The sequence below is a fragment of the Cajanus cajan genome, chromosome 6 (genome assembly GCF_000230855.2).
Source record: "Cajanus cajan strain Asha chromosome 6, NIPB_CcT2T_4, whole genome shotgun sequence".
Classification (NCBI taxonomy): Eukaryota; Viridiplantae; Streptophyta; class Magnoliopsida; order Fabales; family Fabaceae; genus Cajanus; species Cajanus cajan.
In genome coordinates this window covers 6,367,347-6,428,294 of record NC_138522.1, presented here as the reverse complement: position 1 = coordinate 6,428,294, position 60,948 = coordinate 6,367,347, and the positions used below count along the sequence as shown (strand labels likewise).

Here is a 60,948-nt window from a genome sequence, read left to right as displayed (position 1 = left end):
AAGGAATCTAGCCGGGAACTAACAAAAAAGATCAATGCCGACCCCTCAAATTCCCGCCCCCCGAGAGGACCACGATACACAACGTACACTCCCCTCAACGCTAGCAGGGCTAAGGTATTGGAGCAAGCCCTCTCGTCGGAAATCTTGATAATTCCAAAAAGAGCGAACACGCCCCCAAGAGCGGACAAGGTGAAAGCGTGCCGATTCCACCGAAATCGGGGGCACTCGACGGAAGAATGCTCGGCGCTAAAGGACAAGCTTGAGGACCTTATCAAGCAAGGTCACCTGAAGAACTTTGTCTCACCGCAAGACCACCGGCCAAGAGGGAGAGACGAAGAATACAGTCGGCGAACGTCATCACCAAGAGATCGACGTCACAGGTCCCGTTCGGCCGAAAGGAAAGACCATTCACGAAATTCAAGAGAAGACAACACTCGGCCGAGAAAGATAATAAACACGATCGCCGGGGGTTTCGCCGGAGGAGGCTCCACCTCTTCGGCTAGAAAGTGGCACCTCCGGGCAGTCCAAGATGTAAATACCGTGAACCAACAGAAAGCACCGAGGATGCCGACCATCACATTCTCGGACTGAGACTTTCGTGGTGTCGACCCCATCCAAGACGACCCTATGGTGATTTCAGTCGAGATGCACAACTGCATCGTGAAGAAAACCCTGGTCGGCCAAGGGAGCTCCGCCGACATCTTGTACTGGAATACTTTTGTGCAGCTAGGGATTCCCGAGGAGAACTTAGAGCCATATCACGAACCCCTGGTCTGTTTTTCTGGCGAAAGAGTGATGATGAGAGGGTGCATCGACTTGTATACCCGTTTCGGGTTCGACCAAAAGACTTCCCAAGAGATCAGGATCCGATACATCGTGGTACACGCCAACACGTCGTACAATGTTCTACTGGGCCGACCTTCGATCAACACGTTGGGGGCCATTGTTTCGACCCCCCACCTGTGCATGAAATTTCCATCGAGGGATAAGCAGGAGGTGATCACCGTGCATGCCGACCAAAAAACTGCAAGGGAGTGTTACCTCTCTAGCCTGAAGGTTCAGCCCCTGGCCGAGCCACCCGCGACAGCAAGAGGGGTAAACGTGGTTAGACAGGAGACAGCCGAGAGCATCGACCTCGATCCTCGTTTAGGGGAAGTGGAACGAATTGAGGCCGCCGAAGACCTCGTCCCTTTCCAGCTCGGCCGATCACCCGAACAAATCACCCAAATAGGATCCTAGTTGAGCGAAACTGATGCAAACCGAGTCAGGCAAACTGTCCGAGACAACAAAGACTTGTTTGCTTGGACGGCGTCAGACATGCCTGGGATAGACCCTGGTTTCTTGTGTCACCGATTAGCAGTATGCCGAGACGCCCGACCGATAGCTCAAAAGAAAAGGAAAATGGGAGACGAGAAACGAAGGGCTGCAAATGTTGAGGTGCAAAAACTATTGCAAGCAAAGTTCATCCGAGAAGTTACCTACACCACGTGGCTGGCAATTGTAGTTCTGGTCAAGAAGTCAAATGGCAAATGGAGAATGTGTACCGACTACACCGACCTCAATAAAGCCTGCCCAAAGGATGCATACCCGCTCCCTTGTATTGATCGGCTTGTAGACGGTGCGTCAGGGCACGCAATCTTCAGCTTCTTGGATGCATATTCAGGTTATAACCAAACAAAAATGCACCCGGCCGACGAGGAAAAAAACGGCGTTCATCACCGAAAGCGCCAATTTTTGTTACAAGGTAATGCCATTCGGGTTGAAGAACGCTGGGGCAACCTATTAGAGGTTGATGGACAAGGTATTCCGAGACCAAATCGGCCGCAACATCGAGATTTATGTGGACGATATGGTGGTGAAATCTAACTCCATGGAAGATCACGCGGCCGACATAGCCGAAGCATTCGGAGCATTGCGTAAACATAACATGCGACTCAACCCCGAGAAGTGCACTTTCGGGGTTAAGGGAGGTAAATTTCTTGGCTTTATGCTATCATCGAGAGGCATAGAAGCTAACCGAGACAAATGCCAAGCTGTAATAGATATGCGGAGCCCGAGCAACCTGAAGGAATTGCAGCGCCTCTCTGGAAGACTGGTTGCCCTGTCCCGATTCCTCCCTCGGCTAGGCGACAAAATCAGTCTGATGACGAAGCTCTTGAAAAAGGCGTCGACTTTCGCCTGGAACGAATCATGCGAAGAGGCTTTCGCGGCATTGAAAACAGCTTTGGCGACCCCTCCGACCCTGACGAGACCGGACCGTTCGAATTCGCTATTGGTATACTTAGCCGTATCAGACGAAGCAATCAGCTCGGTTCTGGTACAAGAAAAGGGAGGCTCTCAAGTTCCCGTCTATTTCGTTAGCCGACTTCTTCAGGATTCCGAGACCCGATACCAACTTATTGAAAAAGTCGCTCTCTGATTGGTACATACCTCCCGACGTTTGAGACACTACTTTCAGAGCCACCGAATGGTCGTTCACACCGATTGCCCGGTTTCCAAAGTCCTAGGAAAACCCGAACTCGCTGGGAGAATGATGGCATGGGCTGTCGAACTCTCGCAATTTGACATTGCGTACAGGCCGAGAGGGCCGATCAAAGCGCAATGCCTGGCCGACTTCGTGAACGAGTTACACCCCCATGGCCACTTCGAGGAACAATGGTGGACCCTCCACGTGGACGGCTCCTCAAACAACCAGGGGAGCGGAGCAGGTGTAATCTTAGAGGGGCCGAAGGGCATTACATTGGAGCAATCCCTGCGTTTTCGATTCAAAGCCTCCAACAATCAGGCCGAGTACGAAGCCCTGATAGCCGGGCTCAGATTAGCCGAAGACATGGGCGCGACGAGAATCAAATGTCTGACCGATTCTAAGGTTGTGGCCGAACAAGTAGGTGGTAATTTCCAGGTCAAGGACCACGTGATGATGAAATACTACCACACTTATCAAGGGCTGAAGTCAAACTTCTAGGAGGTGTCGGTCGAGCACATCCCACGAGAGAACAACACTCGAGCCGACCGGTTGGCTAGGCTAGCCACAACCAAAAAACCAGGTCACTTGAGAACCATCATCCAACAGGAGATCGACCACCCCAGCGTTGACACGGAATTGATAGCAAATGTCGATGCCGACCACACCGCACCAAAAGATCCCCCAGACTGGCGAGCCGAAATCAAAGCTTTCATCATTGACGGGGTCACACCAGACGATCCGGCCGAGGCCAAACGTTTGCGAACCCAAGCCAGTAGATATACTATCATTGTCGGGCAACTGTACAAACGTGGTTTCTCTACCCCGTTGCTAAAATGTCTCGACCCCCATGAAGCCGATTATGTGACGAGAGAGGTGCACGAGGGAATCTGCAGCCTGCACTCAGGAGCAAGGACAACTGTCTCCAAGCTCTTACGGGCCGGATATTACTGGCCGACCATGAGCACCGACTGTGCAGCGTTTGTGAAGAAGTGTCTACCGTGTCAGAAGCATGGGAACCTAATCCACCAGCCGGCCGAGCAACTACATTACATCCCCCCCGCATGGCCATTCGCTACCTGGGGAGCCGACATACTAGGACCATTTCCGATCGCCAAGGGGCAATGCAAGTTCCTCATCGTAGCCGTGGATTTGTTTACCAAGTGGATTGAGGCCGAACCCCTGGCATGCATCTCCGCCCTCCAGGTTCAAAAATTCCTATGGAAAAACATCATCACCCGCTTCGGCGTCCCTCACACACTAGTGACCGACAACGGCCTTCAATTCACCGATCGAAAACTCAACGAGTTCCTGACTGGCCTAGGAGTACAACACAAGTTTACCTCGGTGGAACACCCACAAACAAATGGGCAGGCCGAGTCGGCCAACAAGGTCATCCTGGCAGAATTAAAGAAACGGCTAGGGGAGGCAAAGGGAGCATGGGCCGAGCAACTACCCGAGGTGCTCTGGGCATACCGATGTACCCCCCAATCGACTACGCAGGAGACCCCTTTTCGCATGGCTTATGGGTCCGATGCGATGATCCCAGTGGAAATCGGGGAACCGTCATTCCGCCGAACCCACTTTGATGAGGCAAACAACGAAGCCGAACTCCGAACAAACCTAGACGCGATAGAAGAGGTTCGAGACCGAGCGCTGGTTGTGGCCGAGGCCACCAAACAACGATACAAGAGAAGGTTCGACAGCAAGGTGAAGCCTCGAGCATTCCGAGAAGGAGATCTCGTTTGGAGAGCCACGGGCGAAGCGAGGAAAGATCCGAAGCAAGGGAAGCTCGCCCCAAACTGGGATGGCCCCTTCCGAGTCCGACACAACCTGAATAACGGAGCATTCAAGCTGGAGCACCTGTCCGGAAAGCCTATCCCTAGAACTTGGAACTCAACTCACCTAAAGATGTATTACAGTTGATGTACTAGTGCACTTTTTTCCTTGACCGACTCTTTTGTCCCTAAGGAGGGTTTTGGGTCGGCAAGGTTTTTAACGAGGCACTTAATTAATAAAAAACTTATTTCATTATTTTTCCTCATCCAATATTATGCATGTGTAGACCGCAATGATGCAGAATTCGATCTCGATCGACACGCACCAACGCCGAGCAACCCTCGGTCGACCACTTCGACGTTCTACCGAGCCCGACAGGTTTCCCTGCCGAGTACCCTCCTCGGCTAAGGATGCACCTAGGCCGACAGGTTTCCCTGCCGAGTACCCTCCTCGGTTAAGGATGCACCTAGGCCGAACGTTACTCACGTACCAACGCTGAGCAATCCTCGGCCGACCACTTCGACGTTCTACCGAGCCCGACAGGTTTCCCTGCCGAGTACCCTCCTCGGCTAAGGATGCACCTAGGCCGAACGTTACGTACCAACGCCAAGCAATCCCCGGCCGACCACCTCGACGTTCTACCGAGCCCGACAGGTTTCCCTGCCGAGTACTCCCTCGGTTAAGAACGCAACTAGCCCGAGTAGTATACACCACCAGCATTTAAACCCAGCACAACGCCCCGACTCCCAATGGGTCCTCGCGTAAGTAGAACAAGAACCCGCTACGCACCATACATGGTGGTGTCGTCACTTATGGCCGATCTAACCGACCTCTCACAAAAGAAAACCCTCGGTTGACCCGATGCCGATTCATTTTAACAGCATTCAAATGAAGTCTCATTATTAACAATGGCCGATCTAACCGACCTCTCACAAAAGAAAACCCTCGGTTGACCCGAGGCCGATTCATTTTAACAGCGTTCAAATGCAGTCTCATTATTAATAATGGCAGATTGAGCCGATCGCTCGCACAGGGTTCGTTTCTATCGCGTTATAAAAAAAAAAAAAAAAAAAAAAAAAAAAAAAAAAAACCTCGGTTGAGGCGCGTTCGGTTCATCTTAACTTGAAATAAAAATTTGTATTTAATCAGTGCCGATCAAAATGGCTACTTACAAAAAGCTAAATCAGCCTACACCCCCGACACCTAAGGCCGAGCTAACAAAAGGCGCTACCGGCCAAATTACAAGTAATCCCTAACCCTAGCAGGCTATACAAGCCGATCCTATTCAACCGCCGGCTCCACCGGCTCCCCGTCTCCGACAACATCAATTATTTGGTCATCCTCCCCAGTTGATTGCACCGGGGCCCGACTGGACATATTTTGGCACGGGGCCTCGGCATCTGGCTCGGCCCCTTTGGGGAACTCGGCGTAGCTCATAAACTTGCCACCCAAGAAGTCCCGACTAACATCAAACTGAAAGTCAGCCGGGACGTCGCAAAAGTGATAAGCCTGCCGAACAGCATGATTGAAGCCGGCGTCACGTTGGGAAAGAATTTGCTCGGTGGCCTCGGCCTCGAACTGCGCAACCGACTCCTTAAGCCGGGTGATCTCGTTTGCAGCAGCGGTGGCGTCGACCTTCATCTTTTGCACGGTCAGCTTGAAGTCATCGGCCTCTCTGCGATACGCATCGGCGGCTTTCTTCAATTCCTCAGCCGATTCAGTGGCCTTGGCATTAGCACTCAAGGCATCTTTCACCGTCGCCTCAGCATCTTTCAAACGGCTTTGGAGCCTCTCGGCCGAGACCGCCGACCTCATCATCACATGCTTGGCCACGAGGGAAGTCCGAGCATCAAGCTCACAGAATAGCTTGTACTCGGCCTCTGTTGACATCCCCTCCAAGTATTGAAGTCCTCCCCCGGTAGTAATGTCGAGACTGACCAAGTTCTCGACCTGCACGTCCGAAGCCAGGAAGTTGGACCCCGCAACAACAGCAGGAATGGCGAAGGCCCCACACCCTGTTTGATCCAGTGATAGCTGCTTCGGCCGCTTGGAGGAAGTGCTCGGTCATTCGGACTCAAGGTTTTGTTCGGCCGCCCGAACCCTAGACGACCCCCCTTTCTTTTTGGGATCGGACACCGGAATCAGGACGTGAGGAGGCTTGTCTCGTTGTGCCTTGAGGGCCGATCTTGCCGGCGGCACCTTTCCGCTCTCCTTTGCTTCCTTCGCCCTCTTGGCGAGCATCGCGACCACGTCAAGTTTGCCTCTGGCCATCAATCCTACAACAAAGCAAATTTTAACATCAATTAAAAACGGTGCTACATTACCGAAGCCTAAGGTACATACCTAGCAAGACCATCTCAAAATGAGACGTCTCGAAAATATCCAGGAGGCTTCGGACGGGTAGTTCCTTCGGCAGTTGGTCGAGGAGTTCTACAATCTCTATGTCCTCGGCAGGGAGTTTTGATTTTGATATAGCCTCGTAACGAGTCGGACGCCTCGTCCAGTAGAAGGGGAATAGGGGAGTGTTTTCGCGATCATAGAAACAATCTCTCATGTCCGACCCCCAACGAACCTTAAAAAACCCACTCTTAAACCCTTTGTAGGATGAGGTGAAGGCTTGAAGAAACCCACGCTTCGGCACCCGAGACAACGATACCCACTTCACCGGTTTACTCGGCCGACACGTATAAAAATATAGAAACGCCAACGGCCGAGGCGTGAGTCCTAAGCATAGACAGAGGTTTCGGAATGCCTGCATTGCCGCCTAGGCATTCGGATGTAATTGGGTCGGCGCAACATTTAGCACTCGGAGCACACCCATCTGGAAATCATCAAATGGCAATTGGACCCCGAGATCTTCGAACCAGCACATGTAGGCGTAGAAGTAGTCGGCCTCGTCGTCACTTGGTTCCAGAAAGACGAAATCAGTGTTCGGCCCATCGTCCTCGCACGCCTCGGCAAGCAAAGGAAATTCTCCGTCTCCACTGCCAAAACACTTCTCCAAAGAAACAAAGGTGTCTAGCATGGCTTGGTCAGACCACTTGGAGAAATATATGCCGACCTCTCCGTCTACCCATTCATACCCCGACATCTCCAAAGAGCCATAATCAATCCTCGCTCTCGGCTTAGGTCTCGAGGTGACCTTACGTTTACCTCGACCGCCACCGATCACTTCCCTTACACCCCCCTGAATCTCCACGTCGGCAGCCTCTACCCCGACCGAACCCACCCCCCTCTTGTCAACTTCGACAGCTCGCGCCAGGGCTATACCTAGATTCGGCGGTGCCGAGATCTCAACCACCTCATCCCCACTATCTTCTGGCTCGGGGCGGTCGGAAGGAAACACTACCTCGCACTGCAGAGGCGGCAGCCTAGATATCTCACTTGACCTCGACCCCCCTCTACTTGAATTAGTGTCCGAACTCTCCGAGGACGTCCAACTCCTTGCCGAGGAATATCCCCTATCCATTTATTGCTAAAAAATAACGAATACAAAATTTACCTTACTCGGTTAGCTCGGTCGAATCTGATTGCGAGAGAGCTCGGAGAATTTACAGCAAGTAAATTCTCACACCCCCCCTATTTATAGGTAAGGTAAACGGGGAAGGTGAAAAGCCTCAGCAAGACCGGGACCGTTCGATCTAGAACATCCAACGGTCCAGATTAAATAACCGTTGGGCCTGTAACCGCCAAGGCCCACGTGGCAAGTCACACTCGTTTCAACCTCGGCATGACCTTCAACACACAATGAGGTCTCGGCACAACAATTAATTCCAACATTTGAGGCCCACTCATCTCGGCGGTCTCGGTATCGGCTCCCAACATCTAAAAATGCCACGGCACAACAATTAATTCCAACATTTGAGGCCCACTCATCTCGGCGGTCTCGGTATCGGCTCCCAACATCTAAAGAGGCCACGGCACGACCTCAAATTTGAGCATTTTCAGGACACTTCTATCAGAAATCTCGGCATGATTTCCAGGCCACCTTGTCAACTCTAGGAACCCTCCATCGGAGTCCACGCGTCGATTTCACAACGCGTAATCCAAGGAGGGTTCGGCTCATCGACGCTGAGAGCTCGGTGCGGCGTTACTTCAGGAGATTAAACCCCCCCCCCCCCGAATTCAGGCCTCGCGAGAAATAAGGCCGAGCTACCCGAACGCCAGGCGTTCAATGGCTAAGTTTTCTTTATCGTCTTCGTCTTTTCTATCCTCGACGCTGAGGGGGTTGTATACCGTATGGTGCCGACTAGGCCGAGCAATCCGAACGCTTTTCGTACCCGAACACGCCGAGTACCCGACACCACCGACCCCACACGAACGTACGGAACTTATCGGTACGGTCGGCCAAGGTCAATGTCATTACCGGCTTAATTACGGATAAATTAATTAGCATAAACTTCGGATCAGTCCCCTAATTTCCCGGGGCCCAACCCATAATCACGGCCCAACACGAACACCTATAAATAGAACTCCTGAGAGGTACGTAACTACTTTTGACCTACCGCATTTATTACGCCGAGTACTTACTTGAGCGTTGGAGTGTCTTTGCAGGCACCCCCCCCCTCTCGCTTCGGACCACCCGGATTGAACGAGAAGACCGAGACCCAAGACCAGACCTACTACAACAAGGATAATTGGAGTGTGTATCCTAACACAGGAACAACCGAGACCCAAGACCAGACCTACTACAACAAGGATAATTGGAGTGTGTATCCTAACACAGGAACAATTATATATATATATATATATATATATATATATATATATATTAAAAATTCAATATAAGGTTATATTTGTTGCAAACTTTATTAATATAAATTTACATATATTAAAAATTCAATTTTAATTGAAAAACTACTTAAAAATTGTAACTAAAATAATGCACGAGTATAAAGTAAAGAGAGGCTGGTGATCCAGAAATTCACGTGGGAACTGATTAGTCTTCATTAGAGGTGGGAGCAGTGTGCATGGTTAAGCATTACATAAATGAAGATGCATATGGTGGATGGGGTGAAATTTTGGCACTCGATAGTCCTTAAGTTTCATTTCTGAATTCTCATTATTATAGAAAGTGAATTGAAAACTTTGTCAAAGATGTGGTTGTAGCCCAATTTAAATGTTTACCCATAAGCCACAGTCACATCAAATGCCACCGTCAAAAGAAGATCCACTTAACAGCCGCACCACCCATGTGCTTTTTCTCATCTTTTCCATCCTTTCGCCTAATTTTGTCCTAGCTAGCTACATCTTCACTCCTTGGTGCCGTGGTCACCTATCTTCAATTAAACTCATCTAAGGCAGGTGTTCGACTTGTTACAATCCACCATTCCCACTCCTTTTCCTTTTTCTTTCTTTTGGCCCATCATGTCTCTTTAAATAGTGTTCCAGATTCCTTTACTGTTCATATAACTAAAATGAATTATGAGCACAGAAAATTTTCACTTTTTGTAAAATAGAATTCTCAAGTCAAATTCACATTTTATAATCATACTAAAATTTATCATATTTGATTATTGTTGAATTTATAAAGTCTATTATTATTATTATATCATCTATAAATATTTAGTTTCATAAACTTACATTGGAAATGCTCAATCCTATCTTATTACCTAATTTTGTATAATTGAGTTAATTTTTAAATCCATATTATAAGAATTTATTTTACTTAGTTAACATATTGGTTGTTAAAAGTGGAGTTCTATATATACATCATAAATCAACCTGATTCATCATAGTACTATTTAAACATCAAATATAACTAAATAAAATTATGGATTGTTGTATACAATTATTTTATTTCTTATTTTTATAATCAAGTCTTTTATCCCAACGGTTATAAGGTTTATTCTATGATTTGAGAGGTCGATTCAGTACTCTTAAATTTGATTATTGTTTATGTTAAAATAATATTTAGTGATTAGAAATTACTTTTCGTAAATGTAAATTGGTCATTAATTATCAATTTTTGGAGATTAATTACCTGAATCATGTCTTTGGAAAAAAAAAATACACACTTTTTATAAAATAATTCTCTAAAATTAAAAGCAATTTTCATGTTGGAATCCATCCTAATTTGTCTTTTGTGAATGGAAATAGCATCGCTGAAAAACATTCGGCTTACAATTCGATATTTGTTAATAAAGTACAAGTAAACAAATGGACTTTTGTAATTACATTGTACCCTCTTTTGTCCAATTTTTAACAGTTATTTGGGTAGTTGAGGTTTTTCAATTGCTTCAATGCTACATAATAGTATGAACACGATTCATGGAATTTGATGGTTTTCTTTTGTTACTAATATTGTGTACGTGCCTTGGCTTTATTCATGGTCGATAGTCAACACAGTGCATTTGGGTGTCTGTGTCGGTCACATGGAACAAGAGAGACAGAAGATAGAAAGGAGAATTTAATAACATATGTATAGTAGCTAGAAACTTTGTATTGTAATATAATAGTAATATCAACTCTTCTGCACTTGTTTTTTCTCTTAGAACGTGGAGTGACTTGGTTCTAAGAGTAACAGGTGGAGGTTGTAATCATGAGCAACTCAAAACTGAAAAAAAGAAAAGACAAGCAGCAGAAAAGGGGAAAAAGAGTGGAGATATATGGAAATCCAAGGAAAAGTAAATACAAATCTAGAGATCGACCAATAGGCCTTTTCTTTCTCTTTTTTGTTTTTTCCCTCCCTTTTCTTTTGGAAGCTATGTATATATATTTTTTTGGTTAATTTCCTTTTCGGAATGAATGGATGAATTAACCAGAAGTTGCTTGATTATGTCAGCAAGGAGAACCTTTCTTACATGTGAGTGCACCAGCAGCTGTTGTTATTGAACCAACAAGTGAAGATGGTCTTGCACTTAAGCTAGAAGCCCTTGAATAGCTAGAAGAGGCTCCAGCACCCGATGGAGTAAAAAACGCACCGTTTACCAACAAATCCCCTTCTGACCTCCAATTCCAACCCTGCCATTCACTCTCTGGTGCATCCTCACGTTTTGTCACCTAAACAATTTCAACCATGCCTTAGTACATATATATGATTACATTAATTACATGGTACAACATTTAATTTAATTTCTTGATTGTTTTATTTAATCACACACCTCTTTGCTGAATCTGTCATCGGGTGCAACAAATCTGTTGCCTTGGCAGTTGATGGTTGGATTAGCACTTCCCCCAATGGCATACATTTCCCAGTGAGTATAATCATTGTTCACCACATGGAAATACCCATGCCTACACCTGCAATAAAATATAATTCAAACTTAACCCATGTTTTTGTCCCCACAAAATGACTCATTCACTCCCACATGCCACATACATCCTTTTCGCTTTTCCCATTTAACCTTTCTCCACAAGACACGTGTTTAATTAATAAATGTAATTAAAAATAAAAAATGAATAGAATTACCTCGGCATCCTTTGAACAAGGCCTTCACCAAAGTGGTTGAAAGCAATAGTGACTTGCATGTTCTTGTCTTGGGTGTAAGAGTCACTGTGACCCAACAACATGACCTTATCATGATGCGTCATATAATTATTGGAGATGGTGATGGCAGTGGAGCCATGGATGGCATCGATCAAGCCGTCGTTGCAGTTGGACAAGGAGCAATGGTCGACCCAAATGTGACTCCCTCCAAAGATGGACACCCCATCACCGTCCGAGACGGTTCTCCAGCCGTAGTGGCGTGGGGAGTCCCGCACCATAGCGTTCCCGCCCTGCTTGCAATCGTGTATGTGAATGCCATGAATGATGACGTTGGTCACGAACTGTATGGTGATGCATGGACCACCCGCAATGTGGACGCTAGACCCTCTGCCGTCGATGGTCTTGAAGGAGTTCATGATCAGCTCCTCCTTCAGCTTGATCACCATGTCTCTCGCGAAGATGATCCACAGTGGCTCGTCTTGGATCACCGCATGCCGCAGTGTCCCCGGCTTAGGGTTCACCGCGTCGTCGTCGCCGTCGTCGTCCACCACGTAAATCTTCCCGTCGCGCCCTCCCACGGCGTTCTTGCCGAACCCGATTGCACAGTCTGCTAGCCTTTGCCTGTTTTTCTCCCAGTTAGGGTCACACCTCCAACAATCATCAATGGGGTTGCCACTCCCACACGATAGGTACCCCAACTTCCTCCTAGACCTACTTATGGACCCATTTATTTTCCTGTAACAAAATTATAATCGATATAATTTTTTCTCTAATTCACATCCTAAATAGTCAGTCAAATTTATTTTTTTTTTTGACAAAAATTAATAATAAATAAATATTTTTCATCAATAATATAGTTTAAAGAATTGTCATATATATAAGACAATGATAAAGTAAAGTTTTATTTAAATTATCTTATCTTTATCACTAGGTCAATTCAAAAAAGATACCAAGATCGATCTGGTTGTGAAAGTATATGAAACAAATACTTGAAAATTTAGAATATTTAATCGTAATTATCTTAGATGATGTGTTACAATGTAAGATTTTATATTGACTGTACATGTCAACCAAAAAAACATTTCATTGAGGGCATTTTGTGAAAACAAGGTCTTATTTTTTCTTAAGAACAATTAATGTGGTATCCGATGTAGATATCAATGTTTTGGAACATGTTAATTATCTCTACTCACATGAAGTTGATCAAAGTGATAGCATTCCTATTACTCTGACAAAATTTAGTTTGAGTGGTGGACAATTGCGCATATGTAAATGTAAGTGGGTAACATGGATGGATCTGAGGTGCTAGCTAGAGAGTGACATTACCTGTTTACCTCTTGTACGACAGATTCAGGGTTTAGAACATGTGAAGAGGAAATGAGGGTTGGAGTGAGAAGGGAGAAGAGCATGAAAAGCAAAGAGAGTGGAGTGCTTGTCATGTTGGCTCCTCTTTGCTATGCTAAGTAAGTGAGAGAGAGAGAGAGAAGAGAGAAGAGAGTGAAGTGAGAAGTAATGCACGTAGGAAAGGGTGTATATAAAGAGAGAAAAGCCGGGCCAAATGGCGTGATTAAACTAAACATAAAGGACCCAGTTGCATCCTGATTTCTGTTTTTACGGGATTCCTATTGGGTAGTTTAAGCGAGAAATAAATGATGGCGGAAATTAATGAAAAAACAGTGAAAGAAAAAACTTGATGGAGAAAAGGTATGAAGTAAGAAAAAGGGCATATACAGTTTGACATTACTTCATTTTTAACTACAAAGTGAAATAATGTTTGGTTACGTACGTACACTTGTGAGAGTGGAAATTAAATTAAACTAGTGGTATAATTGAAGTTATTCACATAATTCTACAACTGCTTTCAGAGGGTAGTTAATTAGGTTTTACCAACCTCATTAATTAATATGAGGGTAGAATTGATTGTACAACAGCATGCGGGGGTCCCTTAGGATCCCTAATGAAGACGTATTCAACAAAGTTCTTTTCTATCCTTGTCATATTAATATTCTGGCATAATCGTGATTCGTTGGGGATAATGAAATTAAGCCCACGAATCACGTAATGAGTAATGGACACTTTTTGATTAATTAAAGTAAATATTAATGAGACTAAAAGTAGAAGGCATGGACCATTATAGGTTAATTAATTAAATTTAACTAATATATGTTATTGGTCGTGAAAGTAAATTCTTCCTCCACCCAGTTCATGTATATTCTGTTTTGGCAGCAATTTTGACTTGGATTGAGATGAACGGTGGGTTGAGATTGTTAGAAATTAAAAGTTTAACCGGTGGAAAATATTGACTTATTTGCTCTAATGGGTCCATCTAGCTTTTAGTCACAGGGCATCTTATTGGAACATCCCAGTCCATATCGCAAGAGATTTATGTTATTTTTTTATTTATTTCTTTTAAAGTTATGTTATTTTTTATTATTAATTGTATAGTTTTTAAAATTTTATATTATCTTTTGAAATTTTATATAAAAAAATTCAAATTTTATAAATTTTTATGATGTAAATTCAATAAAATCAAAATTAAAAAATCTTGATGATAAAAGCCTTCTAAAATTTAAAAGTCATCACATTTTTATAAATTTTTTAAAAATTATAATACTTTTTTTGTTAAAATAATTTTATAGAATTCATCGATACGTAGAGGCAAATAGTTTTAACAAAACTTACCGTCAATATTTTGATTATTGCATTGAAAGTACTACTTCTAAGTAATCTTCTTTATCCAAAGACAAAAGATTAATGTTATGCTAGGTATCTCACTTGGCTATTTGAGTTTCTGATATGAATTATTTGTATGTCTTATTTGGTTATTTTGACATGCTTTACTTAAATGAATCTACGTCTGTTGTACTTTACTTACCACTCAAATAAATGGAATCGCGATGCTAAATGCGACAAACTTCAAAATCTGGAAGGAAGATGCTAGAAATTATTTAGCATATGCATTGGACTTGGCACTAAGGAAGAAATATACATTTCTACTTCAAAAGAAACTCAAATTAGGTTAAAATTCAAAAGTAAGATTGATCCAAATAAATAGGGGTGTTCATTGTTTTGTGTCAGCATAATGAATCCAATCATTTGAAACATTTCAATTTCATTACTAGAAAACTGTCATTTTCCTGAAAAAAAAAATATTCGTAAAAAATTTTTGCGAATTTTTCTCCAAAAAAATATTCGCAAAATTTTTTTGCAAATTTTCCTGCAAAAAAATATTCGCAGAAATTTTTTGCGAATTTATTTGCGAAAAATAATTTACAAATATTTCTTATAAATTTTGCTACAATTTTAATAATCATAAAAAAAAATTTTCATGGTAAAAATTTGTAAAAAATATTATAAGAATTTTATTTTGTTTCTTGCAGATTTTCTTGCAAAAATAAATTCGCAAGTAATGTTTACTAAATGGTAGAAAAAATTTTGCAGGTAACTTTTTATGCGGATTTTCCTGCAAATTTTAATCTGCAGGAAAAATAAAAAAATATATATTTAAATTTATAAGTTTAATATTTAAAAAAAAATTTCAAGTCCCACATCGATTAAAAATAAAACAATTAAATAGTATATAAGTTGGAGCACCACTTACCTTACAAGTTGATTTGTATGGTTGAGTGTTAGGCTTATAATATACAATCTTAGAATTTAAAAGATTATGTATCACATGTTGGAGGCATGGAAACAAATGTTTCAGATGAATTCATTATGAGCATTTGAAAGTTAAAAAATTATTAATAAAATTTATAGTAATTTCTTTAATTTTTTTCGTAAAAAATATTCTTGCATAATTTCTTGTGAAAAAATTCGTAGGAAACTTTCTTGCAAATTTTCCTATGAATTTTTTTTTGCAAGAAACTTTCCTGCAAAATTTTTTTTTGCATGAAACTATCCTGCGAATTTTTTTCACAGGAAAATTTCCTGCGAATTTTAAAATTCGCAAAAATATATTATCCACGAAAGTATTACTTGCAAATAAAATTTCACAAAAAAATTTGTAGGAACAACGTTTCCTGCGAATTTTTATGATTCACAGGAAAAGTCGCATGTAATAAAAGAAATTCTAGTAGTGTTTAATTGATTCAAATTTTTTCTAATTTGAACGAGATTCAAACTAAATGAATTGAAAATGAACGTTAATTAGTTAGAATAGATTTATACTTTTGAAACTTAAACTAAACCAACTATTTATATTTTATTATTTATTATTTAATATAATATATATTATGTGTCATTTTAAAACACTCCTTTGTGTTTCACTTTCATTTTCAGATTTAAGGTTTCACAATTAGATCTTCATAATTGAAAAATTTTAATCCTCATTTCTTTTAGTAATTCTTTTTCTATTATTATAGATGGAATAGTGTTATTTAATTAATTAATCATGTATTTCTTATAATTATATTCAAATGTGTAATTCACATTGTTTTTATGATAGTACAATTATCTATCAATTTTGAAATACACTACTAGAAAAATAATATTTAACGTTGCTATATTTACACCGGTTTCCTAAAAAATGATGTAAAAAAATATGTAGTGGCAATCTTGTAAATAAGTAGAAAATATAAGCATATTTACATCGGTTCTTCCAAAAAATGATGTAAATATATGAACAATTCTACATCGATTATATTAGTGATCGATGTAGAAATGAAATCAATGAAGTATTCTACATTGGGTTTCTTATTGACCAATGTCGAAGGGATGAGCAAATTCTTTCCTCCACCTCGCGCAAACACACAGTAGCTACGAAGCTTACCCTCTCAACAATCTCGGATGCACACTCATCTCGACCTGCAGAATCTTGCTGATTTTCGAAGCAGTCCCGTGCAAACACACACTTGCTAGGAAGCAAACCCTCTCAACACTCTCGGACACACACTCATCTTGACCTACAAAACTTGCTAATCTTCGAAGTAGTCCCACACAAACACACATTAGTTAGGAATTAAACCCGCTCAACACTCTCAGACGCACACTCATCTCGACCTAAAGAGCTCTCATTGATCTTTGACTAATGACGATCCAAGCTCGTTGATCTTCGACTAACGACAGTCTAGGGAAGCGTTAAAGCGCTTTTTGACGAACAACATTTTAGGTAAACTTGGTGAAGCCCTTTTAGTTGCGTATCTTAGTTGTGTCTTTTGTTTCTTGTTGCCTCTCACATCTTGTACAAATGGGTCCTAATGGTTTAGAGTTTAGAGACACTCCCGATGGAGCTTTCCCGAAAAGCAATGGTCCTATCGTGCGAGTTCGTTGCCAAAGGTATTTGTTTGATTTATGATGTAACTTTGTTTGGTTTCAAAAAAATGGAGAAGTGTGGGCACAATAGTGGCCACAATTGCAGTTTTTTGTTTGATATAGCCTTCTAAAACTCATTTTTATCCATAGAATAGCATTGTTTGGATTTTTTGTGTGTAGAATATTCCAAGAGTTCCCTCTGTTTTGTCATTTGTTTCTTCACACTATATAAGGTTGTTTGTTTCATGTGCTTTGTTCTTTGAATTCCTTTATTAGATTTTACATTTTAAATTTTATATAAGCTTTGGAGCCTTTCTTTTGGATTTGATTGTTGTCATTGCTGCTATGTATGCACTCTTCTTCAAGTTTGCAATATTAGTACAATTATTTGAAAATCAGATACCATGCCCTGTTGTATTTTGTTCTTAGTTTTGTATTTTTGATTGAGAAATTTTTTTATCAGTACTTTCTAATAGCAGCCACCCTCTGCATTGTGTAATTAGAGGAAGCAACAGATAATTATTTTCATAATTTCTTATATTAATTATTTTAAAAAGTTTTTCTTAAATCAAATAGGAGTGATGGGGATGGTGGGTGGGGTTTCTATGTTTGTGTTTGTGGTGGCAGTAAAGGTTGCAGCTTTGCAACTTCTCACGATGGCAAAAAGATCCAAATCCTCATGACCCCAACCAAACAAACCTGTTTAATATTTGGTTGGTTTGGTTGGGTTAGACCAAATAAATTTTGAAATTTGAACCAATTAACACTACTACAATTTGAATAATCTTAGTCGCTTAATCTAAGACGGTTTACTAAAAGGAACCTAATCTACTATGGTTAGACAATAACCGTAGTAGAATAGCTTAGACGCATATATCTATGACGGTTTATTGTAAAACTGACTTAGATGATAAGTGATCTACGACAGTTTATTATAAAACCGACTTAGATGATAAGTGATCTACGACGGTTTATTGTAAAACTGACTTAGATGATAACTGATCTACGACGATTTTTGTGTAAAACTAACTTAGATGGAGACACAAAATTATCACGCACACGTTTTCTCTCATTTCATGCGCGCCCTTCAGTCTCCCACCCACAACCTCGTTGTCTCTCTCAGTTCTCTCTCAATTGCTCTCAACGTCTCAACCTCGTTGTCTCTCTCAGTTCTCTCTCAATTGCTCTCAACGTCTCAACCTCATTGTCTCTCTCAGTTCTCTCTTAGTTGCTCTCAACGTCTCAACCTCGTTGTCTCTCTCAACAACCTCTCAACGACAGCCTTGTGAGAACTCTCAACCTCTCGCGCGCAACCTCTCACTGAAGCGACGGTGGCCAGAGGTGTTTTGAACACAATGGGGTTAAAGAAACGAGTGACACCAAAGGTGTTTCACGAAAAGTTACTTCATGCATGGCTCGTTTAGAGATAGATTGGGCATTAGGGTTTATATATTCATGGCTCATTTTTTTTATAGGAGCACAATAACACGTGAAAAATTTGAAGAGCTTTGTGAAGACATTTGGGAAAAATCGTTTTCATGGGTGAAAGAGGTGGTTGAGCATTCTGGGCTGTCATTCACGAGTGTACATCTAAGACGGTTTTCATAAAATCGACTTAGATGAACACATACATCTAAGTCGATTTTTGCCTGGTGTAGATATGTTCATTCATCTACGTCGCCTTCATTTAAGTCGGCTTTAGAACCGATGTAGAAATGGAATAATAATCGACTTAGAATACAATCTTTCTAGTAGTGTAAAATTAATTAATTTGAATTTTATTTTTTCTCAATTTTGAATTAACCTGATCCATGAACATCCCTACAACTAAATGTGCCTAATGATTAACAAATAATCTATTCTCGAGGTATTTAGGGCCTTTTATTTAAATATATAGATTTGTTTCTTAGGCCTAAAGGATTTTTTTTTGAATGACCTAGAGTTTGATCTTTTTAATTAAAATTTTAATATTGAAAGCCTTGGCTTTGTTTATTTTCTAATAAAGTATGACCTAATAATGGGTAAGTATAGGGTACGTAGGTCATAAGCTCACATCGATTGATCTTATATATTTTTATCCTAAATTATAATCTCTAATATACTAAATTACAAATTGTTTCTCTTTTTCCCAACTAAAAGAGAGGCTTAATTCCTTTAAAGGAACAAGGAGGTTTGAACAAGAAATAATCATGAAATCATTATTTCTCATTTGTAATTAGTTATTGTTTTTCTTTCAATTCATATAAGAAGTTGATACCTATGTATTTTAGGTTTTTTCATTAATCCTAGTAATTGGATATGATATAGATATTGATGGGATATTTTATATTTGTATTTTGAAAAAATATAATTTTATCAGATGAACATTATTATATTTTGTTGTTTTATCAATTATTTACACACAACTCGACATCAGTATTGATATTACCCACTTTGGACTTACATTATCATGATTTTACATTTTGATCATCATCTAAAAGATCTTTATTCAATGAAGTATGTGTGTACTTTATAAACTCATATTCTCATTTTATTCTAATGATGTGAGACTAGGTTTGTATTCTAACAATCCTCTCCTCAAATAAAGGACCTAACCTCTCATTTGATAGAATTTATCATTATATTTTGTTTGTTTGTTATGGATTATTGGTTGTCACCAAATCCAACCAACTACATTTGTATTTATTTGTGGGTTATATTTATCAAGAAGAGTTTATATATTGTTATTTTATCGGGTTATTTAAGGTATTTGTACACACATCTCAACAATTATAAGATGTTGTCCATGTTAAGCTTTCACCCTCGTAGTTTTGTTTTTAGACATTATTTGTTTTATAAACTTTTACTCCTCCTTTTTAACGACATGAAAGGTAACTTGTATCTCAATAGATACTAAAACCTTTGTTAGTATAGATTTGAATATGATTATAAAGTTTTTGGCCTTCACACATTAAATAATATATAAGAAATGTGGTTTTAATGAAGAAAAAAGTCCAACAATACCAAAATAAAAGAGAAAGTGTGAAATAATATAATTTTTTTTTTGCTAAATTATTTATTTAAAAAATTTAATTTAGTCTTATTATTTGTAAAAAAAAGTTTAATTTAGTTATTTAATTCTAAAAAATTGTTCAATGTTACCCTTCTATCTAATTTGACATTAATGATGTTAATGAAATTAGATTAAATTACAATATTGAACATCTTTTGAAAATTAGATGATCAAATTAAACATTTTAAAAATAGTGGGACTAAATTGAATATTTTAAAAATAATGGGACCAAATTGAATAAAATTTTATATAACATTTCTTTGTCTAAATAAATATGAATTTTTCTTTACTTATCTAAACAAGATCATGAAAGACAACAAGTTGCGTGCTTGAAATTAAAAAGAATTATCAAAAATGAAAAAAGAATCATCTAATATAATAAAAGAAATAATTAAATAGATAAAATAAAATTTAAATTTATCTAGATAAAAAATTGTTAGATAATTTGTATTCAATTTGACCACTTTATTTTTAGAATGCTCAATTTAGTACCACTAATGTTAAATGATTTAATTTGGTCATCTAATTTTTTTTAAAACATTAATGTTATCTTTTTATTTTATTTTATTAATGTCATTAATTTTAATTTAAACGAAAAAATAATTAAATTTTTTATAAAAAAAATATCGAATTGAATTATTTAAAAATTATAGACTCAAATTATATATTAAAAATAAATAAAGAGACCGTAAGTATAGTTTACCCTTTTTTCAACAAACAATATATTAAAAAATTACAAAAAGTACCACAAAATCCATAAACAAGTGATCAAGATATAGAGCTCTTATAAGACATCTCCTTTGATTAGATCTAATTTATAATTAATAAATACAAATTACAAATTAAGCAAGTTTCATCTAAACATGTAAACCCAAACAAAATATTCCATCGTTATGGGTTTGTGGTACAATAGAACATCGTTACTTAGTTAAAATCAAATTGATTTATTCTGAATTAAATAAAAAAAAGTATTATACATCTTTATGGTGAATTTTAAGCTTAACCTTGCAATTTTAGTTATTTTCGCTTATTCCAATTATATTATATAAACCACACTGGCACACTGCAAATAATTACTAGAAAAATAATATTTAAACGGGAGTTAATGGAAGACAGTTTGATTTACCGAATAACACATATTCCTAGTTTTGTCGTGAATCTTTCAAAGTCAATTTTTTCCCCTCGAAGTAAGGCTCTGTTTCTCGAGTCAATATACTAAATTACTAATATAACATTTTGATATTTTATTAAACAGATGAATCATGCATGAACAAGAAGTACTCAAATATACTTTATTAGAAGAATGAAATGGAAAAAACTTAATTATAATGTTCGATCGACAACCCTATGGCTTTTGGTTTGTAATTGATATTTTATTTCATCTGCTCCACCATGCATGCCTGCTGTTAAGCATGTTTGAGCTGATAGAGTGGTTCTCCCATAAAGAAAAAAAATAACACTACAATTGAGTGCTTTGACTTTAGACATTATAGGAATCTATGATGATAATTAGATGGGGACGCCTAAAATGACGCAATCAAATTAAACAGAGAAATCAAAAACTCTTTCCCGCTAGATTATGATATATATTTATATGGATTTCATGGGGTCCTCAGACACTTGTTTTTCTTCTATGTCAAGTGAAAACAATTGGGTTTAACTATCATTTGTTCCTATGTAGAAATACAAATAACGAACTAAGGGTGAGCAGGCACGTGAATTGTTACAAAATATCTCATATATGGAGTTTGATTTCAATGAATAAAAAAATAATATATTTTTCTTTAAACTCTTCTTTCTTGTTTTTAGGGCAATGAGTTTTTAACTCTTAAAATTGTGTTTGGTTTTAACTATAAAAAACTTGAAACATGAACTTGAATCTAATATGATAGACTTGAGTTGAACGTGTTTTGAAATGTACGCAGATGAAAAACTAAACACATTAAATTGCATACGCAAATAAACCTCTTTTAGAAACATTTAAAATTATTTTCATAATTCTTTTAAATAAATCATTCCCTCTAACTCAAGTCCGGGATGTACAGTTCAGATTTTTGTCAAAAATGAAATCTTGATCCGAACACAAGAGGAGTTTGAATCCTCTCCTATAAGGCTACGTCTTTCACCAGATTTCTCCCCATCAAAATACTGATTTTACATTATGTCTCATCTCTCTAGTTATTATTTTGTAATTACTTATTTAATAGCTCATATTTTGGTTGGATGCTAATTGTTACGATTTAACCGTGGATGATGGTGTTATTGATATGTTATGTTTAAATATTGAATTAATCTGGGCTCGTGTTATATTTTTTAATTTTTATAAGGTCGGATTTAGATTTAAATAATTAGTTCGTTCAAAAATTTGGATAGTTTAATTATTTTTGTGCTTATTATAGTTTCATAAATTTTACTTTACTAGTATGATTGAAATTTTTTATCTTAAGTGTTTTAAACAATTTATGTTGATACTAGTCGTGATATAGATTCCGATGATATAAAATATCTACACATTTTATGATATTAAAAAGTTAACAAATATTACAACTTTGTCATTGCATCACATTATGTTGTGTGGATTGTACCCTACATAGAATCCTCACTAGTGTAAAAATAAGATTTCTTAACGCATTTTTTTATGTTGAATGTTACCCATAAGACATAAAAAGTGACACACTAACATATTTGTAATTATGTTAAACATTTTATAACAAGTATTGACCCATCATAAAATGTGTTTGTCAACCTTTAACTATGACCCTTTTATGATGAGTAAATTGTTACTCGCCATAGAATATCTTTTGATTACTTACGTTGAGAGTGTAAATTCAATTCGTGCTCCGCTGTTTTATTTTCTTCTTTATTTAGGCAATTCTAATGACAAGCATTTTTACATTATTGAAGTGATTTTTTACAATACCAATGATTGTTGATGAAAATTAAGATAAAACAAAAATAATATATATAAGAACTAAAATAAAATATTTTTAACCGTAAAATTTATTAAAAAACTTGAATTTGTAAAATTATAGGAAAAAAAATGTAATTAAACCGATTTGAATCGAGCGAGTAAAGTAAAAGTAAACCCTTAAGGATATGACCTTAAATTCCTTAATAATGTGTATGGGACAAGGTAATGAAACCATAAACATATATGAGCGCACATTAAAATTATTGATTAATTTGAGGCAATCATATGAAGTTTGGATTATTAAAAAACTATATATAAAAATATAAAAAAAGTAGTATGAGATTGTAGCTAAACAATCCATAATTCATGGACTAAAATAAAATAGTATTATTAAAGTGTCCTGTTAACCTGTTGAAGAATTTATAAATAATTATATTGTAATCATGAGAAAGTGCAATATCACAATTTTTAATTTAAAAAAATCCTATTTTTTTCTTCCAGTTTCTAATGAAATTTATTTTTCTAATTACGTTTTTTTTCCTTCGTTTACAATACTAGAATTGAAATTTTGTTTAAGAAGATCAGTTTTTTTTTTTTACCAATACCTTAAAATACCGATTAGCATATTCGAAGATTAAATTTCAAGAGAGAAAAGGATGCGATCATGAATTCCGTGGTAATGAGTGTGGGAGAAGCAACTGAAAATCTTATACACTTGAATTTGTGAACCATATGTCATGTGGCCGACCAGTACATGATATACCTGCAACAAAAGCCAAATAACATAATTAAGCAGAATCGATCACTAAGAAGGGCCATACCTTAATATTCAGGGTATTTTTATTTAAAATAATTTTTAAACTACTTATAATTCCAAATATTTTATCTTTTAGTTTTTATAATTTAAAGTAAATATTTTTAGTTTCTATTTTTTTTTAATTTTCTTAGCTTTTATAGTTTAAAATAGCTTTTTTAATTCTTATATTTAAAGTTTTTTAATCTTTTTAGTCCATATTCTTAACTTTTTGTAATATTGTCTATTTTTTTTATGTTGTAGAAGTCTTTCATTTTGTTGGTGTAAAAAACTGAGTATCTTAACAACACTAATTGTTCTTACCTGAGATTGGTGGGTGAGACAATCTTTGGGTAAGATCGATGAGCCTCCTCTGCTCGGTACGTTTGCTGCTCAGAGATGGGGTTGGTACCTGCAAAAGAGACTCCAATGCTTAAGTTAGTTTTTGTGAATGTATGAGTCTCATATATATAGCGCACGTACCTTGATATAATTAGGGTTTTTCCCCTGTTGATAATTGAGTTGGTTAGGATATGATAAGATCTCCTTCTTATCAGCTTATCTTATCTGTTGGAGAGATGGGCCGACCTTCCAAGTTGGCATGGTCCGAACTCATCGTCTCCAAGGTGGGCCCTGGTGCCGATGTGGGTGGTACACTTGCCCCCCGAGCTCCGAGATCTTGTAGCCGAGGAGTTTGCTTTGAGGTCGATGAAGGGCTTTGACCCTTCATTAATTTCTACTGTTGGGTTTGGGGTCACGTGTTACTCAAGTGTCACCTCGTTTCATGGACGAAGGCGGCTGTAATAATGAAGAGTGACAACTCATAATGATGAGTTGTATTTAATGCCCTTGTCTCTTGTCATTTTTTTTAAAATAAATTTCAGGTTCCCTCCTTATTCCCTATAGCTTTCCCTTTGTCTCTGTGCTTCCCTTCTTCCTAGTTTCGTCGTCTCCTTCCATCGTGCTTTTGTTTCTCTGTGGTGGTGTCCTCCTCGCTCGTTACCGTCGTTTGCGAGTTTCCGTTCTAAGAGTACCAGGTATTTCCCCTTCCTCTCTCTTTCTCTCCCATTTTGTTCGAACGATGGTTGGTGAGGGTTTCGCTCCCCCCAAAGTCGCGGCGGGCAAGGCCAAAGCGCGTGGGGATGTGGTGGTGGCAGTCGGGGAAATGGCTACCACGGGTGAGGAAAAGAAGAAAAGGGGTGGAAACAACCCCAAGGATTCGCATCCCACAATCTCCGTTCCGGGCTACGAGTGGGTCAAGGGGGACGTCGGGAAGTTCGAGAGTAGGTATAGGTCTTTCCTCGAGGTGGACGCTTTGTGGAAGTCGTTGACGATTTGCAAGTCGTCCATTTCTAAGCTTATCCGAGTTGAACCTTGTCAGCCCGGTGAGCGTGTCTATATGGCTAGTACAGCGAACACTCCCTTCTTCTATATGTATCGCTGCTTTTTCAAGGGCCTCGGTGTTTGTTTGCCATTCATCGAGTTTGAGTGTGGCTTCCTTTCATTCATCAATGTGGCCCCCTGTCAATTACACCCCAATAGTTGGGGGGTTTTGTGTGCTTTTCAAGTGTTATGCTCGGCCTTAGGGATGAGGGTGTCTTTGGCTGTCTTTCTTCATTTTTATCAACTTAAATTGGGAGAGCCTCCTTTTGGTTGGGTGTCGCTCAATGGGAGCAAGGTTGGGAGGTTGTTCCAACTATACTCCCAGTCTTATAAAAACTTTAAAAAAGAGTTTATCCGGGTCTGACCTGTTAATGTCGACCCGAGGAGTGATGAGGTCTTTCATCACGAGGGGGAGCTAAGGTTCCCTTTCTTTTGGCAGAGGAGCCTTGTGAAGTTCAATGGGTCGAGTTGTCTTCGTTTGTCGGATTCCGACAAAGACGATATCGCCAACCTAGTGGAGCCCTCTTTTGCAGGTACCAACCCTATCTTTGAGCAATAGACGTACCGAGCAGAGGAGGCTCACCGATCTTACCCAGAGATCGTCTCACCCACCGATCTCAGATAAGAACATTAGTAAAAATACAAAAGAGACACAAAGTGTTAAAAGATATTTATAGTAACTCTGACAAATAAATTTGACATTAGACATATAAAATTGAATAAATATCTATCACATCGATACAAAAATGATAATATTACAAAAAAAAATAACAATAAGGATTAAAAGGATTATAAAATTGCAAGTATAAAGACTAAACAAATTTATCTTAAATTATAGGAACTAAAAAAAGATAAGTATAAAATATAAAAAAGATATATTTTAAACTATAAAAATTAAAAAGTAAAATAAATGAAAGTATAGAAATTAAAAATATATATATTTTAACCTTTTATGTATTATCGATCAATATAAAAAAAAACACATTACTGACTAATTAGGAATTTATTAAAAAAACTGGTTTTTAAAGTATAATTAATATATAAAAAGTATTTTCCTCTTTTTCATCCTTCATTGATTCGTTGAGGTAATATTAAAATTCCCGAACCACAAACTTCGCCTGAATTTCACAGTTAAAAACACAAATACCATATTCCATGTTTACCACTCAGTAATATTATATTCCATTTTTGAAATAAAATTTATAATTTAATTTTATATTTAAAAGAAAATATGACCGAAAAAAGAGACTCTATTAAAGATAGATAATGAGATTTTCTAACAGACATGAATTATCGGTTAAGTTATAACATATTTAAAATAAATTGTGAACCTCTTACATTCGATCGATTACACTGGTCAAAATTTGCAACCCAAACTTTGCACTACAAGAAATATTGGTCATGACTTTTATTCTCTCCCCTCTTTTTTCTCTTCACTTTATCAATATTCCTTCACAAATTAAGGTTCCAATTCATTAATTGTCCTTATCAATAACCTATTTTGATGAACAATATATACGTTTGTACTGGTGAAAACTTTTACCAAAGCCATGTTACATGTTCAGACTTTTTAATAGGGTAGAGATGGTTGATTAGTGGGGGAAATTTAAGATTTGAAGTTTAACTATAAGTTATTTGTGGGACCAATGTGAAGGTCTTTATGAAGCAGTTAATGCAAAGTTCAAAATAAAAGCACAGCCATTTTAGTTGGGTTTGGTTGATGAGTTGGTTTTGGAGAGGGGCTCTTGCTTCTGTTTGACAACTACTAGACAACCTCCACACATGTCACATACTCAAATCACCTGCTGTTAATTGCTCCTTGTCTTGTCCATTCTTTCTCAACCTTACTCAATACTACATTTTTAATTATTAACTGGAAATTTTTATAAGGATTTATCAAAATATAAGTGAAACGTGTTCTCCTTCGTTTAGATAGAAAAAATAAATTATTAATAAACATACTTTGACTTTTAAATATAATGTTAATTATTTTTTCATTATTATTTCTAATAGTAAATTTTTAAAATATTGTTATTGTGTTGCATTATTTTCAAAAAATAAATATTAATTATATAAGATTAATTTCATAAAATTGTTTTACTTGTTTTTTTAGTAACATACTATAAGTATGAATAGACATAAAATAGGTCAAGTTATACTAAGTTTTTAATATATAAGTATAGATTATTCTATAAAACGAGACATAAGTCTAATTTATTATTTATCATAAATTTATTTTTGGGTCATTTAATTTTTTAAAAAGGTTGATTTGATTTATTGATCTATTTAAAATTTTATTTTAAATAAATCATTGAGTTTTTTTTTTAAATTACATAGTAAAAAAGGTGATTGTTAGGTTATTGGCGCATGTTTACATATATTAACTTATTAATATTTTGACTTTGTATTATTATTTTTTTAATTAATTATATTATTAATAGTGTAATATGTGTATTCAAAATTTTATTATATTATATAGATAAATAGGTTGATCAATGATGCCAAACATATTTTTTATAAATTTAAGCTTAACTTTTTAAATAAAATAACCTTTCTAAAAGTTTAAATTTAAATTTTTCATTAAATAAGTCAAATTTTAAACATAAACTTCCTAATTAAGGTCTTGATTATTCTAGCTTCCAAGTACAAAATATTCATAACTAAAAGTGGTAACTAATTTTTATTGAAGATTACAAGGTGAATATTTTCCCCTTAACATAGTCTATTCTATATATATTAAGGTCGCGATTTTAACTCTAAATAAATTGATTAAGAAACACAAGTTACTGCAATTTGTATAAAATGCTGATAAATTTGGAATAACATTTACTGATTTGTATGAGATAAAAAAAACATCAAACAAGATTGATATATATATATATATATATATATATATATATATATATATATATATATATATATATATAAATTTTGTCACTTAATTTTAAAGTTGGATATTTTATCTAATTAAAATTTTACACATTTTATCATCCCTTTAATTAATTGTTAATGTTGGTAGTCGACTGTTGTTGTAATATGTTAACAACTAACATATCATGTTTGTAACAATTCATCTTAGCTTTTACACTTAATGATTCAACTACAAGTAGGGAAAAACTTAACTAACTAAAATTACATGCAAACAAATCCTAAACATGGCTGATTGACCATTATAGGGAAAACTAATTACGTTAATCGAGCTATTTTAAAACTATTTACGTCTTTGGGTAGTTTATTACAATCATAGCGACACTAGTACCACGTGTATTTTTTTATTTTATAATTGAGAACAGCTCGAATTTAGTCACGTAGAAGTCGGTACCCGGCTGTAGCGACTTTACTAGTGTCGTTATCAGCTCCGTCACCATTTAAAATGGCTCAATTTAAAAAAAATAATTTTTTTTTATAGAAATAAAAAAAATATTTTAAAATATATTTATTTTAAGAGTTGATCTTTTAAAATATTTTAATAAATTTAAAAAAAAACAAGATTTTTTAAAAATAACTCAAAATAGTTTAGTCAACCAAAAATAAATTAATAGTATATTTTAAGATAAATTTAAATAAAAAAATTAAGATAAAAAAAATGGCATTTTTATAAAGATTTTTTTTTTTAAAACTGGAAAAAAAGTGGAGTCACAAAAAATAAACAAAATAAAAAAGAAAAAATACATAATTTTAAAAATAGTAAACAAAAATTGTTAAAATACATGTGGAAAAGAAAAAAAATGAAAAATATAAAAGGAAAAAATAACTGAAGGGAAATAATATAAAAAAACGCGAAGGAAAAAAAATTACAAAATTTTAAAAATAGTAAACAAATAGTTAAAATACATCTAGAAAAGCAAAAAAAAAAAGGAAACATATAAAAGAAAAAAATAAGTGAAGGGAAAAAATGTAGAAAAATGCAACAAAAAAAAAAGAATTACAAAATAATTTTAAAAAAAACTGGTAAACTAAATCTGGAGGAAAAAAAATGACCCAATGACCCAAAAAAATGAAAATTTTGAAGAAAAAAAAAAGTTGAGGTCGCTATGGACACATGGTCGTTATGTGCCATAGCGACACAAGGTCGTTATGGTTCATAACGACTCTAGTAGTCCAAAAAAAAAAAGTACTATGTCTGCCTTCCTGCATGCTCGTCACGTGTCCTTTTTAATCCAAAAACACTCGATAAGAATTCAACATGTGGCATCGTAACAGTAAAAAAAAAAAAACTTACCATAAAATAATTTAAAAATGTTAATACATTTACATATTATTTTTCAAATTATATTACCTTTATTTTTTAAAATTATATTTATTTTTTTTTCAAATTATATTACTTTCACTTTTTAAAATATAAATCAATATTTTAAAAACGTTAATATATTTACATATTATATAAATAAAATTTTAAAATAACGATGTTATTATATTTAATTAATATTTAAAAAATAATTTTATTATTTAGTAATTTAAAAAATTAGCTTGTTGCTAAGAAAAAACTTTACTCACTTTTTTTATATTTATTTAAAAAAAGAGGTCGTTATGGCTCAAAGCGAGTAGCGACACAAAGTTGTTATGGACTATAGCGACTTCTTTTTATTTAATTTTTTTTACTTTTTCTAAATTAATTTTACAATATTTTTCAAAAAAATTATTTTATACTTCTTTTTTTCTATTTTTTTCCTAGTTAATTTTTTTTTATATTTTATATATTTTTTATAGACTACCAGAGGCGCTAGGGCTTATAGCGACCTTATGTCGTTATGGGCCACAACGACCTCTTTTTTTTCACATTTTTTTTATCAATTTTTAAATATTTTTATTTTATACTTCTTTTTTTTTGTTTTTCTTATATTTTTTTTTCAATTAATTTTATCTTTTATCTTTTTCTTTTTTTTTTTTCTTTTCCACATATATTTTTCTCCACATTTATTTTATGATTTTTTAAAAAAATTTTATTTTAACATTCAATTTTTTGCCTTTTCATTTTTTTATATTATTTCGCTTCAGTTATTTTTTATAAATAAATTGTGTCGCTAAAAATATTTTATTTTTTTTATAAATTAAATTATACACTATAAAAAAATTAGGCTTAATTGCAATTTTGATCCCTCAAGTATTGTAATTGTGCAATTTTGATCCCTAAGGTTTTAATTGGGTAATTTTAGTCTCTAAAAGATTGAAGTTGTGCAATTTTAGTCCTTCAATTTTTAATAGAACAATTTTAGTCCCTCAAATATCATAATTGTGCGATTTTAATCTCTCCTATTAAAAATTTAATAATTTTAAAATTTTAATATATATATATATATATAGTATTTTAAAATTATACAATTATTTGCTTATTTAAGTTAACGCATATTGTAATTTTTGTTAATGTAGCAAATAATATATATTTATTATTACTAAATAAATAAAATTTATATATTATTAATATTTTAATATTGCTAATAAATTAATATCAATAATATTTTTAGTATATTTATAGATAAACTAATAATTTGATAAATATAACTTAGTATATATTAATATACTTTTACAAAAATATAAATATATTAGATAAGATATGTATATTTCTAATTAATATACTTATATTTTTGTAAAACTATAGTAATATATAATAAGTTATATTTATCAAATTATTAGTTTATCTATAAATATATTAATAATATTATTGATATTAATTTATTAGTAATATTATAAAAATAATAATATATAAAATTTATTTATTTAGTAATAATAAATATATATTATTAGATACATTAATGAAAATTATAATATATGTTAACTTGAATAGACAAATAATTGTATAATTTTAAAATATTGTGTATATATATATATATATTAAAATTATTAAATTTTTAATGAGAGAGACTAAACTCCCACAATTATGATACTTGAGAGACTAAAATTGTTCAATTAAAAATTGAAGGACTAAAATTGCACAATTACAATTCTTTAGAGACTAAAATTACCCAATTAAAACCTTAGGGATCAAAATTGCACAATTGCAATACTTGAGAGATCAAAACTGCAATTAAGCCAAAAAATTAAATAAATTATATTTTTAAACATATGTACTAAAATTTTAAATAATTTTTTTAATAAAATAAAATTAATTAGTGTCGCTATAGGTTATAGTGACTTTATATGAAGCTGTTTTGTGTCGTTACTGGCTGTAGCGACTTTAATAATAAGACGTTCATGGCTTCTAAAAAAAATACTAGTGTCGCTATGGCCCATAGCGACATCGTGGTAAACTACCCCAAAGGCATAAATAGTTTCAAAAGAGCCTCATTTACGTAATTAGTTTTGGAAACTACCCTACAATGGTCAATCAGCCCCTAAACATACATGCACCAGTATATACATATGTATAGGAATTTAAACAACTAAAAATGTAAAGTTTCTCAATAGAACTATAGCATAGAACTTGTACATACATACATACATAATTTCAATATCCCAGATAACTAAAAACAAAATAATGTTATAGTTGTCAGTCAAGCAACGACTATGCCAACCAGATTACGTTAGAGTAACTAAACAAAAATCACGATAAACCATCCACCAACATGGCCTCATAAAGCCACATTCTGCCTCCAACTAAATCTATCATGCTCTCATGTAAACATGATTATTACAATCAATCATAAGAAAAATATGCAAGGATAAGTTAGTGTCTAAACGAACAATAATACACCAAATATAAAAATAAACAACTATACTACAAATACCAACATGCAAACCAAATAGCAAATACCTCATGACTTACATCATAGCAACATAACATAAACATCGTAACATGACATTACATTCCTTACAAGTTAGGCAACGTAACAACATATGATAATTCATATTTCACCACATCAATGTCATTCAACAATATAATAAACAATCATATGAACAACACCACATCATACCACATCATATGCAAATCACCTCAACTACATGTGTCATCATGCATTCACCTATGAAGATCTCCTACAACAATGATGAGCAGTTTAAGTGGTTTGACCCTACTGAACCAACCAATTTCTTTTCACCTACTAAATTAACAACCAATTGGAATATCAATCCTTATAACATGATTTCTTAAATATCGTCACTTAAATTAGAAAAGTTCAGTACCACTGTTAAGTATAATATAGCTTAGGTATGAGTCTGTCACAATTTTGACATGCATTAACCAAGTCCTCTGTGGATTCAACCTACTAATTATCATCGCGATACCACGCATCTCTCAAGTAATTATTTAAGGGTTTAACCCTTGCTTCATATCTTACTCAACATTGGCTAAGGATCTAAAGGTGACTTGACAACCCACTCCAAGAGATACACCTATTGAATAAGGGTTTTCTAACAATTAGACTCATCAAGCACCACATCAATATCCTCATAATGAAATATCCAACTTTTGAAAAACACTTTCTCCTATAATCCTAAGTCAATCAACAACCATACATAAAGGTTTAAAGCACTCTTAGCATCAACACCTCAATAGTTCAACAATATTAAACATATCATGTCTAAATGCCTAAAACATTTTTTGCATCTGTTAGGGCCACTCGAAAACTCCATGAGTCGAAAAACAGTATCTGAAGTTTCTCGAAAAATATTATAATGTCAACACGTACCAGTAAGAGGTTCAAGGTCGAAAAAGAGTTTGGTTCAAGTCAAACAAAGACATACTCGAAAGATAGTGGAGAGGTTATTGGTTCCTTATATGGTTACATCAGGGCGGTTATGGCAAAAGCGGGGCGAAGAAGTAAAAGCTCGCGGGAGAACGGTTATGGGAAGTTATCTTTTGAGCCCGCGTAAGCAAAGTAGTGGATAGCAGTTATACTCACCCACGATGATTCTCACGAAATTAACTGCTCGTGATTAAATTCTATAAATATGAGAGTTGGACACCTTCACGAGGGTCGGAAAAACTCATACTAGAACTAAATTCTCAAGTACTCTCTGCCTGCGCATATGGCTTTCGTGCACGGAATCGTTTTTGGGTATGATTACTTCTTGACCAAATTTCTTTTCGCTTTCTAGGATTAGGATTAGTGTTCTTTCTTCTTTTAATCATATAGTTGTAAGTTACTCAAATTTTGATGTTGTAAATGCTGAATGCTGAAACATTATGAACCATGATCTGTAATGGAAATATATTTATTGTTCATTCTGTTCGTCTAATTATTTATGTGCATGAACGTTACTTGTGGGTAATCATTGATGAACATTTGGAAACTAGTGTTAAGTCTCAATTTTACCTCTTTTTGGATTAGACTTATTGAACAAATTCCACTCATCCTTTGAACCATTGCAATATAATTGTTCTCTTTTTGGTTCATTTTGTGTGCAGATATAACTAACCCAAATTCATCTAACAATACCTTAATCCACCTCATTTTTTGTGCAGGTATTGAAGAAGAGTGGAAAGTTGAAGACTCTTAGGATTGGAAACCTAAGAAGCTAAGGAGCAGAGAAGAGGTTCTGCGCCGGGCGCAAGGTGATCCGCGCCAGGCGAGCAAAATAGAGTATCTCACCTCTGGGAGCCATTGCGCCGGGCGTAATGTGAATTGCGCCGGGCTTGTCCTAAGGCAGAGAGTATCTGGAAGGCCCCGCGCCGGGCGCGAAGACTTATGCGCCGGGCGCGAAACCCTAATCTGACTCCCCAAGCTCGTATTTGAAGCCATTTTCGGGGGAGAAACCCCCATTCACACATTGGGCGCCTCCAGGAGCTGCGGAAGGGATTCCCAGGGCTTGGGATCGTCCGTGTGCGGATCTTTCCTTCGGTTCTTCACTTCCTCTTCCATCTCTATTTTGTATTTGCCCTCTTTGTTGAGTGGTTTCACCCATTTTGTGGGGTTAGATGTAACCAACGTACTCTATTGTAATCTTTACGGTTTTAATGATATATATACATGTTGTTTTATTCGTTGTTGTGTTTGTTTCTATTCTTAATGCTTGCTTTGGATTTAATCTCATTGCATGATATAGGTTCCATTGGGTATTGGAAAATAACCCTTGAAACTAGCTCTGAAACAAATGCCTAGTGGGAAATGTATCTAGGAATGGAGCTTAGCCCATTAGTAGTCTTAAACCCTAGCCCGTAATGCGGATGTAGATATTGGGTACTCAAGGGATTGATATTCAATATCCACATCTAGGCTCTTGCTCTAAGGGATTAGGTTTGAGTAAACTTATGGGTTGACTAAGCAATAAATTCAACAAGAGATTAAGGATACATTAGTGTTACGTTTGGTGAAATCTGACCCCCACAACCTCACAATACCACAATACCATTCCTTACCTTTTCCACTCACAAAACAATATTTATTTACAGCTTTCATTCCAATAGTCACAACTTTGCATTCACTGCACAAACTATGAAATTGGAATTATTCTTTAGTCACGAATAGTCAATAAATGCTTATATTACCTTCTAATCCCTGTGGATACGATATTTTTACTACTTGAACGGCCGGTATACTTGCCGTGTTTGAGACCGTTGATAGAATTAAACTAAATTTCAATTATAACAAAAGTGTTTCAACGGAATTCTCAACAACTAGTAACTGTTAAAAAACTTCTACTTCGTCTTTTGTTCTCTGTAAGGTTATAAACGCGTTAAAATACCTAAATTGAAACATTCTGTGTGCTAGTCCGAACATAAAGAATCCTTAAACGAATTCCACCGTAAACAAATTGGCACGCCCGGTGGGACACGTTTAAGTCACAAACATAATTGGGCTAGTTTTAGGTATGCATGTTGCATGAGACTTAGGAGTGGAAGAACCATGTCTACATCTAATAATCAGAGAGAAACAAACTCGAACAATAATAATCACGTAGATGTAGAACAAGTAAACCCTAACCCCAATATAATGTGAATAATGTGACCAGGGGGGCAGCATTTTCCCCTGTGTTACTCGAAAATACAACTAGGCAAACAAATGTTACTCAGGAACTAGCAAACGTCACTAGGGAATATCACTGGGGTATGCCACAGAATTGGCAAAATACCCAACCTCTACATGTCGAAATGCCAGTACCTTACTTAGGACCAAATCCACAAATGCACATATCCCCACAGGGGTATAATCCTGGACCGAATGGCTTGGGTTTTGTCATGCAAGACCCATATCAACATGTAGGGACAAGCCAAGAAGGGTCTTTGATTCGACAGGGTAGTTACGTACCAACTGGTATTAGCAATCAAGCCATGATGGCTCTTCGACAACAGATGGACCATAGTAATCATGACATGGTCAATTTGTTGTCAATCCAAATGCATAATATTATGACTCCTCTGTATGAATTGATAAATAAAATAGGAGATAAATTAGGTGAGGGACCACCCTCGAGAGCCATGAGTGCAAATCTGAACGAAATGGATAATCCAGATGGGAATGGGATTTTTCGACAAAACGTAGGTCGACCTAATAGGAATCCTAATGACAATATAGATCAAATAGTAGAAAGGATATTAAACAGACATGGATTCGATGTAGGTCGAAATGAACGTCCTTATTTTGTGTCAACCTTCCCAGATTACGTAACTCAAGTAGAATTGCCTAGGGGAACAAAAGTCCCCAAGTTTTTGAAATTCGCAGGGGAATTAACCGAATCTACAGTCGAACATATAGTTAGGTATGTAGTCGAATGTGGGGATTTAGCGAACAATGAATATTTAAAGATGAAGTATTTTCCAAGTTCGTTAACTAAGCACGCTTTTACATGCTTCACAACCTTGCCCCCTAATTCGATACACACTTGGGTTCAATTAGAAGGTAGTTTTCACGAACATTTCTTCAGAGAAGAAACGAAAGTTAGTATAGTTGATCTAATGAACATTAAGAGATAAAGCCATGAAACTTTAGATGACTATTTAAATAGGTTCAAGCAATTAAAATCTCGATGTTATACTAATATACCTGAACATGAATTAGTTAGGATTGTAGCAACAGGGTTAGATTTCTCGATACGTTAAAAAATAGTAAATGAACAGTTGAGAGATATGGCCCAGTTAGCCGAAAAGGTAAGAAGGATCGAACAAATCAAGCTAGAAAAAGAAAGATTAAGAAAATTTGATAAATTTGTTCGAAAGGAAAAAGTGGCCTATCTAAAAAATTCTGAATTAAGTGACGATCCTAATTATGAGATTTCGAGTGAAGATTTTGAGGTCAACCTAGCAGAATTGCGTCCTGGTCCTACGTACTAGTGTCAAATGTTAAAATCAGGAGATAGTATAGAAGGAAATTCGACCAAGAGATACAGTTTCGACATTACTAAGGCTGGTAAGATATTTGATATCTTATTAAAAGATAAACAAATTGTACTCCCAGAAAACCATAAAATTCCTCCATTCGGGCAAAGAAAAGGGAAGAAATTTTGTAAATATCATAATATGTATGGGCATTGGACTAATAATTGTGTACGTTTCAGGGATTTGATCGAGAGAGCGATTACTGATGGTCGCCTTGCTTTCGAGGAAAAGGAAATGAAGGTGGACACTGATCCATTTGCTACCCATACTAGATATGTGGAGCCAGTTTCGATGGGAGTGAATATGGTTGAAGTCAGTGTTGAAGATGAGGAAATTATCAAACCTATTTCCGATGAGAAACTCGAAGAACTGATGGACGACTTCGCCAAGGAAGAGGAACCTATCTACCCAAAAGAGGGAGATAGTTTGGTTGAATTTCTGTCGAAGAAAAAAGAAGTTGACAGGGAGGTTATGTTGTCTCCTCGATGCAGTGCTGTCTTCGATAGAGCTGCGGCTAAGGCTTTCGAAGAGTCAGAAATGATGAAGAACTACAAAGCCGAGAAGCTTCGTGAGAAGGCTAAATCTACTGCTGGGTCGAATGCTGGGTTGACCATGAGGCAGGTTCACATGCCTCAATATAACGGCCCTATGGGTAAGATGGAGATGTACAATTCGTCGAAGTTCGGCAATACCTTTGTGCCGAATGCAAACGTCCCAGTAGGGAAGTGGAATGCTCCTCCAAGACCAATGGGTCGAGGAAAGTAGGTGATGAACTATGTTGGGAACCTAGTGCAAGGAAACTCTGGGAAACCCTCGAATATGTCTGCAGGTCCTGGAAGATTTTCAACTGGAAGTTATGGGCGCGATTTTCGATAGCCCTTTAACAACTTAACCAAAACACAATGGAGGAGACAGCAAAGGATGAGAAAGGCCACCTTTGAAGGGTTCAGGGGGAACCATTTTTCGATTCCTGTACCTCAAAAGGGGGAATCTTCTTGAAAATTCATAGAGGACGATGAAGATCTGATAATCAATTGTTTTGACAGTGGATTCGATGATTCTTTGGAAGACATTTGTGGAATAGTTTCAATTCTGTCTTCCGAGTATGCTGGGGCCATGGAGTCTGTAAATGAACAAGAAGACATTCATCGAGAAGATTTCTTTGATGATCCCAATTACGAATCCAAGATCGTGTGGGTAAATCAGATCTCGAGGGTTATCCCCAAGTTTAATTCGGCTGTCTTCGATTCTCCTACCGAAGAGATGAAGGGTCACTTGAAACCTTTACTACTGACCTTGATGATCGAAGGTCACGAGGTGAACAAGGTATTGGTTGATGGAGGTGCAGCTGTGAATATCTTGCCTAAGACAATGCTGAAGAAGTTCGGGAAATCTATGGTCGATTTGAAGCCTCATAATATATTGATCTCAGACTATGCGGGAAAGTCTTCACACCCTGAAGGTATGATTCTGCTTGATGTGCAGATTGGAAGTGTGAAGAGGACGACCATGTTTATCGTAACGCCATCCAAGGCGAATTTTAATGTCCTGCTAGGTCGAGAGTGGATCCATGGGGTAGGAGCTGTTCCTTCCACGGTGCATCAAAAGATCTTCTTCTGGAACGATGATGAAGGGTTGGAGGTTCTCGAGGCTGATCAGAAAACGTATGAGGTTGGTATGTATTTTGCTGACCAACAATTAACAGCATTTGCAAAGACCAAGCCTTTCGATGCCTACAATTCTGGAGTCATGGATGAGGAAGAAGGAATTAAGAAAACTTTCTGTTGGGATGTGAAGCAAGGTTTTATAATTCGAGCCGAAAAAGATTCGGCTCCAATTGAGGAATGAAGGATTGAGATCCTTATTCGAGCTTCGTAGCTCGAATATCGGCCTACATGGCCGATCGAACGGCCAACATGGCCGAGGAAAGACAAGACGGGGAGGTACATATAAATGAAGTCGAGGATGATGAAAATAGCACGGCCGCTTTGGCCGAAGAAAAACAAAAAAAGAAAGAGGGAGTAGATTTCGAGGTCAAAAAGAAGGAAGAAAAACAAAAACAAAAGAAAGAGGATGTAGACTTCGAAGTCGAAAAGAAGGAAGGAAAAGAAAAAACAGAGAAAAAATGAGGGGGTCAGGTCGTCTCAAAACAAACAGAAAAAGAAAAAATAGAAATTAAAATGGACCAGGAGGTCGAAAGATTGGAAAAAGGTAAAGAGCAAGAGCCGGAGCTCAAGTTAGACTGTATTTTTGATGATTCACTGTTGGGATTCGAAAGGACAACCAAGGAAGAACATAAATTAGAATCTCAAGATCCGCTCGAGGAAATTAACTTAGGAACTGTCGAAAATAGAAAGGTAACTTATATTAGCAAGCTCTTGCAAGGGGAGTTGAAGGAGGAAATAATTCGAGTTTTGCATGAATATAAAGACTGCTTTGCATGGGATTACGATGAAATGCCAGGATTAGATCGAGAATTGGTAGAGAATAGGCTACCCATGATCCCTGGAAAGAAACCTGTGAAGCAAAGCCCTCGAAGATTCGCTCCTGAAGTAATAGAAAAAATCAAGGAAGAAATCGAGAGATTACTGAAAGCAAAGTTCATCAGAACTTCAAGATATGCTGAGTGGATATTGAATGTCGTGCCTGTTATAAAAAAGAATGGAAAACTCAGAGTATGCATCGACTTTCGAGATCTTAATGCAGCAACCCCCAAAGATGAATATCCTATACCCATTGCTGAAACTATGATAGACGCTGTTGCAGGTAATGAAATTATGAGTTTACTTGATGGTTATTCTGGATATAACCAAATTTATATTGCAGCTAATAATGTATCAAAAACTGCTTTTCGATGTCCATGTGCTTTAGGCGTCTACGAATGGGTGATGATGCCATTTGGATTAAAAAATGCAGGTGTCACTTATCAGAGGGCAATGAATTTAATATTCCATGATTTAATTGGTAAGTTTGTACAAGTATATATTGATGATATAATTGTTGGGTCAAAACAAAAGGAGGATCACCTAAGCCATTTAAAATTATCTTTCGAGAGAATGAGAAAACATGGTTTAAAAATGAATCCACTAAAATGTGCTTTTGGTGTTACAGCGGGAGAGTTTCTGGGGTTTGTCATACACCAGAAAGGGATCGAAGTGAATCGAAACAAGACCAAAGCTATCATGGAGACTAAACCTCCATCAAACAAGAAAGAACTTCAATCTCTCCTAGGTAAAATAAACTTTCTGAGAAGATTTATATCGAACTTGTCTGGTAAAACTAAAGTGTTTTCTCCTCTTTTACGTTTAAAAATGGAGCAAGAATTTCGATGGAATGAAGAGCACCAGAAAGCGTTCGAGGAAATCAAAGTTTATTTGGCTCATCCTCCAGTGCTTGCACCACTCTCTAAAGGAAAACAACTGAAGTTGTACATTTCAGCTAGCGATTCGACTATTGCGGGCATGCTGGCGCAAGATGATGATAATGGCATCGAAAGAGTCATTTATTATTTAAGTCGAATGTTAGTAGGGGCAGAAATTAGATATACTCCTTTAGAGAAATTATGTTTAAGTCTTTATGTTGCTTGTACAAAGTTGAAATATTACATTAGGTCTTGTGATGTTGTAGTATTTTGTCGAAGTAATTAGGTATATGTTGTGTAAACCTGTCTTACATTCTCGAATTGGCAAATGGGCACTTGCGTTAATTGAATATTCGTTAACTTTCGAGCCGTTAAAAGCAACTAAGGGACAAATAATTGTGGACTTTCTTGCAGATCACTCGAAAGAAACTGAAGAAGTTATTTACTTGACCACTAAGCCTTGGCAATTATTTTTCGATGGCTCGAAACACGAATTAGGCACTGGGATAGGTCTTTTAATCATTTCTCCCGAAGGGTTCCCGACTAAATTATCATTTAAAACATACAAAGGATACTCAAACAATGAAACCGAGTATCAGACACTAATAACGGGACTCGAAATTCTTAAAGAGTTAGGTGCTAGGAACATATCAATTCGAGGTGATTCACAACTGGTCATCAAACAATTAACTCAAGAGTACAAGTGTTTAAACAAAAAATTAATTGAATTTAAAACTCGAGCTGTGCAGTTACTTAACGTGTTTGATGAAGTTCAGTTACAACATATTCCTCGAGACTCGAATATCATCGCGAATGAATTGGCTCAGATGGCATCAGGGTATAAAATAAGTAAGGAATTTCTCGAGTATCTGATTCATACCGAAAACGAATTGATAGGCCATCTAGAGGTTCTAAGTGTTGGTTCTTCGAGTCAACAAGATTGGAGAAGCAAATTGGTCGAATATTTGCAAAATCCCAATTTGAACGTCGAAAGAAAATCAAACTCAAATCCCTTAATTATGTCTTGCTGAATAATGAATTATATAAAAGAGGTTTCGATGGAGTTTTATTCAAATGCCTTGGAAGTCATGAAAGTCATATAGCTATGGCAGAAATACACGAAGGCATCTGTGGAGCACATCAAGCAGGTGAAAAGATGAAATGGGTTTTGTCGAGGAAAGGTTTTTATTAGCTAACCATGATTAAAGATTGCACCGAATTCGCAAAAAGTTGTGAAGAATGTCAAAGACATGGACCAATACAGAAGGTGCCTACAAGTGAATTACATTCAATTATTAAGCCTTGGCCATTTCGAGGCTGGGCAATCGATATAATAGGGCAAATACATCCCGCCTTCATCGAAAAATCATAAATATATATTGGTTTTCATATATTATTTCACAAAATGGGTTGAGGCAATTCCCTTGAAAGAAGTTGAGCAAAAAGACATGATTGATTTTGTCGAAGATCACATTATAACGAGGTTTGGAATTCCCCAAACAATTACTACTGATCAAGGCACCATATTTACGAGTCGAAAAGTTGCTCAATATGCTGAATCTCGAGGAATTAAATTGATGACCTCAACGCCATATTATGCGCAATCAAATGGTCAAGTAGAGGCTGCTAATAAAATGGTGATTGGTTTAATAAAGAAACATATCTTGGGCAAGCCTCGAAATTGACATGAAACTCTTGTTCAAGTATTATGGGCTTATAGAAATTCTCCAAGAGATGCTACGGAAACTACCCCAAATAAACTAGTGTATGGGCACGAAGCTATTCTTCCTATAGATATTAACTTGCAATCAATTCATATACAGAAACAAAATGAATTACCTATTGAAGATTATTGGAATTTAATGTATGATGAATTGATTTCTTTAGAGGAAGACAGATTAATTGCATTGCAAAATCTTGTTCAACAAAAAGAAAGAGTCGAGAAGTCATACAATAAGAGGGTCAAAGAAGAAAGATTTCGAGTTAGGGACTTGGTGTTAAAAGTGATCCTTCCCATAGATCAGAAATCTCGATACTTAGGGAAGTGGTCTTATAATTGGGAAAGCCCCTTTGTGGTCGAGCAAGTATATTCGAAAAATGCATACGTTATTAAAGAGATAAATTCGAATATAAGCAAAGTGATGAATGGGAAGTACTTAAAGCGTTTTCATAATAGAGCAGAATATTAAGAAATTGTTCAATACAGGCCAAAGAAAGATCGAAAAAGAAAAATCTAATTATTACAAAATTTGGATTTAAAATCTTTGAAGGCTTTGTAAGCCTCATCCAAGCTTTGTCTTCGAGAAGTACATTGAGCCTCCAGGTGCTTCTTCTGTTCCAAGGACTTCGCAAGCTTAGAAGATATCATCTTGCCTTCCTCCTTAAGTCCTGTTTGACATTGCTTGATTTCTTGGCTTTGAACTTTTATAGCATCTTTCTTCGAGCGAGTTTTATCTAGTTCATGTTGCAAAGCCTCGATAGTTCTTTCTATATCTCCCTCCTCTTTTTTCAATTTTTGCAAAGCAGAAATCATTTCTTCTGTTGATTTCTTGATAGAAATCAATTCATGACGGAGGTTCTCAAGCTTGGCACGGTCCCCCTCGCTTTCGATCTCAACCTGGGCTACTTCTTGGAATGTAGTGGACCATTGAGCTCGAAGGTCCCATGCGAGACTAAATGGTTTGATAAATTCCTGCAGCTCGAAATGGACCTCAGAAGGAAGATCCGAATAAGACAACAGATCTTCCACCATCTGCCCCACCTCTGTCTTAAACTCAGGAATGAGAAAGACTTGATTGAGATCTTCAACATATGCTTTTGATCGGAAGGAGTCGAGCAAAGGTTGATAAGATGGTGTCTCAGAAACTTGCTCGACAACTTTTTCTTTTTCCTTCTCCGACCCAGATGGACCACTCGTCCAGTTGTCTAGGACCTGGAAGATACTTTCGATATCCTCATCCTCTTCATTAAATAAGCTCATTAAATCCAAGTCTATGGAAGGAATTGAGGAAAGGGCTTGGACAGAAGAGGCGGCACCTCCTTGAGTTGAGGGGGAAGCAGTGAAAGGTCGAGGCGACTCAGTTGAACCTGTACAAAAGAAAAGAAATATATAAGATGGTTTCATTAAGAGTCATGATAAGAGTGTAAAGTCGAAAGAAATATACCCTTGTTCGGACTCAAGGGAGGTTGTAGCTCGAAAGAAGGTTCACCTTGGGCAGAGTCTTGCAAGGTCTCCATATTCTCCAAGGTTTCCGACTGGGGAATCTTATCCTCCTCGACCTTAGAAGGAATTTCTATCGATTCAGCAACGTTCAATTGGGGGTGATCAACTGCAAACAAACGATGCGATCAGAGAAAAAGAGTAAAGTTCACAAAAATGAAAGCTGGGAAAAGGCGAACCTGTTGGGTTACCCCAGTAACAGGAGGTATATCTTTTGATATTTCTCGAGAGGAATCAATTTGGATGATTTCAACATCCTATGATAAATAAAGATGTTAGGAAAGTCGAAGGCACACGAAAAAAAAATTTGAAATCAAAAGCTAAAATACCTTTGGGATAGATTTCATGGCATCTTTGAGCAGTTTCTCGCCAAGAGGCTTCTAAGGTTTCTTAGAAAGACGAATTACTAACTTCCCCTTTCCTTTATCCTGCTTTTTTGTGGTCGAAACCTGCAAGTAAAAGAACAATTTTGGTGATTAAGACTCGAAATAGGCAAGACTCAAAAGGACAAGAAAATATTAAGGTAATAGGTTTTCTTACTGTCTTGGTGCTGCCTGAATCCATTTTTTTGTTTTTTCGAGGTCTCAACACTCTGAAAATACGAGAACCAAAAAGTTAAGAACCAATTAAGTCTAGAAATTCGAATGAAGGGATAACTCGAAAAGAATTGTACCTTGGAACGTATTGAGACCTTGTCAGAAGCAGTCCTTCTTTTTCGACCCTTCAGTGATGACTCTTTCACATCGTCATCATCACTCTCCCAATCGGGAGTTTGTTCGACGTGTTGTGGAACACGTTGAGCGATAGCAGTTGTATAACAACATAAAGGAGATGAGATAAGTACAATGAAGAGTTCGAGAAATTTTCTTGGTTATAGTTATTTACCAGGGGAGGATTAGTGTTATCGACCCAACATAGTGGCCACCATCTTCTTCGAGGAAAATCGTACAGGGAACATCTCGCGTAAGTAACTCGATTCTTTACAGGGATCGCTTTATGCTCGAGGTAAAGTGGGTCGAGTGTTTTTACCCAGGGGGGGTAAGACAAATACTTAGCTAAACCAAAAAGAACATTTGGAAGAGGGGGTATATTTTTATGACAAAATTTTTCGAAATCAATTTTTCCTCGGATATTAATTACCTTGTTCGAGCGAATGTTCCTCTGTATCATTTTCGATAGAGAAACAGATGCGTCAAAGATGGTTCGACCAATGTTGTCAGGTCGATAACAGACTTTAAAAAATTGCTCAAATTGATAAATAATGAGTCAGTTCTTAAAAGTACCTGATTGTTGTGGACCCTGCGAAGAAAGAGGAGAATTAATCAGCTTCTTCAAAAAATGATCAAAGTCGACAAGTTTATCTACATAATATTCACACCACCAGCGGAGATAACATCTCGAGACCAAAAAGGAAGGAGAGAAAGTAGATGGTGTGAGTTTAAGTTCTGTGCCAGGATGAAGGATAAAATCTAACACTTCTTAGTAATTTCCTTCTTCGACACAAATATCAGCATCAATACTCTCTGTACGTCGAAGAGGAAGTGGTTTCATTTGAAAAAGTCTGAATTGTCGAGCAAAGAGTTGAGGCTGATAAGGGTAAATTCGAACATCCTTTTGTCGCATTCCCGAAATTATAACATCCCACGAAAGAAAGCCAAACCACATTTCGAGAGAATCGTGAGATATGTGCCCTACTTGATTGTGCTGTCGAAGCCAAGAAGGGCCTATCAATGTAGTCCGAATAAAAGGTGCCAGATCTTCACTGAAGTCCGTGAAACTCAAGATAGCATCTATATATTTGGCAAAATTCTGGATGGAGCATTTTCGAGGGGTTAGAGTAGTTAAACGAGCTCCTTCTAGTGCATAGGTTGGAGTAAATGAGGCAATCAAAGAAAGTTTTTTCTCGAAAATGGCGTTGAGCCACAATTGAAGCAACCATAAGGGTCCCGAGAGATTTTGAGGACCAGATTATCGAAAAAGACTCTCTGAGGCTTCATCAAGACAAGTATATAAAGAAGCTAATAAAAGTTTGCTTAAGCAAATTCGCTTCTTCAAATGTAAAGCTTGAGCCAGAGCATAGTAATATTTCGGAACTTGAAGAGAGGGGGTGCAGAAGACACATGCAGATAACCAATACATTAGGAAGGCAATATGCTCAAAAGTTGAAACAGGGGTACCCGGTTCTCCTACGTGAGCAGTGATAAAAGCCAGATAAGTCTTCTTGTCCTAGGAAATAGAAGTTTCTTTGATCGGGATTTCTTCCTCGAAAACATCAGGGTGGAATCTATCCCCCATGGGAGCCAAACCAGTGATTGCCGCAATGTCCAACAAAGTAGGGCATACAAAGCCGCAAGGGAACTCGAAAGCCTGAGTTTCTCGATTCCAAAAGAAAATGGCAGAAAGAAGCATTTGGGGGTCGAAGAGGTGTAAATCAAATTTGGCAAGTTGAATAAATTCGAAAATACCGGTTTCGATCCAAGAAGAACTCATTGCATTCTCTATTCGAGTTAACCAACGCGAATGCCTATCTTTAATGGGAGGAAAGGCTTTAAAGATCTTGGTGGTGTCTCCAAACAACGATAGGTCTATCTCAGCAGAATGAATAAAGGGAAGGGTAGAGGTATCCTCAGGTAACAAAGTATTGGCAAATTTTTTCTTATTTTGACCTATGAACGGCCCTAGGAAAGCATGCACATTACCATTCTCAAGAGAGAAGGGAAGAAGTACCTGAGATTGAAAGATTTTCAGGCTGGCCTTTTCCATGCCAGGAATAGGGACGAAGGTGTCGTCCCCATCTTGAACCTTGCAGACTTGGGCATTAGTCATCAGTAGAGGACCCATCTGAGTAGAGGTCGCGGTGGCAGTAGCCATGGTCGTTACGGGGGCCATGTTAGGTGAAGTTGTAGTCGCCAAGACCGGAGATGAAGTCGAGGCAGTAGTAGGAGAAGTAGTGGAGGCTACAGCGGCGGAAGTTGATGCAGCGGAAGAAGCCATTGTCACACGAAAGCAAAGAGTTTGGGAATAAAGGTAAGAAAGCAGGGAGCACAGAGATCGCTGGAGAAGAGAACAAAGAACTAGAGCAGAAGGCAAGAAAGCTTAGGCGTGAAGGAAAGAAAAGAGAGAATGGTGAAAGTGGTTTCACCCTAGGGTAAAATCAAGGTTTTAACGCATTAGTGGGCCTAGGGTGAAACGAGCTTACCAAATTAATTTCAAATTTTAATTTGAATATTCATACCAGCCGCCAAGACACTTTTATGGAGCAGAGTGAAACGTGCGCAGTCAAGACAATCAATGTCCCATCAAAACGGTCACTTGCATTTAATACAGATCAGAATGTAGGTTTTCATCGAAAAAATATAACGATATCCACTGGTTAAACAAATCGACCGAATTCGGAGAACAGTTTTCGATAGGAATTCAGATCTCTCATCGTAATGCTCATCAGATTGAATTCCTAGGGGGGCATTTGTTAGGGCCACTCGAAAACTCCATGAGTCGAAAAACAGTATCTGAAGTTTCTCGAAAAATATTATAATGTCAACACGTACCAGTAAGAGGTTCAAGGTCGAAAAAGAGTTTGGTTCAAGTCAAACAAAGACATACTCGAAAGATAGTGGAGAGGTTATTGGTTCCTTATATGGTTACATCAGGGCGGTTATGGCAAAAGCGGGGCGAAGAAGTAAAAGCTCGCGGGAGAACGGTTATGGGAAGTTATCTTTTGAGCCCGTGTAAGCAAAGTAGTGGATAGTAGTTATACTCACCCACGATGATTCTCACGAAATTAACTGCTCGTGATTAAATTCTATAAATATGAGAGTTGGACACCTTCACGAGGGTCTGAAAAACTCATACTAGAACTAAATTCTCAAACACTCTCTGCCTGCGCATATGGCTTTCGTGCACGGAATCGTTTTTGGGTATGATTGCTTCTTAACCAAATTTCTTTTCGCTTTCTAGGATTAGGATTAGTGTTCTTTCTTCTTTTAATCATATAGTTGTAAGTTACTCAAATTTTGATGTTGTAAATGTTGAATGCTGAAACATTATGAACCATGATCTGTATTGGAAATATATTTATTGTTCATTTTGTTCGTCTAATTATTTATGTGCATGAACGTTACTTGTGGGTAATCATTGATGAACATTTGGAAACTAGTAACTGTTAAAAAACTTCTACTCCATCTTTTGTTCTCTGTAAGGTTATAAACGCGTTAAAATACCTAAATTGAAACATTCTGTGTGCTAGTCCGAACATAAAGAATCCTTAAACGAATTCCACCGTAAACAGCATCATACCTCTACATTCAACAAGTATAATCATCTAAATATATTATCCCATATTAATATATATAGAACCAACAACACCCATCAACATACAACATGCAATAGATTCATCTAATTTATTGATGTTCACTATTTAGCCAAGCACTGAAGCAAGCAACAAGTTTCCACAAGGCAACCGGTTCTCGGTGTCACACACCTTACGTCTAACGTCATTGAGATAGGAAACTCTTTGTTTCGCTCACATTTGACATCAATCAACCCATATCTAATGTGGATGAGACCGACACAATCACACCCAATGTGATTAAAATCATGCACAACTCCATTTCAAACATAGGTGAGTCTCCCTCTTTAATTATGCCTTTTTTTTCATACACAATTAAAAAAAATGAATCCTAATAAACATCTTATAGGGGCCATATTATCTATTAAGATTTGTAGGTCTCAATCTTTGGATTCTTAATGCATTAGCCGTGTGTATTACTCTATGTCGCATGAATCGTGCTGATAGATGAGAACAACGAATCTCGCTAATTAAGCAATGTTCAACAGCTATATATGCATGCATTTGGCGTATCTAAAACAGTTAAAGATACGAGTAATTCTATCCCAAACACGACCTGAATTATTTTTCCTCATTTTCTTCTACTTTTTGTCTTTCCTTTTATGTGCATGTGTCCATTGTCTTTGTTTAAATCCATCCCCAACAGCCTCTTGTTAATTATTTTTAAGTTAAAAGTTAAAACACATTGCCTAGCTGTCTGTATATTTAATATCACTTCATCATTATCTGGAATCAATTATGTCACAATAAAGACAAAGTGATAGCCATGTTTTCTATCTTATTAATGGTAACCTTCTCATGCATGAATCGTTTTCTAATTGGAGCACTAACAATGCGTGATGGTAGGAAGCATATAAGCAACTGTGCATTGCACTCGCACTGGTATTATTAACTTCTGGTAAAAATTAAATTATTTAATTACACTTTTAATCTTAATTATTCTTTAGTTTAGGATAAGAGTGTGTAGATCACGGGATATAGATCCTTTCCAATAAATTTAAAATAAAAAAAAACAATTGACCATGTCAAATGTAACGATCTTGTTGGTTTTCTTTAAACCCAAGTTTTAAAATAAAAATATATTATATTGATGAAATTTATTAAAAGATTAAGATATCATCATTATATCCAGAATTCATTCTTATAGATCACATAATACGATGCAATATGTGCAGTTTCTCGGGCTTGATTTTTTTGAGTCACATTCTTCAATTAATAAACAATTAATATTATTATTTTGTCAACAAAATGTAATATAATTAACAGATAATAAAATGTTTTTTAAGCATTCAGCGTCAGTAGCTTAATATATAAATTCACACGTATAAATTAGAATAAACGTTTTTAACGAGAGTATGTTTATCAATAATTTTTTTAATAAATGTGTTTTTAACTATTTTTTTTAACAATTTGTTTTAGAGAATTTTCTAAACATTTTATTTCATTCAATCTTCTTTTTATTTATAAATTAAATTTTAATATTTTTTATCAATAAATAAAAATACTTTATATCCTAATATAAATTATTTACCATAAATTTAAAATATAATCTATACAATTAAAAAATATAAATTTTAATAATAATATAACTTATATATTAAAAAAATATTTATTTACTATAATTTTTAATTATATGAAATAAAAAATTTATCCTGTCATACAACTAAAAATACTAGTTATCATAAAATTCCGAATATGAGAGATGTTAACAATTTGATTTGGGTTTAGATAAATCTTAATAAAGACCTTCGACAATTTGATCGAAAGGATCTTAAATTGCCCTCAGCCTAACATTATTATAAACTTTTTGGGCTTTATTAGTATTTAGACGCATGGTAAAGTGAGTCCATCCAGAACACTAATTATAAACACCAGCGTATTAATATCTCTATGTATTTTTTTAAAAATAAAATAGTGACTAATAAGAAGATGTGATGTGATCGGTTTTTAAGTAGATTCAGTACAAGGATAAGTTTTGAAAAAAGAAATAGTGAAAAAAAAAAAGTAATTTGAGAGCAAAATTAAATTATTTTAAAAAATTTGGACATTCCTTTATTAATAGTATAAAGAATACAAAATTGGTCTCACTTCATTTAATTAAATCCCAAATTTTAAATACATCTGAATAATTCACTATTTTATTTTTGTTAACACACTTACATATTTAGCGTAAAAAAAGAACTTATACATTTAATTATTAACGTGTAAATATAAAAACAATGAAAACTTTAGAATCTACAAAAGAAAATGTTGAACTTCAAACAATTAATTAGTTTAAATAATAATTCACTGTTTAAATTCCAAAGACCAAAATTTTTAAAATGAAAATAAGATGAAGCACAAAGTTCTATTTGAGTTGAATAATTCATTTTTAAACTAATAATCGATTCGTACCAATCAGTAATCACTCCATATTAGTACCAATCAGTAATCACTCCATATCCCTTTTCCTTTGATTGTGACTTTGCATTTGAATGTCTTTGCTTCAACCATTCGATATCATACCATATAGCAGCCAATTAATATGCCAACTCGAGTCCATTTGACATTTAATCAACCACCCCATTACGTAATGTAATACAACGTTAACACATTCTCAATTATTTCAAAAAAAAATGTAGAAAGATAATAAAAATGAAAGCAGATAATTTGGGCCGATAACTAGCTGAGATTAAGTTAGAAATTAAAAAAAAATGAAATTTGATAGTAATTATTTTGAGAGCATATTTGAGATTTGAAAAGAAATTAAAACTTCAACAATTTTTCAAGTGAGGTCTTAATAAAGCAACTAGAGAAAGAAACTAATGAAAAGATAAACATGTTCTGCATGCAAGAGAATGTTCTCAAGAAGAATTAACGATTAGTAACAATGGTAGGTTCAAGTGATAAGGATCTATATTTTTTAACTAAGTTGTTTAAAATTTGAATCCTAACTTTGAATATAAAATAAACATTCATCTTCTATATATTCACAATTTCAGAGACTAATCATTATTTTTTATGATAAACACTTTATACTAATACTATAATATTAAATAAAAGATAAACAAATCCAACAAGATAAAATTATCCATAATAATTACCAATTAAAATAATTAACACAAAGAAACTAACGAAAGATAAACATGTTTTACAAGAGGACATTTTTACATTATTTTTTAATGAGTAAAATGGTAGAAAGAAAATAATGTACCATGGCTTTAAGAAGTGTGTTCATTAAGTAAAATTTTAATGGTCTTGGGAAGTATCAGATCCACGGAAGACAAATTCAAACCCGATCTATGATAATTTGTGTCAATCTTAAAAAACAAATTAATAATTAACAAATTAAAAGTAATTAACAATATGGTCCTGCAAGAGCCGCCAAGAAGATGTTATCACCAATAATCACTAAAATTTTAATATAAAAAATAAAATAATTAACAATTTGAGAAATTAAAAAATAAAAAAGTTACACGATGATGAAAGATTGTTAATTGGTAGTATGAGCGATTATCTCTCTTTCACGTATGAAGAATTTATTAGTTTGTTTTATTCTTGATATGGGAATGTGGGCTAGCCCGCTCTACATAAGCCCGTAATTAAAACGATTTGCCCACATAAATCTACATTTCAAATGGGCTAACATATTTTGTATCCGTACTTTATAGGCCCGCGGGCTAACGAGTCCGTTCGCCACCCGTAAGAAAAAAAATTTTAAAATACAAAAATCACTATCTAAATTAAAATTGTCTAAATTTATATGTTCCGAAAAATATTTTTCTGAATTATGTAAAATAAGATATTTTGAAAAATTACTTTTTAGAACATTAATTTTATTATTTCAAAAATATTTTTCTGAAAGTGTGTTATTTTACATACTTCTGAAAAGTACTTCTCGGAACACTAAAATTATTATTCCAGAAAGTACTTTAAGGAAGTAAGTAAAAAACATAATTCTAGAACGTTCCAGAGCTCTAATTTCACTATCCCGGAAAGTACTTCAGAATAGTGAAATTAATATTCTGAAATGTTTTTTTTTCTTCATAATATTAAACTTAATGTTAAGATTTTTGGAGAAGTGAAAAGAGAGGAAATGTTGAAAGAAAAAAATGAGTGTATAATTCGACAAAAATTGAAGTCACACATACCTATAATGCCGTCGTATATTAGTTCTATGGTTTGGATACATGTGAAAAAGCGTAAGAGGTGAGGGAAAAATAGAGTAATATAAAAATTAAAAGAACAAAAATTACCTACTAAAATAGACAGGAAATTAAAAAAAAAAAAAAAGAAAAGGATACATGTAAAAATTGAAAGAGAGAAGAAAAGAGATGTTTGAAAAAAAAGAAGAAAGTAGTGAATTGAAAGTTAAAGATGTAAAACTAAAAAATTAAAAATAAAAAGCTATGAATATTTTTTATAAAATATTTTAAAAAAGAAGGTATATATATATATATATATATATATATATATATATATATATATATATATATATATATATATATATATATATCATGAGCCTAAATTTACATTTTAAATGGGCTAAAATATTTTTGTACCCGTACTGGATAGGCCCACGGGCTAAGGAGTCCGTTCATCACCCGTAAAAATAAAAATTGAAAAATACAAAAATACTATCTAAATTAAAATTGTCTAAATTTATATGTCATCACCAACATAATGTTAAGTTATCAAACACGTCCATGAAACAACATATATAACACGAGTGTTTTTTTTTTATTTTTCACTGTCACACATGTTGACATAAAGTATAACCAAAGTATTTATTAACACTTAATCAAATAATTATTTTTAAGAAAATTATGCAAAAAGCTTGTGGACCAGCCTGCATATCCGTGGCTAAATCCGTTTAAACTACGAGTTAAATATTAATATAAAGTTGTACAAAATTAAAAATTTTCTAAAAATTGTAGAAGAATTATTTTATTAAAATAATATTTTCAGTTAAATAGTTACTTTACGCTAGATAAAAGCCTTTTATTATGCATAGATGAAAGTTTTATATAAAATTGTATTAATATATAAATTAGATGACAATGTAAAATGGTTACAAAAAATATTAACATATAAATTATGGGAGTTGCTATGTATCCTCAAAGATCGAGGGGTTTCAATACATTTTTCTATGTAAATTTATAAAAAAAAATTTAAAAATTAATTTAATTATAAAATGAATAATCCAAATTATATTTATAAAATAAAAAGTAAGATAAAATTATAGAAATTAAAATTATAAAATTTCAATAATATTATAAAATATTAAAAAAAAAGTAAAAAATTAATAAATAGAAATAAAAAATTATTAAAATTACAATATAGAAATTCAAAAATTTAAGACAAAAATACAAAAAATATACTTAAAAAATTATTAAAATTAAAATATAGAAATTCAAAAATTTTAAGTGAAAAGATAAAAATATAGTTAAAAATTATTAAAATTAAACTATTTAAATATATAATAATATTATTACAAATAAATTAAAATATATAAAATAAAAATAAAATGAATAAATAATTTAAAAATTGAAAGAATAAAATATCATAAATATTATTTAAATAAATTACTAAAAATATAAAATATAAAAGACTAGTGGGTACTAGAGAATTTCTCATAAATTATATTCTACCATTTGCATCAATCTTCAGCCTTCACATATTTAGCTTTTGTGGAAGTACTGTCACTCAAATTTGATAATGTATTCTCTGAAGAGAGTAATAAACTCAGTAATCCAAATAGAACTCAGCTCATTACAGAGTTCAACAAACATTAGAGTAAGAATTAAATATTCTTGAACGTTTCAATAAAATTATGGATTATATTATATGTGACTTCAAAATTGGACTACGTTCAAAACTTTTCCTCATCCAATTCCAGACAACAGAATCAATACTCAATTATTCTGGAATTGAATGTCAAATAATAAAGAAAAATTCTGACAATGATATGAGCGACCAAACATTCAAACAACTTCTAGAAGATTTGAAGTTCTAGCTCTTTTCTCATCCAATTAAAATTTCCTAACAGAAAGGGAAAACAACGTCATATATATATGAATATGAATTTCTGATCTCATGTCTAACTTTAGATTTAATTTACTGAACGATAGCGACAGAAAGGAGTAAAAGACAGTGTTTGTTTAACAGAATCTGACAATGAGAAGAAATTTTTGTGTTTCGTGACAATGGTAATTTTCTGTTACATGCAAGAGTCACCAGAAACAGCCGTAACAAAGTCTTATGAAAATGCCTATCAGTTGACTTTTTGTACATACATTGGAATCTTGTACGTACATCTTTTGTACATTTAATTGACTGAACTATACGTACCATAGCGACCACATTTCAACTATCTATTTATCTTGTCCTAGATCACTATAAAATTGTAGACAAATATTCTGAACACTGATACAGAAAACAACGTATGAGCTATTCAGTTGTTGGTTTCAGAATGGTCCTCATTTGAGGTAACAATATTTCTTCCTTCCAATAAGTACTAAGCACTTGCTTCACAATAAGCATTCATTTTATCTGCTGGGTTAATGCAACATTTCACACAATACTTTTATAATAAGGATCACAAGATTAACAACTTCACCAAATAAGACTCAGTATAGTTAGTAGATTGGTGAAAACTTTATTAGAAGATGTAAAACTCATTTTAATAAACTCTACCCCTGAAAGGAAATTAGACTCCGATTATCGAGTGGGAGGTATCATGGTTCACACTAAAAAAGAAGATTAACAATTTGCAATGTTACTGTGAGATTCCAATTATGTTACTTTGTTCTGTAGACAAGTGTTTGTCTTTATTAGTATAATTGAACAAACATCGATAGAAAGGTCTTTTTGGTGGTCCTTGGTTAACCCTTATCGAGAGTTGTTACTATTTCTAACAAAAAAAAATTAGGTGAGTTGAATTTGGAAGACTCACCAAGACTTTAAACTCAAAGAAAACTGATTAATAAAGTTTTCACATTGAAATTGAAAATCAAACATGTCCTTATAAAACATGAGAGGTCGTTGCTTACCAGTCTTTGTTTGTGTGAGATATAATGAATCATCGCTGCCTGACCAAAATTTTGTGTAGGTTTTGAAGAATATGGACCATAGAGATATAGAATACGAAAACAAAAGGATATTTTCATGGCTTTTCTCATTCTTCATAAGTAACTGGGTACACTTGGAACGCTTAACCATTTCATTCATATGTTACCAGATTCTAATGAAAACCCGCAGTGATATGGTTCTTCTTGTTTGTGGATTCCGTTTCCCAAAAAATATCGTTGCTTCGTAGAATTTAGAAACAAAATCTTGATGAAAAAAAAAATACATAAAGGTGGTATTTTTTCAATATTCAGTGGTAGGTATTGTTCTGTATCCCGTTTTGCTATTTGTTCAACTTTTCTTAAATATCCCACCAAAAATATATATAGATAGTTATATGTATAGATTATTTTTAGATTCATATAGATATTTTGAAGATTATTTTTAGAATCATTTAGATATTTTGTAGACTATTTATATAGATATATAGATATTTTGTAGATTATTTTTAGAATCGTAATTATATATTTTATGAAGAGGATATATGATGAATAATTATTTTTTATCTTTTTATGTTTAATAGATCATCATATCTCTCATTTGTTAAAAATAAATTAATTAATTAATCGTTCATTTTTTTAAAGTAATTACTCATAACCACTCATTTAATTTATCTATTTTTATTTTACTTATAAATTTATATAATGCAAGTTAAAACGAGGAAAAAGACAAAATAAAAGAAGATAGAAAAGAACAAAAACCGAAATAAAAGGGCCAAAGATCGAGAAGGAAAAAGAAATTAAAAGAAATTTAGAGATTAAAAAGACAGTGAAAACACAAGTACGTAAAAAGCCCACTTTCTTGCTACCGTTGTACATGTACGCCCCCACATTGTTATCAAACAAGTTTCAATTTTAAAAGCAAATTTCTTTAGTATTTGAACAGCAAGATTTTTGTACATTCAATAAAACTGTTTTATTATTAGGCATTTTTTTTATTTTGTAATTCGATTCTTAAGAAAATAGGTAAAGAGTTTAATTCAATCAATTTGTAAAATAAAATTATTTTTTATTTATATACACCAATTTAGTCATACATATGAGATCTCTAATTGCATCTAGGGTGTTCCTTTATAAAGGAATAATGTATTCTCCTGTTCATCTCGAGAAGTTGAGACTGCATCCACAAACCTCTCTGGTTTGATGGTAACAGATTCAAGGTGCACAATATGAATGCACATTCTTATTTCTCTCGGGTAAGTGTTTGGGGTTGGGAGCTTTTTTTATCGTAAAAAAATATTTAGGTACGATGAGTTGTATGTTATTTATCATCTGTAGTTATTTTGTATTGTAATCTTAAAAAAACATAGAGAAAATTATAATTATAGTAATAATACAATAATAGTCTAAAATCTAAAATAATAGAATTGAAAAATAATATTATAAAAATAAAATAAACATAATAAAAATCATATATAATAATGAATTATAATTATAATGATACAAATAATTAAATAATTTTATAAATAAAATATTTAAAAATAATAGATATTTATACCACCCACCAAATTCAGTTCAAATTCAAAATCAATATCTAAAGACAAATCAAATATCTCCTATAATCCTGAGATTTGTATAAGTAAATTGTGTTTGAAAAAGTTGTGAAAATTAAATTATTTTAATAATTAATTATAAATATAATTAATTATTGTTATAATCGATTATAATTAAAATAAATTTTTGTTTGGATAATTTATTGATCTTTTTTGAGATATTTAATTTAATTTTGATATAACAACAAAAATCTACTTTTATATAATAAATTAGTTTTAGAAGAAAAATAAACTGTCAAATTTTCAGATTCTAGAAACTTATGTTTGATAAGAAAAAAAAAATCCCTTTATAAATTTAATATATTTTTTCAAGCATAAAAAATTAAAAACACTTTTTTATGAAAAAAAAACTTAAAATATGGGAAAACATCTTTTCCAAACATGTACGAAATCTTCGAGAATTTTCCTAAATCCTGATGCTTGATTTTGACGATTTTAACTAGTGAAGAGTTTGATGTTATAAATTAGACATATATGATTAATAAAAGATTACGAAGTACTCAAGTTACTCTTCAATGACATTCCCATTTACAAAATTACACAACTAGCTTTTTCATAAATATATTTTAAACGTGACTCCTTGTTTAAAAAGGGGAATCCAAAGAAATAAGAGAAAATATATGTAATTTATAGTTTGATGGTGTAGAATTACGTGAGAAATAGAAAAAAAAAATGATAATTTAAAATTGTATTGTATAGTTTTATTTTTCAATAAAAGTAAATAATATAAAAAAATTATTATCTTATCTCTCTCTTTATAATTACACACATAGTATTGGAATTATGATTTTTTAATATATAATTTAGTAACATATCCGCTTATGCTCGATGGTTTGACCAATTGTGATACTTTAACCTCGTATAATGCATTACATTCAAATGGTTGATTGATCAATTTGGGGTACTTTCTCAAACTATTTACGTAAATGGGACTATTTTTAAACTATGTACACCTTTGGGACATTTTTTAACGGTGTCGCTATGGGCTATAGCGATACCAGTAGATTTTTTTAACTCTAAAGAAGTCATGAAAGCCATATTTACAATGTCGTTACAGCCTATAACGACACAAAACGGCTTCAATGAAGTCGCTATAGCCTACAGCGCCACATTTTTAATATAAAATAAATTTTTTTTTAAAATATAAGTAAATAGTAAAAAAAAACGAAAAAGGAAGTCGTTATAACTTATAGCGACACATAGTGCCACTTATTTAAATATTAAAATACATAAAATTAAAAAAAAAATATATATATATATATATATAAAATAAAAAAGTTACAGAGAAGATAAATATAAATTTATATTAAATTTATAATATAAATTAAAATTTGAAAAAAAGAAATTAAGTTAATAATTTAAAAAAAACGTTCAAACGAAAAAAATATTTAAATACATAAAAGGAAAAAAATGTATAAAATAAAGAAATTACATAAAAGATAAGTTTATAAATATAAATTTAAATGAAATTCATAATAAAAATTAAAATTTGAAAAAAAAGAAATTAAGTTAATTATTTAAATAAATAAAAAACGTAAAAAAAATAGTGGCGCTATAGCCTATAGCGACACAATGTCGCTATAGGCCATAGCGCCACTTTTATAAATATTTAAATAGATAAAAAGGAAAAAAAATGTATAAAATAAAAAAATTACAGAAATAATAAATTTATAAATATAAATTATTATGAAATTGATAATATAAATTAAAATTTAAAAAAAAAAAAAAAGAAATTAAGTTAATAATTTAAAAAAATAATTTATTGGAATTAAATAAATTTTTGTAAAATAATTTACTAGATTGTTGAGTATATAATAATTTTTAACAGATATATTTTATTTAAAAATTGTGTATAGTGTATAATAAAAAATGAAAAAAAAAAAAAAAATTTTCTAGGAACAAAATTTATTTATATAAATAGAAATAATAAAAAACACAAAAAAAAATGAATTACAAAATAATTTTTTAAAAAAAAAAAACTAGTACAATAAATCTGAAGAAAAAAAAAAGACCCAAAAACCCAAAAAAATGAAAATTTTGAAAAGAAAAAAAAAAGGCTGATGTTGCTATGGCCCATAGCGACATCATCCTTTTTTTTTAAGTTTTTAGTTTTTTTTTTCTACCTAAAGTCGGCTATAGCGACAAAAAGTCGCTATGACCCATAGCGACGTCAGCCTTTTTTTTTAGTTTTTTATTTTTTTTCTACCTCAAATTTTTTTTTCAAAATTTTTGTTTTTTTTTGTTATTAGGTTATTTTTTTCTCCAGATTTATTTTTACCAGTTTTTTTTTAAATTTATTTTGTAATTCATTTTTTTGTGTTTTTCTACATTTTTTCCCTTCACTTTTTTGTGTGTGCGTTTTTTATTTATATTTCTTTCCTCAATTTTATTTTTTTTGTGTTTTTTTTATACTAGTTTATTAAAAACAGGCTTGGCATTTTTTTTCTTTTTTTCCCCAGTTTTTTTAAAATTAACATATAAATATATAAATTTAATTTAATTTTTTAATTTGTGTAGTTTTAATTAAAAATATAAAAACGAAAATTTTACAATAAAACATAAATATTTGCAAAAAAAAAATATACAAAAGGTGTCGCTGCCCATAGCGACACCCATTTTTGTTTTTTATTTGTTTTTTTTAATTACTTATTTTTTGCCCAGTTTTTTAGAAATTAACATATAAATAAAAAAAATTAATTTAAATTATTTAGTTTGTGTACTTTTAATTAAAAATATAAAAATTAAAAATTAAAAATAAAACGTGATTATTTACAAAAAAAATTTATATAAAATGCATGGCGCTATGGCCCATAGCGACACCAAGTCGCTATGGCCCATAGCGCCTGTAACGACCCAGCTGGTCACTACACACTGCACAGCACACTAGAAACACCACACAGAAAGGAACAAGTGTATACATATAGGGTCTAAAATATATACATATACAAGGTCCAAGTCTGGATAGAGTTAAAGTGTACAAAATGTAACAAAAGCTACTACATCAGGTAGCTAACACAAAAAAATATTAACAGAAATCAGCCCTATCTGCCATCTGCAGTCCAGCCACTAGCCACCAACCTATCCCTGCTTTGCTCTCATATATTGTATGATCATTGCAGTCCAAACACCATGGAAACAACAAAGGGTAAGCCAGTGATAAGAAATCAACATACATAAATAACAATATGAATGTACACAATTACGGCTATCAGCACATCAATCAGCTTATACTACACCACAACATTCAGTCATATCAGCACTGCAAAGCGGCAATATCAGCACTACATAGCAGCAATAACAACACCACTCAAGTGGTTATAACAGCACCGCATAGTGGCTAATAATCAACATACAACTCAGCTAACACAGCTCACAACACAGCACAATAAGTCAGCATACAACACAACTAAGTAGTATTCAACACAGCTTATTACTCACAATTCAGCTCATCATTCTATAGTACAACAATATCATAAGTCAATGTAACATTGTAAAAAAAAAAAAAAAAAAAAAAAAAAAAAGGCTGATTCAGTAGCCCAGAACGGGCCGTTCCCAAACTGGAACGGGCCGTTCCACACTACTGAATTGAACTACATATTGTAGTTGAGAACGGGCCGTTCCGGCAAGGAGAACGGGCCGTTCTAGGAAGGAGAACGGGCCGTTCCGGAGGGAGAAAGGGCCGTTCCGGAGGGAGAATGGGCCGTTCCGGAGGGAGAACGGGCTGTTCCTGAGGGAGAACGGGCCGTTCTGGATGAGTCCCGGAACGGGCCGTTCTGTTTTCAGAACGGGCCGTTCTGGGCGTGGATTTTGTGCGTGATCTGGGAGTTCAGAACGGGCCGTTCCGGTATCGGTACGGGCCGTTCTGGCCACTCCGGATTGCCTATAAATAGGGGTGAAGGGGGGCCGTGAGGAGTTATGGTTCTAGAGAGAAGTTTTAGAGAGAAGGTCTCTGGGTCAGTGAGCTCCTTTCTCTCCCAAATTTCTCTGTTTAACTCCTTTTCTCCTCTAGATCAATAACTCCTTCTGTCTTTTCTTGAATTTCAGATTAGAAAGCTTGTTTTGGGAGGACTGAAGTTTCGAGTTGAGCCTCGAGGGGAAATTATACTTTTGATTCAGTCTTTGGCTATCTGAGCCAATCTTCAGGTAAGGGAAGCTAGATTGTTTGCATGTGGCTGAATTTGTTAGTTTGGATGAGAATTTTGAACTCTCTGAATAGTTTTAGGCCTGGCGCAGGTTGAGCGTATCAGGCGTGGAAGAGCTTAGAGCTCTTGGGTTGGTGTTAGGCCAGGCGCGAGTTGACGGCACTGTGCTTGAATATATTTATGAATGAATTGATGCTTATGCATGTTTAAAGTTGAAGTTTTAGATCATGTATGTATGATATATGATGTATGGTGAGGTGTGATTCATATGTATGCTTTGTGATGATATATATGAATGTTTGAATATGATACGTTCATATGGTATGTATTGATCATAATGGTAGGTAGACCATTTATGATGTATGATGCATTATTGCATGTGATGTCTTATGACATGTGTATGGTTGTTGATCATGATGGTGGGCAGACCATTATGATGTATGATGCATGATTGCATGTGATGCCTATGGCATGAGTCTAGCCTAGGACTTGAGGAGAGGAAAAATATTTCGAACTGGAAGAGCTCACATAGAGTCTCTTGAGAGTGGTGCTTGGATAGGCCACTAATATATGAGAGTGGTGCTCTGGGAGGCCACTGGATTTGGGAGAGTGGTGCTCAGATAGGCCACTGGGTTGGGTGAGTCTCCTCTAAGTCCTTAGCTAGTGTTGGAGCGGGGTATGAGGTCGAGGGTTATTCCCTTAACCAAGTACTCGGGAAGGTGCGTGGATCCTTGCGGATAGTCGGTGGGCGAACTCCACAATTGACTTGGTTAATGCATGCCAAGGTCGTGGTAAGCCCGTACCCAGCTGTGCTATACCTGACGGTGGATCTGGACTTCCAAGTGTGTAAGTGACATCATCCGAGTAAACCCGAGTGAGGATTATATATCCTGTTTAGCTGTG

General features: G+C 34.7%; 1 protein-coding gene across 1 annotated transcript; it reads right to left on the bottom strand.

Annotated features, from left to right (window-relative positions):
- Positions 1-10,665: 10,665 nt before the first annotated feature.
- LOC109815458 (putative pectate lyase 5) lies at positions 10,666-13,194 on the bottom strand. Its single transcript, XM_020380182.3, has 4 exons — positions 12,999-13,194; positions 11,655-12,407; positions 11,347-11,485; positions 10,666-11,245 (listed from the first exon to the last, which is right to left on the bottom strand). The coding sequence occupies exons 1-4, from the start codon at positions 13,109-13,111 to the stop codon at positions 11,024-11,026; spliced, it is 1,227 nt and encodes a 408-aa protein (XP_020235771.1). The 5' UTR covers positions 13,112-13,194; the 3' UTR covers positions 10,666-11,023.
- Positions 13,195-60,948: the final 47,754 nt, after the last annotated feature.

What these genes read in the sequence shown, in the direction of transcription:
- LOC109815458 (XM_020380182.3), bottom strand. Translation starts at nt 13,111, where the DNA reads ATGACAAGCACTCCACTCTCTTTGCTTTTCATGCTCTTCTCCCTTCTC. An exon ending in GTCGTACAAGAGGTAAACAG is followed by an intron (nt 12,408 to 12,998) that starts GTAATGTCACTC and finishes ATTTTGTTACAG; the next exon opens with GAAAATAAATGGGTCCATAA. An exon ending in CTTGTTCAAAGGATGCCGAG is followed by an intron (nt 11,486 to 11,654) that starts GTAATTCTATTC and finishes ATTTTATTGCAG; the next exon opens with GTGTAGGCATGGGTATTTCC.